Source organism: Crinia signifera, chromosome 9 (genome assembly GCF_055691185.1).
Source record: "Crinia signifera chromosome 9, ASM5569118v1, whole genome shotgun sequence".
In the NCBI taxonomy this organism is placed as follows: domain Eukaryota; kingdom Metazoa; phylum Chordata; class Amphibia; order Anura; family Myobatrachidae; genus Crinia; species Crinia signifera.
Genome location: NC_139225.1, coordinates 20,288,748 through 20,357,056, shown reverse-complemented (window position 1 = coordinate 20,357,056; position 68,309 = coordinate 20,288,748). Strand labels below are relative to the sequence as shown.

At 46.1% G+C, this 68,309-nt stretch overlaps 2 protein-coding genes and 1 long non-coding RNA gene across 4 annotated transcripts in view; all 3 read left to right on the top strand.

Annotated features, from left to right (window-relative positions):
- The window catches only part of LOC146037295 (ficolin-2-like), a 20,271-nt gene extending 3,386 nt beyond the window's left edge, over positions 1-16,885 (top strand). Inside the window, exons 1-9 of the mRNA XM_083161346.1 lie at positions 1-935; positions 2,280-2,372; positions 2,568-2,612; positions 4,063-4,098; positions 8,494-8,532; positions 11,491-11,618; positions 12,160-12,289; positions 13,422-13,556; positions 16,632-16,885. The exon at positions 1-935 is cut by the window's left edge and continues 3,386 nt beyond it. Coding sequence (XP_083017472.1) covers positions 866-935; positions 2,280-2,372; positions 2,568-2,612; positions 4,063-4,098; positions 8,494-8,532; positions 11,491-11,618; positions 12,160-12,289; positions 13,422-13,556; positions 16,632-16,885 — 930 coding nt within the window. The 5' untranslated portion in view covers positions 1-865. The remainder of the gene's footprint in view (positions 936-2,279; positions 2,373-2,567; positions 2,613-4,062; positions 4,099-8,493; positions 8,533-11,490; positions 11,619-12,159; positions 12,290-13,421; positions 13,557-16,631) is intronic.
- A 6,011-nt stretch (positions 16,886-22,896) lies between these two features.
- Positions 22,897-57,265, top strand: LOC146037292 (ficolin-2-like). 2 transcript variants are annotated; one of them, XM_083161343.1, is made up of 10 exons: positions 22,898-23,099; positions 32,711-32,803; positions 33,917-33,961; positions 35,891-35,926; positions 39,514-39,549; positions 41,944-41,979; positions 43,394-43,521; positions 45,509-45,638; positions 52,736-52,870; positions 56,909-57,265. In XM_083161343.1, exons 1-10 carry the CDS (start codon positions 22,952-22,954, stop codon positions 57,154-57,156), a joined length of 1,035 nt encoding a protein of 344 aa, XP_083017469.1. In that variant the 5' UTR covers positions 22,898-22,951; the 3' UTR covers positions 57,157-57,265. The 2 variants fall into 2 exon arrangements, with proteins under 2 accessions (XP_083017470.1, XP_083017469.1); XM_083161344.1 differs by lacking the exon at positions 39,514-39,549 and having other exon boundaries at positions 22,897-23,099.
- Positions 29,092-32,015, top strand: LOC146037293 (uncharacterized). Its single transcript, XR_014461005.1, has 2 exons — positions 29,092-30,230; positions 31,851-32,015. It is a non-coding gene; the product is annotated as an uncharacterized LOC146037293 (long non-coding RNA).
- Positions 57,266-68,309: the final 11,044 nt, after the last annotated feature.

Below are 68,309 nucleotides of genomic sequence, written 5' to 3'. Positions count from 1 at the left end.
CACTTTGTTAGACAGGAAGTGCCTCTGATGCCATGGTTGTTTAGCATGACTGCAGTTAGGAAAGACACACTTCTACAGTTCTCCAGAGCCCTGTGGTGATTTGGTGGTGCAGCTGTATCAGGGATAATTGAAGATACTGATTCCAAACTTGATTGGGGCTGGTGTATATCAGGGGTAGTAACCCAGCCTCCCAGTGCTTCACATTTTCAGCATCCCCCAGCTGTGTTTGGTTCTGTCCCGACTATACAGTATGTTCTTGCCGCATTACATAATAGTTGCCCACATTACCAGACGATTGCCCCACTATCTTCCACCAATCTGCGTGATTTTATGTTATGCATCCACTAGGACTTTTGAGACAACATGGCCGCCCATTATTAAGGAAAATCCCGTGATGTCTCACCAGTAGACGGTGCTAACATTCGGAAGCTAGAAACACGATGCAGATTCTATCCGAGGCTGGTGCCATTTAGGAGCAGTGTACAGTCATCAGCTTACATACATGTCAGTATACCCTGCGCTAGTGCCAAGTGGGCCTAACCTTTATGTTACACGTAGCCTCTAACAATGGCACCTGGCATTGACTTGTGTTTGCCCTCACCAGGAAAGGATGGTAACGGATACCCTTGTCCCAGGGTGTGATTACCAAGAATTGTGTACTTACCTCATTTTAGGGAACAATAATATAACAATTTCTATTGTGAGATTACTGCTCAGAAAAGGTCTCACAGCCTATAAATAGTGGCTGTGCGCTTCACAGAGACCAGAGTAAGACAGGAAGGTTCCAGAGTAAGACAGGAAGGTTCCAGAGTAAGACAGGAAGGTTCCACTGCGAGACGGAAGGAGCAGAATCCAGGAATCCGCAATGCTGTCCTCAGCGCTCATGGTCATCTGTCTGGTCACCGCTCTCGGTAACGCCGATGAAAACTGCACAGGTGAGTGCTAAAGCTTCTAAAAAAGAGGAAAGAGGTGAGGTTGCCCATAGCAACCAATCAGATTCTGTCTATCGTTGTCTAAGATGCAATAGAGAAATTATAAGAATCTGTTTGGTTGCTATGGGCAACATACATACGTAATTTTTCAAAACTTTCTTAAATCTATGTAAATCCAGTATGCTCTTTTCATTTGGCTAAAAATCCCCGGCTGCATCACTTCTGCCGCACCCAGGGCAGCCGACAGTGGGGTGCTGTGGGTACAGCTGTCCCGGACCCCGGCCTCTGGTAGGACCCGGGCAGCTCATTTTGCCCACAGTAACCCTCCGCTGTGTGCTGCCTGCACTGCACTCAGTCCTCAGCAGGTCCTGAATCACAGCCAGGCTTCTTCAATGCAGGAAGCTGGCGGCCAAGTAAAATGCTGCACCAGCTTTTGAGCAGATCAGAGCTTGTGTACCGTTAGCCAATCAGAGCGACTGCCGGTACACGAGCTCTGATTGGCTCACCAGCCGGTGCTGCATTCTAATTGGCCGCCGGCGTCCTGCATTGAAGAAATCAGGCTGTGCTTCAGGACCTGCTGAGTTGGGCGGTCATCCATGGTGCCCAGCGGCAGGGGGTGTCTAAATTCCTGGAGGCAGCCCTGGCCGCAGCCTCTGTATTGTGCACAGTTCGTTACAGGGAAGGTTTTAATAAGTGACTCACTGACTGCATAAATTAGTATTATTATTATTACATTTTATTTATAAGGCGCCACAAGTGGTTGATACCGTGTATATATAGCATATGTAACATACTGTATATAGCACACTAGGACAATACATAGTACACAGGACTAAAAATTCGTTATTTTCCTGTTTTTCTCTCATCTATGTATTGCCGGGCGCTGCGGAACCCAGTGGCGCCATATAAATAAATTATTATAATAATAATAATTAGCAGCATAATTCTCAGTACACAATACCGCTGTAGGGAAGCAGAGGAGGTGTCTGTGTACTTCCAGGGAGGAAGAGGGCCCTGCTCCAAGGAGGGCTGAGGTTGGAAATGTAGGGAGCAGTTGAATTAACAACACTGATTGATGCAATAAAAACAATACTGAAAAGCACAGAAATAGAGATTTGGTAAATCTGAAGGTGCAAAAACTTTTTGTGTTCGAAAATGAAATTGAAAATTGAAAGAATAAAATAAAGCAATGGAAGAATAATATCTAAAAAAAATATGGGGCAATATTTTAGCATAGGTATATATTAAACCAATGTTATCTGTATATACTGTAAGATATAAGAGATAGGTAAAGGTCTCGCGGTCATACTGTAGTTCTTTTTTTTTCTTCTTTTTTTTACTTTCCAGGTGGCCTAGAAAAGTTGACTATCCTGAAAGGATGTCCCGGGGCCCCGGGAGCCCAAGGAGATGCAGGAGAACGTGGCCCTCCAGGAGTAACAGGTTGGTACTAGCTGGTCCTGATTCTGCTATAGGGAACCACATGGCAATTATACTGTAGAATACTTAAATGATATATTTTATATACAATGTACAGTCAGCCGGCTCCCACTTCCATATGTACTGTGTACTACTATTACATGTATGCAGCTTACCTTCAGTGTGATATCACATTCTGTACGTGTGTTATATTCTCAGGACCCCCGGGCATCGCAGGTGCAGCTGGACCACCCGGGCAGAAAGGTTGGTGACAAATTGTAATTATCTGTAACAACAAAGTTCAAGAAAGACAATCCTATTCACAGAAACCTGCAGGGATTTAAATAAGCTAGGGTTGCCATATTAAGTACCGGATCTAGGTTATCTGCTATGGCGTGTCCAGAGGCAAAACTACCATTGGTGCAGCAGGTGCAGTGGCCCTGTCACCCTCTTACTTTCTCCCACTGTTTTTCCCTGCCATACTCTGCCTCCCACTACCTCCCCCTGCCACCCTCTGCCTCTCCCTGTCACCCACTGCCTCTCCCTACCTCCCCCTGTCACCCTCTGCCTCTCCCTGTCACCCTCTGCCTCTCCCTGTCACCCACTGCATCTCCCTGTCACCCTCTGCCTCTCCCTACCTCCCCCTGCCACCCTCTGCCTCTCCCTGTCACCCTCTGCCTCTCCCTGTCACTCTCTTCAAGGTTGCATATTATGAGCTTGGGTTGGGGTTCCAAATGATGTTTTTTCACCAGGACTCACCACCCACAAGTTACGCCACTGTCTGAATAATAGGCGGTACATAAACTTGTCATTTACATAAAAAAAAGGAATAATAATATTAGTAATACATAGGTATGAGGTTATTATATAGATATTAGATGGTTATTATCATACTAGGTGATTCATCGCGCCCTCCAGGAGCACTTCACACCATCGTAAAGGGGCTACGCTCGCACCCACCCGCTGGAGCAGCGGGTCTGCCTGCAACTCCCTGGAGAAGTGTGTATGCCTGCACCCCCCCTCCTGCTAGATCAGTGCTGGGGGGGCAGGCAGACCTGCTGCATGTGGGGGGGGGGGGGGGGGGCAGTCCCGCCGCTCCGGGCATACTTGCTGCTCTAGCGAGGGGGGGGGGGGTGCGGGCAGACCTGCTCATTCAGCGGGGGGGCTGGTTGAGTGCAGACCCCCCCCCCCCCGAGGCAGAAGGGAGAAACTATGTGTGTATAACGCTGTCTATCACTCTTGTAACTCCGCCCAGCATTATACACACAGGGGATGAGTGACAGATCTGGCTAAATATATTAGAGATTACCTGGCTATATACAATATACCTCCAGGATTCCAGCCTCTCCGCACACCTGGGGGCACTAGCTGAGGAGGACTCTGAGAACAGAGCAGGTGCTCACCTTGGTGCACATAAGGCGGACCGTGCAAGACCACACCCATTGTCAGCACAACAAGGGCGGGACTGACTGAGAATAACAAAGTTGCCCATTAGCTTGTGAGCAAATATGTCTCTTGCCCAACGCTAAGGAGGTCATTCTGATGTGACCCACGCTTTCACATGTGGGGGCGATATTTAGCCTCTGCGCATGTGCAGCCACTCGGTGCGAGCAGGCGCGGCAAATCCCCCCCCCCCCATATACAGCAGCATATGAGACTGGTATATGTACAGCATACGTGTCACTTATCACTGTTATATATCATTGTAATACAGGAGATCCAGGTGTTCCAGGACTACAAGGACCTAAAGGTAACTATGATGTAATACAGTTTGCTATTGTGATTGTGCCTTGTAGTTAGATTGTAAGCTCTTGTGAAAATGGACTTGACTCCTGTTATCTCTTTGTATTGTATTTGTATAGTGCGTGTTTGTGTTACCTTCATAGTGTGCAATGATCAATAATCTGGAATATGTTGGTGTTTTATTAATAATAATAATAATAATAAAAATAATAAATTATTATTATAATGTATTATTATTATAATTATTATTATTAATACAATGAATAGTATTTTCACAAATTTCATTTAGAATGTGCAAATAGTAATCAATTATTTATGTCATTCATTTAGCAACATTTATTTATGTACTGTAGCACAGCATATCCAGGTACATTACAGTTGAGAACAATCTCAGTAATAAATAATACTGGTATACTGGTATAATTAGTAGACAGACAGAGAGGTAGGAGGGTCCTGCTCGCAAGCTCTATAGCTGAGGTAGCCAACTCCAGTCCTCCAGATTTACCAACAGTTACCGGTTTCCAGGTCTCCTCACAGAATCACAAGTGAAGTAATTAGCTCCACCTGTGGATCCTTTATAATGTGTCAGTCAGTAATGAGTGTACCTGCGGGGTAAGCTGGAAAACGTGAACTGTTGGTAGCTCTTGAGGACTGGAGTTGGCTTCCCCTGCTCTATAGGATAATAGGAGTTTAATATATAAGGATGGGTGATATATATTGTATATTATGAGTACATAAAGAGAACACAAGTAAAATTTGTATAAACTGTGCAGAGGGGTAATTGAGTAGCAGTGAGAGGTTAGGAGAGTTGCTACAGAAATAAATAAACTGCCCCATAGGAGAGTTTTCAGGCTACACTCCAGGGACTGGAGGCTATTGGACCGAGTAATGAGCATTAATGACCAGTAAGGAAGGTCCTGCTGTAGCCAATGCAGATAGGAGAATACCAGTAAGGAGGGCACTGCCATAGCCAATGCAGATAGGGGAAGACCAGTAAGGAAGGTCCTGCCGTAGCCAATGCAGATAGGAGAATATTAGTAAGGAAGGTCCTGCTGTAGCCAATGCAGATAGGGGAAGACCAGTAAGGAGGGTACTGCTGTAGCCAATGCAGATAGGGTAAGACCAGTAAGGAGGGTACTGCTGTAGCCAATGCAGATAGGGGAAGACCAGTAAGGAGGGTTCTGCTGTAGCCAATGCAGATAGGGGAAGACCAGTAAGGAGGGTACTGCCATAGCCAATGCAGATAGGGGAAGACCAGTAAGGAGGGTACTGCCATAGCCAATGCAGATAGGGGAAGACCAGTAAGGAGGGTATTGCTGTAGCCAATGCAGATAGGGGAAGACCAGTAAGGAGGGTACTGCTGTAGCCAATGCAGATAGGGGAAGACCAGTAAGGAGGGTCCTGCTGTAGCCAATGCAGATAGGAGAAGACCAGTAAGGAGGGTACTGCCATAGCCAATGCAGATAGGGGAAGACCAGTAAGGAGGGTACTGCTGTAGCCAATGCAGATAGGGGAAGACAAGTAAGGAGGCTATCGCTGTAGCCAATGTGATCACAGAACCAGTAGGGAGGGTATTGCTGTAGCCAATGTGGTGACAGTATCAGTAAGGGGTATTGCTGCCTGTAGCCAATGCAGTGAGAGTCAGTACAGTGAGCACTGTATTGCTGTGGTCAGTACATGGATTTAGGTTTGTGCAGTGAGCAGGGCCGGTGCAAGGCACCGGAGCGCCCCAGGCGAGGGGGGGTGGGGTGCCCCGGTGCCTACGGGGGGGTGGGGGGTACCTGTGGCATTGTGTGATCTGGCGGCGGGGTCCCTGCAGTGATGCGCGCAATCCGGCAGCCAGGCGGCGGCGCGGGAAGCGCTGATGGGTTTGAAAACTCGCCGCACGCTGATTGGCTGAATCTCAGCCAATCAGCATGCGGAATGTTTTTTTAAACCCAGCAGCGCTTCCCGCGCCACCACCTGGCTGCCGGATAGCGCGCATCACTGCAGGGACCCCGCCGCCAGATCACACAATGCCGCAGGTACCCGGCACGGACACTCCTGCAGCCTCCATGCGAGAGGCGAGGGGCGAAGTGCCGCCCTCCAGTGGCTGGCGCCCTAGGCAAATGCCTAGATTTGCCTAGTGGTGGCGCCGGCCCTGGCAGTGAGAGACAGTACAGTGAGCATTGTATTGCTGTGGTCAGTACATGGATGTAAGTTTGTGCAGTGAGAGACAGTACAGTGAGCATTTTATTGCTGTGGTCAGTACATGGATGTAAGTTTGTGCAGTGAGAGTCAGTACAGTGAGCATTGTATTGCTGTGGTCAGTACATGGATGTAAGTTTGTGCAGTGAGAGACAGTACAGTGAGCATTGTGTTGCTGTGGTCAGTACATGGATGTAAGTTTGTGCAGTGAGAGACAGTACAGTGAGCATTATATTGCTGTGGTCAGTACATGGATGTAAGTTTGTGCAGTGAGAGACAGTACAGTGAGCACTGTATTGCTGTGGTCAGTACATGGATTTAGGTTTGTGCAGTGAGAGACAGTACAGTGAGCATTGTATTGCTGTGGTCAGTACATGGATGTAAGTTTGTGCAGTGAGAGACAGTACAGTAAGCATTTTATTGCTGTGGTCAGTACATGGATGTAAGTTTGTGCAGTGAGAGTCAGTACAGTGAGCATTGTATTGCTGTGGTCAGTACATGGATGTAAGTTTGTGCAGTGAGAGACAGTACAGTGAGCATTGTGTTGCTGTGGTCAGTACATGGATGTAAGTTTGTGCAGTGAGAGACAGTACAGTGAGCATTATATTGCTGTGGTCAGTACATGGATGTAAGTTTGTGCAGTGAGAGACAGTACAGTGAGCATCGTATTGCTGTGGTCAGTACATGGATGTAAGTTTGTGCAGTGAGAGACAGTACAGTGAGCATTGTATTGCTGTGGTCGGTACATGGATGTAAGTTTGTGCAGTGAGAGACAGTACAGTGAGCATCGTATTGCTGTGGTTGGTACATGGATGTAAGTTTGTGCAGTGAGAGACAGTACAGTGAGCATCGTATTGCTGTGGTTGGTACATGGATGTAAGTTTGTGCAGTGAGAGACAGTACAGTGAGTATTGTATTGCTGTGGTCGGTACATGGATGTAAGTTTGTGCAGTGAGAGACAGTACAGTGAGCATTGTTTTGCTGTGGTCAGTACATGGATGTAAGTTTGTGCAGTGAGAGGAAGTACAGTGAGCATTGTATTGCTGTGGTCGGTACATGGATGTAGGTTTGTGCAGTGAGAGACACTACAGTGAGTATTGTATTGCTGTGGTCGGTACATGGATGTAGGTTTGTGCAGTGAGAGACAGTACAGTGAGCATTGTATGGCTGTGGTCAGTACATGGATGTAGGTTTGTGCAGTGAGAGACAGTACAGTGAGCATTGTATTGCTGTGGTCAGTACATGGATGTAGGTTTGTGCAGTGAGAGACAGTACAGTGAGCATTGTATTGCTGTGGTCAGTACATGGATGTAGGTTTGTGCAGTGAGAGGCAGTACAGTGAGAATTGTATTGCTGTGATCGGTACATGGATGTAGGTTTGTGCAGTGAGAGACAGTACAGTGAGCATTGTATTGCTGTGGTCAGTACATGGATGTAGGTTTGTGCAGTGAGAGACAGTACAGTGAGCATTGTATTGCTGTGGTCAGTACATGGATGTAAGTTTGTGCAGTTAGAGGCAGTACAGTGAGCATTGTATTGCTGTGGTCAGTACATGGATGTAAGTTTGTGCAGTGAGAGACAGAACAGTGAGCATTGTATTGCTGTGGTCAGTACATGGATGTAGGTTTGTGCAGTTAGAGGCAGTACAGTGAGCATTGTATTGCTGTGGTCAGTACATGGATGTAAGTTTGTGCAGTGAGAGATCTGAGCATATTCTGGAAATCATTATTAGATCTACAGTATGTAACATGACAGATACAGACTGCAGGTGATGAACTAATGATGGATCTGAACCACAGAGGCCATACAGCAGGGGCAGGAGGGTACTGTATAGTTCAATGTTGCATTGGTAGCAAGTGTAGATGTCAGGATAATACTGTCTATTATCCGGTGGGAATATTATTATCTCTGATTATGTATGATTGGGTCTGAGGGAGTGAGATGATGTGCAGGATTATATGGCAGCGCCATGAGCCAATACAGATGGTGCATGGAGGCCAAGCTGGTACCGAGTACAGAGCACCAAGGACTGAGCCTTGCGGTCTCCTCATGATAGATGGATCCAGAGACTCGGGCACTGAGGGAAGTACTGTGTATGTCTGATAGGAAGGATATTGACGATAGAAATGTAACTGCCGGCGCTGTTTTTGAATTGTTTTCACCTCTGTATTTGGGCTGTGTGTCATTGTGTGTTTTGTTTTGTTTTATGCTTCAGGGGAAAAGGGAGACTCCGCCTTTCCGGAATCTGCATACGGTGAGCTTCCCACATGCTTCTGTGATGGCTGTGATTAGATAGATAGATAGATAGATAGATAGATGGATAGATAGATGGATAGTATTGTAGCTTTTTGAAATGTCAGTGGCTGGACCGTCATTAATATCCTTCCCTGCTGGAGCTCCGCTGCATGTTATGGTGAATACGGCTTGGAACGAGAGAGCTATATTTACTGAAGTGTAGGTTTTATAGCGGTCGAAATGTTGCCCACAGTGTCACCTGCTCCCAGCATAAACAGTGTCACCTACTCCCAGCATTGGCAATTTCACCCGCTCTCAGCATAAGCAGTGTCACTTGTTCCCAGCATAGACAGTGTTCCCTGCTCACAGCATAGACAGTTTCACCTGCTCACATCATAGGGAGTGTCACCTGCTCCCAGCATACATTGTTACCAGCTCACAGCATAGGCAGTGTCACCCTCTAACAGCATAAACAGTGTCACCCGCTCACAGCCTAGATAGTGTTACCTGCTCACAGCACAGACATTGTCACCTTCTCACAGCATAGACAGTGTCACCTGCTCACAGCATAGACAGTGTCACCTGCTTACAGCATAGTGTTACCCGCTCACAGCATAGACAGTGTCACCTGCTCACAGAATACAGTGCTACCCATTCACAGCATAGGTAGTGTAACCCACTCACAGCATAGACAGTGTCCACTACTCACAGCATAGGCAGTGTCATCTGTTCCCAGCATAGACAGTGTCACCCACTCACAGCATAGACAGTGTCACCCGCTCACAGCCTAGACAGTGTGACCCGCTCACAGCATAGACAGTGTCACCTGCTCCCAGCATAGAAAGTGTCACCTGCTTACAGCTTAGTGTTACCTGTTCACAGCATAGACAGTGTCATCTGCTCACAGCATAGACAGTTTTACCTGCTCACAGCATAGACAGTGTCACCCGCTCACAGCATAGACAGTGTCACCTGCTTACAGCATAGTGTTACCCACTCACAGCATAGACAGTGTCACCTGCTCACAGCATTGACAGTTTTACCTGCTCACAGCATAGACAGTGTCACCCACTCACAGCATAGACAGTGTCACCTGCTCACAGCATACAGTGTTACCCGCTCACAGCATAGGTAGTGTCACCCGCTCCCAGCATAGACAGTGTCACCTGCTCCCAGCATAGACAGTTTTACCTGCTCACAGCATAGACCGTGTCACCCACTCACAGCATAGACAGACGGTCACATGGACGTCCTGGGTGAAATTTAATAGGATGCAATTTTGTATAAGGTTCTGAAATCGCACCATATCGCATGTTTTAAAATCTTGATCTTATTTGAAGAAATCGACAATTTCATGAATGCGAATTGAGGCATGAAAAATGTGATGTGATGCGATAAAGTGCGACTTTTAGTCATGAAAATGTGTGAATTAATGAACATGTGCAATTATTTAGACATGGTAATGTGAGGTTTTTGAACCCCCCCCCCCTCCCAAAAAACAGCATGGTGTCCTCCCTCCTGAGCATAAACAGCCCCAGGCGCAAGAAACGCTCCTGGTTTTAGAAATTAAGGGACAAAAAACATAGGGGATCCCTAGGATTTCTAAATCCAGCACCAGGCTCAAGGGCCAGGGAAGCACAGAACAGGTAGCACTAGCAAAATCATCATTCCTTCCTTTACACCAGGGGTGGGGAACCTCAGTCCCATAGCCGTTCCTAGTGGCCCGCAGGGGCGAATTTAGGGGCCAGGCCGCCCCTAGGCACAACATTTTTGTGTCCCCCCCCCTCCCCCTATTTTAATGTAAATATATACATATATACATTGTTATGTATATATTTAATTAAAATTTTACTGTAGCCCACCTTAATATTTTTTTAAGCACTCTGGACTACTCACTGTACGGAGGACCCGGAGGGAGGCACTTATTAGTACAGTGATTAGCACAGTGTCTCTGTCAGTGTCTCTCAGGACTGCTCACTGTACGGAGGACCCGGAGGGAGGGAGGCACTTATTAGTACAGTGATTAGCACAGTGTCTCCGTCAGTCTCTCTCTGGACTGCTCACTGTACAGAGGACCCGGAGGGAGGGAGGCACTTATTAGTACAGTGATTAGGACGTGTCTCCGTCAGTCTCTCTCTGGACTGCTCACTGTACGGAGGACCCGGAGGGAGGGAGGCACTTATTAGTACAGTGATTATCAGAGTGTCTCCGTCAGTCTCTCTCCAGCTCACACACTGTGACTGACTGAGCGCAGGGAGGATCTGCGCGCCGCTCAGCTCAGCTGCTGGATACACAGCAGCCAATAGACTGTGTGTGTAGAGTAGCCAATGGGCGGGAGCCGGCAGCAGTGAGCCTGAGCCATTTCCGGACGCGCAGGGGGACCGTCGGACCCAGCCACTAAGCGGTGATGTAATGTGCATGGCAGAGTGGGTGGGCAGTGGCGGGTGATGAGCGGCGCTGCCGCCGACATATGATAATTCATGTCTGCGGCGCTCGTCACTCGCCGCTGCCCACCCACTGTGCCATTTAACAGAATGTCAGCCTGCCTGCCGCCCTTAATTGGTGCCGCCCTGAGGCCGGTGCCTCACGGGCCTAGGCATAAATCCGGCCCTGGGGGCCCGCCCACCTGCCCGATGGCTTTGCCGGGAGTCAACTACAGGGGAATTCTCGCGAGAGGTCGGTAGTTCTCGCGAGGTTCCTCTTAATCAACAGCAGCCGGAGACTGTCAGTCCTATTCAGCGGCAGCCGCCGGAGCGTGGGACGGCTGCAGCAGGACAATTTGTAAGAGAAATTTTTACATATGGCCCCCGAAGGATTTTTTCCCCATACAATCGGCCCATGGCACAAAAAAGGTTCCCCACCCCTGCCTTATACAGTATTTATCTCTCACGGCCATAGCACGGTTACAGCAAACAATGTGTTGGATATTATGTTTGCACCGGGCAGATTATATAACGGTCTCCTTCCCATCTCTCAGCTGCCAAGAACTGTAAGGAGCTGCAAAATTTGGGGTTGCTACTCAGTGACTGGTACACCATATACCCGGATGGCCGCACCCCCCGGAGGGTCCTGTGTGACATGCACACCGATGGCGGAGGCTGGATTGTAAGTCTTTCTGTAGAAACCTATACATTGCCTACACGCATGTCACACATTCAGGGAATATATAGGTAAAAGCCGTATTACTACAGGATATTATGTTACAGCTGGCCGAAAGCCCCGCCCATCGTGATGTCACATGTTCAGGGGGCGGACCCAGCACAGGGTAGAATATCTGACCTCTAGGGCGTTACATATGTAAACTGTTATCTTTAACATGAAATAAACTGGGATGCTGACTTCAAAGGCATGGAAAGTCATTCTGACCCACTTTAAAATAGGGGTGTGGCCGACACAGGTGGGCTGTCAGGTGGGTGTGGCAGCATAATTCCGGCACTGACCTGGGAATATACCAGACACTGGACAGTGGGGGCAGGGCAATGATGATGTGATTCAGTACCCAGTAGGTTGGAGTGAAAACGTAGCAAGTTCTGTTCCCCGAGGCCACACAGTGGTGAGAGCTGGAACCGCAGCGTTCCCAGACCTGATTCCTGACAGTTGGGCTTCCCCGTGCAGGACCCGGACTCATTTCCGCTCTCACTTACAGGTATTTCAGAGACGTATTGATGGATCCGTTGATTTCCTCCGTGACTGGGATTCCTACAAGACGGGGTTTGGTAGCCGGCTGTCGGAGTTCTGGCTGGGGAATGAGAATCTGTACAGCTTAACGTCATCAGGTAATGAGTGCTAAGAGGTCACATGATCCTTGCGCTCTGTGTCTAGAGTCTGTGAGTCTCCGAAACACTGCCATCTGCCGGCAGAGAGTGAAACTACATCTGTTTCTTACACATGCCTTCGAAGCTTTTGCTTTGAGTGAGCTTACTAGTGTGTGTGTGTGTGTGTGTGTGTGTGTGTGTGTATATACTGTATATATAGATATAGATTTATATATATATATCTATATCTATATATATATATGCTAACTACTCCTCATCTCTATGAGGTGAGGTACTGTCAATGACCACTAGAGGCCACTCAATGAACTAAGACAGTGATTGCCCTGCCCTGCAACAGTTTTAGAATGGGCAAATAGCAAAACTGTAGTAGGGCATTTCTGGGATGTGTAGTTCAACAACAGCTGGAGGGCTGAAGGTTCCCCATCACTGGACTAAGATGTCATGGCAGAAAGTAAAAACTATTTTTGCACGGACACTGATCTCTTTCAAACTTGTTGGATAGGGAGAGAGGGAGCTGTGGATATAGAGATTGGAGGTAGGAGCAGATAGGGACTGGAGTTGGGGTGGAGAGTTTGTGGGCTTAAAACTGTCACAGCTCAAAGTGAAAGTAAAAACGTTCACTGCTCAAAGTGAACGTACATCACTGAAGCCGTCATTTTGACAGGCTATTAACTAGAACAAGTATAGAGTTGTATATTGTGTCCTTAGGACGGTTCAGGTGCTCTGGTCCATAACATCACATATTCAGGAGTGAGGCAAACACAGAGTGCATTTATTGAGCGTACCCACCCACCGTTTACAGAATGAGGGGTCGAATCTGCCTATGGTCGGGCAGTTGCGAACCCTAAAACCTCTGGGGATCATTTTAGCCTTGTAATAGTCACTAAGAGTGACTGCATGGAGATGGATATATATATATATATATATATTTTTTTTTTTTTTTTTTACACAAATGAGATGCCATAGAATTATATAATGGAAGGAACAGGGTCCTCTAACAGCACAATGTAGTGATGCCACACTGATCCGGGCACATTGTGATGTTGCATATAAATCTGTGTACATTAAACCTGTTTATTTATTATTGTTACATCTGGTAAAAACATTTATAAAATGAATTATCTCATTGCAGGCACCTGGGAGCTGCGGGTGGATCTACAAGACTTTGAAGCTGTAAACTCTTTTGCTAAATACAAATCTTTTAAAATCACAGGAGAAGCTGATAAATACAAATTGATACTCGGAAGCTTTGTGTCTGGTACTGCAGGTGAGGAACAGCAGTGTTATACTGTACATGGGAATGTCAGTGTTATATATGGGAACAGCAGTGTTATACATGGGAATGTCAGTGTTATATATGGGAATGTCAGTGTTATATATGGGAACAGCAGTGTTATATATGGGAACAGTAGTGTTATTCATGGGAATGTCAGTGTTATATATGGGAACGCCAGTGTTATATATGGGAACAGCAGTGTTATACTGTACATGGGAATGTCAGTGTTATATATGGGAACAGCAGTGTTATATATGGGAACAGCAGTGTTATACTGTACATGGGAATGTCAGTGTTATATATGGGAATGTCAGTGTTATATATAGGAATGTCAGTGTTACAGTATATATGGGAACGCCAGTGTTATATATGGGAACGCCAGTGTTATATATGGGAACAGCAGTGTTATATATGGGAACGCCAGTGTTATATATCGGAACAGCAGTGTTATATATGGGAACGCCAGTGTTATATATGGGAACAGCAGTGTTATACTGTACATGGGAATGTCAGTGTTATAAATGGGAACAGCAGTGTTATATATGGGAACAGCAGTGTTATACTGTACATGGGAATGTCAGTGTTATATATGGGAATGTCAGTGTTATATATAGGAATGTCAGTGTTACAGTATATATGGGAACGCCAGTGTTATATATGGGAACGCCAGTGTTATATATGGGAACAGCAGTGTTATATATGGGAACGCCAGTGTTATATATCGGAACAGCAGTGTTATATATGGGAACGCAAGTGTTATATATGGGAACAGCAGTGTTTTATATAGGAACGCCAGTGTTATATATAGGAACGCCAGTGTTTTATATAGGAACGCCAGTGTTATATATAGGAACGCCAGTGTTATATATGGGAACAGCAGTGTTATATATGGGAACGCCAGTGTTATATATGGGAACGCCAGTGTTATATATGGGAACGCCAGTGTTATATATGGGAACGCCAGTGTTATATATGGGAACGCCAGTGTTATATATGGGAACGCCAGTGTTATATATGGGAACGCCAGTGTTATATATGGGAACGCCAGTGTTATATATGGGAACGTCAGTGTTATATATGGGAACTCCAGTATTATATATGGGAACAGCAGTGTTATAGATGGGAACAGCAGTGTTATATATGGTAACGTCAGTGTTATATATGGGAACAGCAGTGTTATATATGGGAACAGCAGTGTTATATATGGGAACGCCAGTGTTATATATGGGAACGTCAGTGTTATATATGGGAACGCCAGTGTTATATATGGGAACAGCAGTGTTATATATGGGAACGCCAGTATTATATATGGGAACAGCAGTGTTATATATGGGAACCCTAGTGTTATATATGGGAACAGCAGTGTTATATATGGGAACGCCAGTGTTATATATGGGAACGCCAGTGTTATATATGGGAACGCCAGTGTTATATATGGGAACGCCAGTGTTATATATGGGAACAGCAGTGTTATATATGGGAACGCCAGTGTTATATATGGGGACAGCAGTGTTATATATGGGAACGCCAGTGTTATATATGGGAACAGCAGTGTTATATATGGGAACGCCAGTGTTATATATGGAAACGCCAGTGTTATATATGGGAACGCCAGTGTTATATATGGGAACGCCAGTGTTATATATGGGAACAGCAGTGTTATATATGGGAACGCCAGTGTTATATATGGGAACAGCAGTGTTATATATGGGAACGCCAGTGTTATATATGGGAACGCCAGTGTTATATATGGGAACGCCAGTGTTTTATATAGGAACGGTAATGTTATATATGGGAACGTCAGTATCATATGCGGTGTATCATATGAGTAGATCTGATTGGCTCCCATGGTGCGGCGTATCATATGAGTAGATCTGATTGTCTCCCATGGTGTACTGTAACACAAGAGCAAATCTAATTGGTTAATGCAATCATTTTTCAACACATCTGAGCAATACAGATTTTGGTGTGGCCGAATTAAATATCTGATTGTCATCGTCTTGATAACATCAATGGCAGCCAATATATCTGTGCAGTGTTCTGAAAACAGGTCGACATTGACAAAAGGTTGACGTGAATTAGGTTGGCAGTGAAAAAATGTCAACACAAGCAAAAGGTCCACATGGAAAAGGTTGACACATGAAAATGTCGACATGTTTTTTGTGTGTCAATGTCAACACTTCAACAAGATAACTCAGAATTAGTGTAGAATGTCCCCTCCAATGGCTCGCTTCGCTCATGGATGGTAAAGCAAGAAAAAGTTCCCCCCAACAATTGAAAAAAAATCATGAAAAACTCACGTTGACCTTTTTTGCAGAATGTGTCAACTTTTTCCAAGTCAATATTTTCCTTGGCAAACTGGAGAGCGGTAAAGTGGAGAGGTTACCCAAAGTCTTTGAAATGACAGAAGCTGATTGGGTGCTTTGGGTAACTCCTCCAAGCCTTGATATCTCCCCCTCTATCTATTCCAGAACAGGTACAAGGGCAGATGTATGAAGCAGTGATAAGGGAGCAGAAGTGAGCCAGAGGAGTGGCACATGGTAACCAATCAGTGCTGAAGTAACATATGTAATTTGCATAACATAAAATTATACAGAGCAGCTGATTGGTTACCATGGGCCACTTCTCCTCTGGCTCACTTCTCCCTTATCACTACTTCATACATCTACCCCTTAGTCACATAGGGCCTTATTCTAGTTCACTCTTTCTGACAAAATCCTTCTTAGATGGACAAAACCATGTGCACTGCAGGTGGGGCAGATGTAACATGAGCAGAGAGAGTTAGATTCGGGTGGGTTTTACTTCAAAGTGAGATCTATATTACAGTGTAAAAATAAAGCAGTCAGTATTTTCCCTGCACAGAAACAAAATAACTCTCCCAAATCTAATTCTCTCTGCACATTTTACATCTATCTGCCCCCCTGCAGTGCACATGGTTTTGTCCATCTAAGAAGGATTTTGTCAGAACTAGAATAAGGCCAATAATAACTGGTGATAGGGCATCTGTGATGTTGCGGTCTCACTTTTACACATTCACCTGTATAACCTGATTATGTTCTTGTTTAGGAGATTCTCTGAAATATCACAACGCCACAGTGTTCTCCACCATGGACCAGGACAATGACGCAATGAAAACAAGAAACCTTGCCCTGGAATACAAGGGGGCCTGGTGGTTCAATATGGTTTTCGGGGCACACCTGAACGGTGGGTACCTACCAGGGAAAGATGTGAGCAATACATGTAAAGGCATTAACTGGTACACGGGCAAGGGCTGCAGTATCTCGTACAAACAGTCTGAGATGAAGATCAGACCCGTGTGATGGAACAGAAGCTTCCTACAATGTCACTGACTGTATCTGCTATATAACTGCTGTGATTGGCTGTGATTGTGCTATAATGACAATAAAGCACATGGTGATATACGCATCCACAGAAGTGTCCTTGTATTTATTTGATATATATTTATAGATAACTAGGTGATTCATCGCGCCCTACCGGCGCTCTTCACACCGTCGGAAGGGGCTGCGCCCCCTTAATTTGTGAACGTTTGTATTGTGAGAAATATGGTTAGAATTGTATGTAAGATGCCTGTATTGCAACTTGGGTTATAGGTGAAATGTGTTAAATAGAGAGCATACTGTATGATGTGGAAGGGGGTGTGTATTGTTATGTTTAATTAAAAAGCGGTTACAGAGTAAGATGTACATTGATAGTGTGGATGGTACAGTGACATTTGTGGGTGTGGGGGGGGGGGCTGTGTGTGCATGTTGTTTAGGTGTGTGTGTGCAATAGTGTAGTACAGTAGGGTGTTTTTGAGTCAGCGGCTCCCCACTGGCGGAGGTCACGACACAGGAAAACAGGAGGCTGGGTAGTGATAGGGGTGTATGGGCATAAGGGGGACTAAAGAGGAGGGTGGGGGACACTGTGCAGCTTCTGCCAGTGGGTGAGGGTCCAGCGTGGCAGTACAGGACGGTGGCCCTGAGTAATTGTCTCCTCCTACTGGGTGGGAGTTAGGGTGCATGAGAGCAGGAGGCTGGGCTATGAGGCAGGATAGGGGTATGTGGGCAACACAGCGTCAGCGACTCCCCAGTGGTGGAAGTTATGGTTCAGGAAAGCAGGAAGCTGGTAGTGATAGGGGTGTGTGGGCATACAGGGGACTAAAGAGGGTGGGGGACACTGTGCAGCTTCTGCCAGTGGGTGAGGGTCCAGCATGGCAGCACAGGACGGTGGCCCTGAGTCAGCATCTCCTCCTACTGGGTGGGAGTTAGGGTGCATGAAAGCAGGAAGCTGGGCAGTGATAGGGGTGTGTGGGCATACGGGGGACTAAAGATGAGGGTGGGGGACACTGTGCAGCTTCTGTCGGTGGGTGAGGGTCCAGCATGGCAGAACAGGAGTACAGGATGGTGGCCCTGAGTCAGTGTCTACTCCTACTGGGTGGGAGTTAGGGTGCATGAGAACAGGAGGCTGGGTGGTAAAGCATGATAGGGGAATATGGGCAACACAGGGGGAGCGGGTCCCCACTGGCGGAAGTTACGGGACAGGAGAACAGGAGGCAGGGCAGTGATAGAGGTGTGTGGGCATGAGGGGTAGTAAAGGTTTTTGCCTGTTGCTGAGTAGGGATAGGCATTGGTGCAGACACCATCGATGGTTGGCATTGATGGAGATTTTGCACCCTGCCATCAATAATAGTAAAATATTACTTGGATAACCATCGATTGTTGTGGCTATCGATGGTCATCCATTATATCTGACTGAATAGGCCGTGGGACAATAAAAAAATTGAAACTTGATCGGTAGATTATATGCAACATAAAAAGCTTGAAATATGCATGCAAATATGCATGAAAAATACTTAAAATATGCATGAAAAGTGTTAAAATGAAAAGTGTTACCAAATGTCAGCATAGTGTGTGAGGGCGGCGCAGTGGAAGGCTCCTCTGCTGCAGAAGTCTGTCTCTTGGTGTAAAGTCCCAGGCCAGGGGCAGGCAAAGGTTCAGGAGCTTCGTAATGGCATCTGCCCCGACTGACTTTTATCAACATGGATTGGCAGCCTAGAGCAGTGTCAGACATAGCGTATATCCAAGGTTCCCCACACTGCGCACATATTGCCCCAGCCTGCACACTCTACCACTACCTGGCCAGCAGCAGCAGAGCAAGCAGTGCTGTGACTCACGTGTGGAAAGGGGGCAGGACCTAAAATATGCACCATCACTAGATGTTAGGTAAATTATGCAATAACCAGTGAGAATGGGCAAAATATGCAAATGCATATAATCCTATCTCTACTCATTACACATTCGGAAAGGGGGTGTGGAGACCCCCCTTTACCATTGGACACGCCCCCTTTCCGAACATTAATATGTTGGAGGGTATGCTAATTATACACACCCCACAGCCTAACTATACACCCCCCACCCCTACAGCCTAACTATGCACCCCCCACAGCCTAACTATACACACCCCACCCCCAAACCATATGCAGTATACCTCCCACCACCGCAGACTAACTATACACCCAACAGCCTAACTATACACACCCCACCCCCGAACCCTATTCTGTATACCTCCCACCACCGCAGACTAATTCTACACCCAACAGCCTAACTATACACCACCACCCCTGCAGCCTAACTATACACCACCACCCCTGCACCCAAACTATACACCCCCCACCCCTACAGCTTAACTATACACACCCCACAGCCTAAGTAAACACCCCCCACCCCTACAGCCTAAATATACACCCCCCACAGCCTAACTATACACACCCCACCCCCAAACCCTATGCTGTATACCTCCCACCACCGCAGACGAACTATACACCCTACAGCCTAACTATACACACCCCACCCCCGAACCCTATGCTGTATACCTCCCACCACCGCAGACGAACTATACACCCTACAGCCTAACTATACACACCCCACCCCCGAACCCTATGCTGTATACCTCCCACCACCGCAGCCTAACTATACACAACCCACCCCTACAGCCTAACTATACACCACCACCCCTGCAGCCTAACTATACACCCCCCACAGCCTAACTATACACACCCCACCCCTGAACCCTATGCTGTATACCTCCCACCACCGCAAACTAATTCTACACCCAACAGCCTAACTATACACCACCACCCCTGCAGCCTAACTATACACCACCACCCCTGCACCCTAACTATACACCCCCCACCCCTACAGCTTAACTATACACACCCAACAGCCTAAGTATACACCCCCACCCCTACAGCCTAAATATACACCCCCCACAGCCTAACTATACACACCCCACCCCCAAACCCTATGCTGTATACCTCCCACCACCGCAGCCTAACTATACACAACCCACCCCTACAGCCTAACTATACACCACCACCCCTGCAGCCTAACTATACACCCCCCACAGCCTAACTATACACACCCCACCCCTGAACCCTATGCTGTATACCTCCCACCACCGCAGACTAATTCTACACCCAACAGCCTAATGATACACCACCACCCCTGCAGCCTAACTATACACCACCACCCCTGAACCCTATGCTGTATACCTCCCACCACCGCAGACTAATTCTACACCCAACAGCCTAATGATACACCACCACCCCTGCAGCCTAACTATACACCACCACCCATGCACCCTAAGTATACACCCCCCACCGCTACAGCCTAAATATACACACACCACCCCCAACCCTATGCTGTATACCCCTACCACCGCAGCCTACAGCCTACTGTAACTATACATCCCACACAGCCTAACTATACACCCTCACCCCTAAAGCATAACTATACACCCCCTACATCCTAACTATACACCCCACACCCTTGCAGCCTAACTATTCGCTCCCCACCTATACACCCCACCCCCACAGCCTAATTTTATACACCCCAGCAGCCTAACTATACTCCCCCCACCCCCTCACGCTATCTAAACACACCCGCCCCTCCCGCACTATTTCCCCACACGCCCCTCCTCCACAACCCATATTTCACACAATAAAAAGCCCCTTACTCCAGTGTGAAGCGCACGATGAATCACCTAGTTAAATAATATAAGACAAAATTCAGAAGATGAATTTAATATGCTGCTGGCCAGACAGACTTCAGAAATGTGCACCAACATCGAGCGAATGTGACCGATATAGATGACTATTATCATGTTAATACATTCTTGCCTTAACTGGACTACATCATTTCGCACGGAACGGCCAGGAGCTTGGTGGGTGGGAGCGAGTTGGCCGGGGGGGGGGGGGGGGGTGTGTGGTGGTGGTGGTGAGCAGTGCGGTCTGGAGCAGCGGTGTATCTGGGAGCGATCTGGCTATGTGGGAGAGTGGCGGGAGCAGCCTGCACAGCGTGACCTCTGACCACATCACGCTGCACAGAGCCGCACAGCTGCGGTCGGGAGAAACTGAGCAGCATCTCAGCAGGTGCTCAGATGCTACCCGGCATTAGATTGGATTGAAAACTCTGCAATTACTTGGCCAAATCCCCGGATCCCGCCGATCCTGGGATTGGCCACTCTACTTATATCTCCCCGTGTGTGCCCCTTTATTTTATATATGCAGCACAGTAGTATTACTGATATATGTATGTGATTGTTGTTTGTCTATTTTTGTTGCGTGTATGTGCATATTATCAGATGTTATTGGTATTGAGCGTTTTTGTATTATGCTTACAGTGTTTATGATGCATTGGTAATGCTTCCATTTTCATTTTTACATGTCGTAGAACCCTTTTGATGCAGACTGGGCATCCAGTTCTGATGGTGGGATCTCAGAAGGCGGCTTAGTCTATACAGTGTACTGTATAGTCTATAGTTCTTGAATATATTTTTCATCTATTTTTTACATCTTTTATTAACCCCTTACCGCCGCAGCCTGTTTTTGCCTTCCTGACAGGGCCCTTTTTTTCAAATCTGACATGTATCACTTTATGTGGGGATAACTTTTTATTGCTTTTACTTATCCCAGTGATTTTGAGATTGTTTTCTCGTGACACATTGTACTTTAAGTTAGTGGTAAATTTTGGTCGATACAGTCTTTTTTTTTGTGAAAAATACCAAAATGTCGTAAAAAAATTGAACATTTTGCAATTTGCAAAATGTTAAATTTTCTGCTTGTGAGACAAATAATCATACCACTCAAAATAGTTAATAACTAACATAGACCATATGTATACTTTATGTTTTAATCATTATTTCAACCTCCTTTTATTTTTTTTGGACACTAGGGGGCAGCAGAGTCAAAATTATACACATAACTCATAAAACGCTGCAATTGGCTGTTCACATTTGAACAGCCAATCGCAACGATCGCCGATGGGGGGGGGCATCGCTGCCCCCCCTGGGCAATGAGGGAAGATGTCTGCTGTCAGGGACAGCAGACATCGTCCCTCTGTCACCGCGTCTATAGACGCGGTGACAGTTTAATGGCATGACGTACATTTATGCCATGTGTCGGGAAGTACATCCCGACCATGACGTAAATGTACGTCAAATGTCGGGAAGGGGTTAAGAAACTTCTTGTAGAATGTTTGTGTGTGCATGTACATGTGGTAGGGAATATAGATTGTAATCTCCACTGGGGCAGGGACTGATGTGATTGTTCAAATATTCTCTTTACAGCGCTGCAGAATATGTGTGCGCTATATACATAAGTGGTAATAATATTCTCTGTACAGTGCTGCGGAATATGTGTGCGCTATATAAGAAACTGGCAATAATATTCTCTGTACAGCGCTGCAGAATATGTGTGCACTATATAAGAAACTGGCAATAATATTCTCTGTACAGCGCTGCGGAACATGTGTGCATTATATAACTAACTGGTAATAAATAATAATTCTCATTGTTAAGTGTTACATGCTCATTGCCAGGGGTTTGTTACTCGTTGCCATGGTTTTACTGGTCACAGGCATGCTGGCGTTCCTGCCACTTTTGCGTTGTGCTATACGAGCATCCTTGACAGATGCTAGAGGTCAAGTAGTACCTATAGAATTGGTCTCCTCTTAGGTGGTGGACATTTTTGCAGGGGTCGGCTGGGAGTCAGGGCTAACCGCACATGCACAGACCCTCCCGGTGCCTGGCTGAGCACATCACAAGGACAGGCTCCTTTCAGAGCCCTGTCCCTGTGAGCGGGGAATGATACATCCCGCCGTTAGCATTGCGTTGTTACAATGAGATCCTGGGCGGTAATATTGCGCCCAGATTGCAGTGTAATCATTGATAAATGGGCCCCTAACACTTCTCGGCCTCCATGGGTGGGAGGGGGGGGGGATTCAAATATTTGCACACTGGCAGCCACTAGATGACGTCCAATGGAGAAATACAAGTGCTGGTAACTAGTGAGATTACAATTCAGAATAAATATAGCCTCTAAATAGTGGATGTGCACTTACAGAACCCAGAGTAACACAGGAAGGTTCCAGAGTAAGACAGGAAGAAGCAGAATCCCGGAATCCGCAATGCTGTCCTCAGGGCTATTGGTGGTCTGTCTGGTCACCGCTCTCGGTAATGCCGAGAAAACCTGCACAGGTGAGTCTGGCTTCCTCTATCGCAGTGCAACACAGATAGTGTAATGGTTAGCGTTACTGCCTCACAGCACTGAGGTCATGAGTTTGAAACCCACCATGACCCTAACTGTGTGGAGTTTGTATATTCTCCCCATACTTGTGTGGGTTTCCTCCCACAATCCCCAAAAATATACTGCTAGGATAACTTGTTCTCACATGCACGCACATCCCAGTCTCTTGTTTTATAGCTGCAGCACTTGAATGGATATCATTGAACTGGTTCCAAAACAAACCTCCAGTGCAAAGACTTGTTTTTGTCCATCCTTCCGAATGATTTCTCCAGTCTTCACCCTGAACAGTAAATCTATAACTTACATTTCAGATGGCCGATTTGCATGTGCAAACCCCGTCCATTGGGGCAAATTCGTACGTGAGCAATCAGATCACCCCCTATGTTACAATTCCGTGGTCTAAGTACAAATTCACAAAATGTTAGCGCAACTACGCTCAGTCCAAAGTCGCTGTTTGTGAAACTATCAGAAAAGAACTTCAGGCCAAAGAGGGCAGTCGCTGGTGTACTCACATAAATAACAATCTCAGCTAGAACTGTTATAATGTAATAATCATGTGCAGAGCCGAATTTCCCATTAGGCACGTGAGGCACCGGCCTAGGGGCGGCACATGTTTGGGGGCGGGACTTGGATGCCTGTGATAGTACTGTCAGCCCAAAATGTACCAATAACTGCAAAATATCCACTGTACTGTACTATATTCCATCTTAAATAGAGTGTAAATGGATAGGACATGCAGATATTGCCCCTATAAACTGTCCTACTTAGTAAACATTATTGTTGTGCCTAGGGGCGCCCTCCTCCCTAAATCCGCCACTGATCATGTGACCGGGAACATGTGATCCGTCGTTGGTGCTCCACGGCGAACGTCACCGAAAATATTCAATGGGTTCTTAACACTACTGATAAGTGTGTTGGTTCCTTGATTCAGCTTATTGAGGGTTACTCAGACCTGAACACACGCATGTGATTTTACAGGCTGGGCGCTTTGCTATAGACTGCGCATGCGTGAGGCCATCATGCAGTAGAATCCTGCTACTTTTATTATCGCTGGCCGTATGCAAGGATTGATCCACCTCCAAGGTGACCAGTATTTTGGGGTGAAAAAAATTGGAATTTATTTTTTCATCAAATGATTTCTTTTGATTATTTGAACGGTAAATGTACTCAACTACTCATCCCCATATGTGGCTTGCTTGTACTTCTATTCTATTGCCATTGTTTCTGGCCTGCAGTATAACTGGACAAACTGGACAATGGGGCAGCGGCGTAGCTACGTTTTGGGCGCCCCCCCGCCGTTAGGGGGGCGCCCCCCGCCGCCCATTCAAACCCCCCCCAATCCCCCGCAGCCTTACCTTTCGCGCTGGTCCCGGCGGCTCCGTTCTACTGCTGAGGACCACCACAAAATGGCCGCCCCCATACAGCAGACAGTTTCAGAGAACTAACAAGCATATATATAAAGTTATATGCATGTACGTTGTCACGGAAATGGACGGGCAGCTGACATCCGGTGATGTCAGCAGCCTGCCCCCAGTGCCCACGTCACCAAGAGATTACCATGGGAATGCCCAGCGTTTTCATGGTAACGCCCATGAAACGCTGGGCGTTCCCATGGGTGAGTATCCCCACCCGCCGCCCCCCCACTGGCCGCAAGGTTGTCTTTGTCACTTTGTAACCTCTCTCTACCAATGTGTGTAACAATGGGCCTTATTCTGGTTGGTGCGTACTTTCCCGTATACTTTCGGATGGCGATTTTTAGCTGTCTGCGCATGCGTGGGGAACGCTATGCGCATGTGCCACGCATGGTCTCCGTACTTGTACTCAATAATACCGTACAGAAATGTGCACCGCAAACACTCGGGAAATATGGGCGTATTAGGGGCGTCATTCTGAATGACACAGGGGCGTACTTTCAAAGTGGGCTAAACTGGGCGTAAACATGGGCGGACACGGGGGAGTACACTTATTTTGGTGGGCGTGCATTCGGACAGCACACCGAATGCACGCGAACAAAAAGGGAAGAAATATGCGGTGTTCATAAGCAAGTATTGCTTTGCGGACACCACTCGGTCATGTGCTAGGCAATCGGAACGCCTAATCAGGACGGACGCACCTCAACCAATGTCAGCTGAACACAATACAATCACCTACTTTACTCATTACTTGTTAATTACACGCTTGTCACTGCTTCAATTGGAACCATTGCAGCTTAAATGGACCATTACTAAACACACACATATATGCTGCATTTTTCACACACTTTTACACTGCAACTAATGAACACAACTTAATATTAATAATACAAATACACATGTCACTTCTACATGTATCAATTAAACCACACATTTGGGGGAAACAAAAAAACATTTATTAAATGAACTTATAAAATAAATTAGAAACCGGCACAAAATAAAAGGTAGCATACCAGCAATAAAAGTAAATAATATATAATAAATACATGTATTATAGACATACATAGCCACAGCAGAATCATTAGGAACACATCAGGTGGCTTCACAACAAAAGTAGAGCACCAACACTTCAAGTACAGCACACAGTAATGGTAGCCAAAACGGGCCAACAGGGGAACCAAACATGACATTTGAACCGAGGGCAAATGTGGGGACCCTCGGCACGGAATATGACACAGGATGCTGACACACACAGCTTAATGAAAGATTTGGGAAGACATAAGGGTGGAGATTAATGCGGACACAAGTTCATTTGCGGGCACGTTTGCCCCTGGCAGGCTCCTTGCCACGTGCAGCAGCTCTTCGCCCACGGCCACGGTCAGATGGTGGGTCAGGTGGAGCACATGCTGGGGAGGGGGTGGATGGTCTTCCCCCTCTGGCAGCAGGGAGTGCTGATGGTGGGAATGCACCAGAAACGGGTGACATTAGGACCCTATTGCTGGCAACTAGCTCCACCATAAGATCATTATGGCGGAGGAGGAGTTCATTTTGCCGCAGGGCTTGATCAGACAGCACCTGCAGGCTAGCAGCATTTGACTGCTGGGTGCCAGCCATGGCCTGCTGGGCCTCAGCAATAGCCTGCAGGCGCTCAGCGATACTCTGCTGGCTGTTGGTCAAACCCTGCAACACCTCCTCGGCCCTACGCACCCGCTCTGATGCCGACTCTCCCTGCTGCTGAATATTGAAAAGCACATGCCCCACGTGACCAATTCAGCCGCGGACATTGGCGGCTGCTGCTGCACGGGCCTGCTACTGGGGCCAGGTGGCACAGACTCCTCAACCTCCTGAAGAGATTGTTGACCAAGCGGTGGGGATGCTGGTGAAAGAGAAAATTCCAATTACCACACATTCCATGCAAAATTCAATACATCTACTTATGACATGGCAAATAATTACCTTCAAGCAAAGAAGCCATGACTTCCGCTGGGGACTCGCTGTCCATGGTGCTCACCCCCCGGACCTCCTCCACTGCAATGCAGAACTCGGCCATCTCCTCCAGGGGGGTGAGCTTCAGCTTTGAAGGCATGGGGCCAGCCCCAGAGGTGTGGCTGTGTTCCCACCGCTGGGTCAATTTCTTTTTGAGGTTCGTTTTGAAGTCGTGCCACCTGCAATAAAAGTGTACATATTAATACATGTCACTCCTCATGTTTGCGGTAACACCCATTGCAATCTGAAACAGAATACAACATGTGCCTCCTGACACCAAACTTAGATTATAATAATTTTGAAAAACAACCCTTAGAAGATACAATCACACTCAGCCTACAATAACTATCAATTCAATGACATGGCAAACATGTCTGTGGCTTCAAGCAACGTGACCGCCCATTGACCAACTCCATCTAATATCTAATGTAAACATTACTGGACTTGTACTGCTCAAATGTAACACACATGAACTTGCCTCTTCTTAACGTGCTCCGCCTCACGAACTTGTGGAGCCACTGCATTAATCTCCGCCGTTATGTCCTCCCAGATCTTCCATCTCCTTGTGTGTGTCAACTTCTCCTGTGGGCACTCGATCAAATTCCGTGCCCGGGTCACCAGGATGGCAGGCTCCTGCGGTTCGTATGCCATGTTTCTGGTGGTTGGTTCCTCTGTTGCCCGATTGCGGCCACGGCCACGACCACTGGCACCGCCACTGCCACGGCCACGGCCACCGATTGCTGTACTTGAAGTGCTGGCCAGGCTACTCTGTTGGGAAGCCACCTGCTGTGTTCCCAATGATTCTGCTGATGCTGAGGATGGGCCAGCTGCCGATTGGCCTGATGTCGATGGCCCATCTGGCTGCTCTTCCCCCAATGGCTGTTCAGGGTTGATGGGGACATAGGTGGTGCTGGAGTCCATCTGAGCAAATAGGTCCTGCAACTCCTGCTCTTCCTCAGATAGAGATGCAGACATGTGTGCAACAACATTGCATTTGCCAAACACACCTTTATATAGTATTTCTGTAATTGGCGTACATCATCGACACCCTGCGTTCCGTACGGCCGCGTTCCGTAGGGCAGCGTCAACCGTGCGGCGCATAGGCCACGCCCCTTGCTGCGCAAAAATATTTCCAAAAAACCTGGCAAACTGAGTAAGTCTGATTTAGTAGGTAAATGCAGATGTGAACACCAATGACCAAATAAAACTGAGGTCAAACATGAAATGTATATGTGAATGTACATCTGTACTGTGCACTTGTTTGGTATGTAGTACAACTGACAATACCCATTCCATATGTAAATCCAGTCCACCACTTAGGCACAAGTAATCAGTGCTAGCATCCAAATCACATGTGAAAGCTCTCCAAATTCAGCCTTGATGCTAGCTACTTTTCATTCCACCTCTCTAGTATGGCCCAATAGAAGGTAAGTGTACACATGGCAGCATTGCCTAATTTTGGGAAAAGGTCTGCCACTATTTGCTATGTTTCAGCTGCATAGCTTTCACTATAAAAAAGCTGTTTAGTACCTTGTAGAGTTAGGTGTAAGTGGCTAGTGATGCAGACTATTTCACCTGTTGCTTATACCCATGTTTGGTGAATGTAATAGATTATATATAAAGGGTTACCATCTTATTGTACAGTGTCTGTTTAGGAGATAGTAAGTAATGGCATGGTCTGCTAAACTATGCACAGGTACAGCGATGCAATGGGATAGCCGTCTGTCCTGGCGCATCCACGCTGTTACTGACAAAAATGAACAATAAAGTTAATACCAAATATCACTCTGATCAACCAATGACAGGACATGATTGTATGGATTGTGCCATTGCTAAGATGGCGGCCTATGGGAGAGCAGCAACCTTCTCTGCCGCGGAGCTGAGGGCACTGGTCTCCGTTATGTAGACCAGGCTGGGGCGTGCGGGGCTGTTCAGGGTTGATGGGGACATAGGTGGTGCTGGAGTCCATCTGAGCAAATAGGTCCTGCAACTCCTGCTCTTCCTCAGATAGAGATGCAGACATGTGTGCAACAACATTGCAGTTGCCAAACACACCTTTATATAGTATTTCTGTAATTGGCGTACATCATCGACACCCTGCGTTCCGTACGTCCGCGTTCCGTACGGCAGCGTCAACCGTACGGCGCATAAGCCACGCCCCTTGCTGCGCAAAAATATTTCCAAAAAACCTGGCAAACTGAGTAAGTCTGATTTAGTAGGTAAATGCAGATGTGAACACCAATGACCAAATAAAACTGAGGTCAAACATGAAATGTATATGTGAATGTACATCTGTACTGTGCACTTGTTTGGTATGTAGTACAACTGACAATACCCATTCCATATGTAAATCCAGTCCACCACTTAGGCACAAGTAATCAGTGCTAGCATCCAAATCACATGTGAAAGCTCTCCAAATTCAGCCTTGATGCTAGCTACTTTTCATTCCACCTCTCTAGTATGGCCCAGTAGAAGGTAAGTGTACACATGGCAGCATGGCCTAATTTTGGGAAAAGGTCTGCCACTATTTGCTATGTTTCAGCTGCATAGCTTTCACTATAAAAAAGCTGTTTAGTACCTTGTAGAGTTAGGTGTAAGTGGCTAGTGATGCAGACTATTTCACCTGTTGCTTATACCCATGTTTGGTGAATGTAATAGATTATATATAAAGGGTTACCATCTTATTGTACAGTGTCTGTTTAGGAGATAGTAAGTAATGGCATGGTCTGCTAAACTATGCACAGGTACAGCGATGCAATGGGATAGCCGTCTGTCCTGGCGCATCCACGCTGTTACTGACAAAATGAACAATAAAGTTAATACCAAATATCACTCTGATCAACCAATGATAGGACATGATTGTATGGATTGTGCCATTGCTAAGATGGCGGCCTATGGGAGAGCAGCAACCTTCTCTGCCGCGGAGCTGAGGGCACTGGTCTCCGTTATGGAGACCAGGCTGGGGCGTGCGGGGCCCTTCATAACAAATAGGCAGAAGCGCCTTGCGTATGCGGCTGCCTGCAGGCGCATATTCGCGCGCACCTAGGTGCGCAAGACCATCGCCCAGCTGGAGCGGCGATGGTCTGATCTGAGGCGCCGGGAGCCCAAAAAGCTCAAGCAAATAAGGGCCAGCATTGCACGCTGTAAGTGTTTACACATTAAATGGCCAATTGTACATTAATGCTTACATGACCTTTTTTGTCCCAATAAGGTAACCTGGTTCATCATGAGTTAACCATGACATACTCTATCTGTGTGGTACCTCATGTTAGACATGCTGTAATGTGTGTGTAATATGTCATTTTTGGGAATGCAGGATGAATGAACAATTCATGTGACTTATTTAACACTCTGCATTTTGATTTCCCTTACAGCACGTGACCGTGCAAGACGGGCCCGTGAAGAGGCCCAGGAGGTGGAGGCCCCCCCTGAAGAAGTGGCCGAGGAGGAGGCCACAGAAGTGGGAGAGGAGGAGGCCGCAGAAGTGGCCGAGGAGAAGGCCACAGAAGTGGCCGAAGAGGAGGCCGCAGAAGTGGCCGAAGAGGAGGCCATGGAAATGGCAGAGGCGTAGGCCCCAGAAGTGGCCGAGGAGGAGGCCACAGAAGTGCCAGAGGAGGAGGTGGCCGAGGAGTTGGTGGAAGAGGAGGAGCCATGCGAGGTGGTGGAGGAAGCAGTAATTCGTAGGTAAACATAAGGCATCATTAATAATTGGTGGTAGTACTATTTGTTAGGTACCACTGGTGAATCTAGTGTGTTTTACTCAATTATTATTTATGCCCCTTTCAGACCGCACTTTAAAAACGGTATATTGCCGTTTTTTTACCGTTTTAAAACGGTAATGTGTGCGGTCTGAAAGGTGCAGGACCACTTAACCGGTTAGAAAAAAACGTTTTTTCTAACCGGTTAAAATGCAGGGTCCTACCCGTTTCAGAACCGGTATTTTAGGCTCAAAATCGGTTCTGAAACGGTATTTAGGACCCAGCCAATGAGCTGGGTCCTAAATTCAGCACAGTGAATACTTAATGAGCGCTCATTAAGTATTCACAGCACTGGAGCCCCCCCCGCGCGCGTCGACACCCCCCGTGCGCGTGTCGACGCCCCCCGCGTGTCGGCGCCCCCCGTGTCGACTTACCCCGTGCCGGTATCTCCGTTGTGGTTCCCGGCACTGCAGCTCAGTATGCTCGGAAAGCACTTATGAAAAAAGTGTCTTTCAGAAAATGGCTGCCCCCGTACGAAAGACAGTTTTTTTAAACAGGGTTTCCTATGGGGCAGCCATTTTCTGGAAGACACTTTTTTCATAAGTGCTTTCCGAGCATACTGAGCTGCAGTGCCGGGATCCACAACTGAGGTACCGGCACGGGGTAAGTCGACACGGGGGGGGGGGCGACGCGCGGGGGGGTCGACATGCGCGGGGGGCGTCGACATGCGCGGGGGGCGTCGACATGCGCGGGGGGCGTCGACATGCGCGAGGAGGGGGGAGGAGGGGGGAGCTGCACGGAGGGGAGGGCTAAAGGCTGCACTGGCTTTGACCCTGTATTTGGAAAGTTTCCAAAAACGGGTCTGCCAGTGTCAAAAAAGCGGCACTTAAACGGTAATATACCGTTTAAGTGCTGCGGTGTGAAAGGGGTTTTATCTGGCAGACCCGTTTTTGGAAACGTTTCCAAATACAGGGTCAAAGCCAGAGATGCGGTCTGAAAGCAGCATTAGGGGTTAGAGGCCCAAGCTGCAAAGGTGGAATCTAGAGCCTCAGGTAGGTGATGCATTTTTGTTTATGGAGGGCCTTTCTATTTGTTTGGTGTAAGGAATCGGCTTAGTGCAGCAGCTTCACCTATCTGGCAATGTGACTATGAATCCGGAAGTAAGGCTAGCCTTTAAATGTGGTATCCATGTATCCATGTATCCATCCATCCATGTATCCATCCATCCATCCATCCATCCATGTTTCTATCTATCATGCAGTTTAGCTATTAAGCAGTGACATGCAGGTATATATGTATGGCAAAATGTGGCATGTTGTATTAGATGTAGCTTTGGAGTAGATTGGTGAGTGTTAAGGTGAGTGTTAAGGCAGGAGATTTTTCAGTCACATATTCATGTGTGTGTGTGTGTGTGTGTGTGTGTGTGTGTGTGTGTGTGTGTGTGTGTGTGTGTGTGTGCCTATTTTTTGTTTTACCAATACAAACAGTATTGGCTATGTAATTGTTTTTATGTATGAATTCTCATGCTGTAGGTACTTAAGATTGACTGTACAAGGTCAACCTGAATAGCATAATTAATGTTGTTCCCCCTTTAACATGCCCACAGATCCACAGAGGCAAGCCGCCAGATTAAGAGGGGCCCTACTCAGGCTGTGGCAGCTCCTTATTGTTATGGTCGCAGAGGTGGAGGCTGTGTGTGACCTGCTTGTTTGATTTTTTGTTGGTTTTTTACTCTGTTGTAAATTTATAATAAATATTTGTGTTGACAGTTCGAAGTGGTATGTGTGTTATTATTTTATTTTACAGTATAAATATAACTATAAATATATATATTTAAATAATGGTGTTTAAGTTATATAAGGTGCAAAATGTATATACATATTCATAGATAACACATGGGCGTAAAGGGCCATGAAAAAACGTGGTGCACTTAGCATGATGAAAGGGTTAATGTAAAATGGGAGTAAAGTGTTTAATAATCAATTAGAGAAATAATAGATGACCATTAAAAACAATCCCTTTTGAATGAGGTTGGCTAATTGCATAAGCGGGTAATGGCACAGATTTGGGTCTTATGAGAATAGTGTTGATTTGTGCGTAAATACTCCGCATCGGTGCGTACGGCCAGCTTCCCGTACGTTCTAACGCGGTAAGACCGTGCTTACGCTGCAAGACCGTGCAAGAATCTGTACGTGTCCACCGCACACGCAAGGTTTGTATGTCGTCCTTACACACGCCCTGTTCTTAAAGAGTGAGTCCGTCCGAATGCGGGGGACCCGTGGGCGTTTCTACGGACGATGTCCGCACGCCACCGCACAGCGTTGCGTGCGGACAGCACCGTAGGAATTCGGGAAAGTACGCACCGATCAGAATAAGGGCCAATGTTATCTGTAAAGATCAAAGTCATTGACCAGGTCTGACGGTCAACATTCACATTTTACTTTTATTTGTTCTGTAACCGTCCAGGTGATCTACAACAGGTGAATGTCCTGAGAGAATATCATGTGGTGCGGGGAGAAAAAGGCGAAACAGGAGAACGGGGCCCTCCAGGAAAGAGTGGTCAGTGCCTGCAGTTCTACTTCTACTATAGGGACCCACATGGAGATCAGACTGCTCTACTGAGGACACAGGGAACGTATACCTCTATCATCTACATACTGTATATATGTGTCTACTAGTATCTGTTTGTGTGTCTCCGAAACACTGCCATCTGTTGGCAGCGAGTGACACTACATCTCTTTCTCTCACACACATGCACAGAGGCTATTACAAGGTAGCAGACTAGCTTTCGAAGCATTTGCTTCGAGCGGGCTTACTAGTAAGTATATATTCTTGTCACAGGACAAATTAAGTGCAGTAATAGTCTGGCGCTCCATTTGGGGGGGCCTCACCCATTCAGCAGGGGAAGGGGGAGGCGTGCAGGGATGCGGGCCACGGGGGGGGGGGGGATGCTGGTGAGTCACTCCATTGTTAGGGGGGGGGGCATGGCCACTCTAGAGTGTGGGGGGATTTGAGACAAGCCTCACCGCTCACCCGCTCTGCGGCAGGGGGGGGGGAATATAATAGTGTGCCGAGCGTAGCGAGCCATGCGAGGGGACGCGGTGCACTTCTTCGGTGTTCAATGTTGACATGATACCTGTGTCGACCTAATGACCCTATCAACCTAAAGTCATGTCGACTTTTTTCATGTGTCTAAGGCTCGTCGACCTTCAGTGGTAGACCTAATGACCCACAGGATTCAGCATAAAGCGATAATCTTGGGAATTTTTTTTACAATTTTTCTGTTATATCATAGTTACCTCCCCCCTGCATTCTGCAGGAGACTCCCTGAAATAGCAGCAATCTCCCTCTCTCCCTCATTAGTCTAGCAATCTCCCTCATTTCACCTAGCCCACATTACACTGTTACATATTTTGAGAAAAAGGAATGAGAGACAGATACATTTACATTTAATAATCTGCACCATTTCCCAGCACTTTACCTGCTGGAGCCTGCTGAAAAATAGCCCTGTTACCAACTATAATCTCCCTGAAACTAGTTTTCAAAAGTAGGCAAGTATGATCCACATACATGGTTGCTGAAATTGCAGTCACATCTGTATTATGTATTATACACGTGTAGCACTAATTATTATATATTGTACATGGTTTATGCATTATATATTATTCTCAGGACCCGCAGGCATCGCAGGAACAGCTGGATTACCCGGACAGAAAGGTTGGTGACAATTTGTAATCACCTGTAACATAACACAAGTCCCTCTAGGGATACCCCTGTTTGAATATTTTTCTGTATGATTGTAATGAGCCTACACACGGAGTGATATCTAAGAGGCCTAATGTAATATACAGTCGCTAATTGACGGTTCATTTTCCAGGTGTATTTGGCAGAAGCCTGCATGGATCAGTCAGATCAGTGCAGGCTTCAGTGTAAAAAAAAGTGAATAAATAAATAATTTTTAAAAATGGCATGGGCTCAAAGAACCGGTCCTGGTTTTACAAAATCAGAGAACAAATTAAATAGGGATTCCCTGTATTTTTTTCAAACCAGCACCAGGCTCAAGGGCTGGACCTGGTTCCAAAATACGGGGGACATAATGAGTAGGGGTCCCTGGTATTTTGTGAACCAACACCAGGCCCAACCAGCCAGCAGGGTAATGTCACAGCTAGGGGGAGACTTTTTATACAAGCCCTCCTGGCCAAAGCATTTACCCCCTGACCTGGCAGCCTGGGCAGGGATTCTAGGGATCCCCACTGAAGGGGTTCCCCCTCCACAATTTACCTTCCCAGGCTGAAGCCCGGGGCTGTCCCCAATGCCCCTTGGGCGGTGGGCATCAGGCTGATAAATGTGTAAAAATAGAAATAACTATTGTATATTGCTGTGGAACTATGAGTCCCAGCAAGCCTGCACCACATGCAGAGACTTGTGAGAACCACAAGTTCCAGCATGGGAGACATTGAAGGGCCTTCTGGAACCTGTAGTTCCACACCAGTACAAATAGAAAAATAAAAACACAATAAAAGTATAACTTTTTTACACCCACAGTCCATCCGGGAAATCATCTGTCAGACCACACTTAGGTCGACAGTTATTAGGTCGACCCCGGAAGGTTGACTGGCCCCAAGATCGACAGAGTTAAAGGTCGACATGGGCCAAGGTCGACATGGGATTAGTATGACAGTCATTAGGTCGACATGAGTTTTTCACTGTTTTTTGAGCCAACATGTGCCGACAAGTGGTATTTCATGCCCTACCATCCACTAGGGCGTGGTGGGAGAATAAAATAACGTGCCGAGCGTAGCGAGGCACCGTGCCCGAAGCATTGCGAGCGAAGTGAGGGGCTGCGGTTCAACTCCAACTGTGTCCATGTCGACTGTGGTGACATTCGGGGGAAAAAAACAGTGAAAAACTCATGTCGAACTAATGACTGTCGACCTAAACCCATGTGGACCTTGGCCCATGTCGACCTTAAGTCATGTCGACCTTGACCCATGTCGACCTTTAACCCTGTCGACCTTGGGGCCAGTTGACCTTCCGGGGTCGACCTAATGACTGTAGACCTAAGTCTGGTCTGACAGATGTACCGATTCCGTCCATCCATACCTTGACACGTAGGTAGGTATTCTCCATCCACCTTGAGCCTCAGACGTGTATAGGCCTGTTAGTGACCAATCATCTCCCAGTTCCATATGATTCCCAAACCTGTATTTTTTAAACATACTAATTATATCACCTCTCAACCTCCATTTCTCCAGTGAAAACATATTCAGCCTGGTTTAATCTCATTCAATTTGTGATTTGTATACATTTTAATGGGAAAACATATGGATGCAAATTTAAGTGTGTAGAAAAGTCACCAGTTCAGAATGTGCAAATTTGCAGCAAAAAATTAGATTATTTTTTTAACTCAATTTGCATCCCACAAAGTTGGCAATTTTGGAAAAACATGCAAATTCGGCTGTTTTTTTAAAATAAAAATCGCTAAAAACCCACAAATTTGCATTCCATTAAAAGTCACCCAGATGGTCTGGGAGTGTAATTAAGTAGTGAGTGTGATATGGGCCCCACCCCCATATACAACAGCATAGAGACTTGTATATGTACAGTCCAAATGTCACTAATCACTGTTATATGCTTGTAATGCAGGAGATTCAGGTGTTCCAGGACTACAAGGACCTAAAGGTAACTATTATTATTATTATTATTATTAGAAGTAGTAGTAGTAGTGGTGGTAGGCGTAACAGTATTAGTAGTAGCAACAGTAGCAGTAGTAACAGTATTAGTAGTAGTACCAGTATTAGTAGTAGTAATAACAGTAATATTAGTAGTAACAGTATTATTATTATTATTAGTAGTACAGGTTGAGTATCCCTTATCCAAAATGCTCAGGACCAGGAGAATTTTGGATAACGGATTATTCCGTATTTCGGAATATTTTAATATTTCAATGATGTATTTTGAAGTATCTTGCATTTATGCTGTATAAACACATAATATACACACAAATATATTTTATTACCACATAAAATACACACAAATATATTTTAATTGTTCAAAAAACAAGGTTTCAAAACGTGAAACAAAATGTATGTACTATCTCAGCACTGAATTTGAATGCCAAGCAATCATTGTCTTGCACATATATAGTGCCAGTTACATATCATGTCCCCAGTGATGCTGTTACAAATGTCCCCAGTGAGTTTTAAGCAAAAAAAAAAAAAATTTTCACTTTCTGGAATGTCCGTATTTCGGAATAATTCGGATAACGGATATTCGGATACGGATACTCGACCTGTAGTACCAGAATTAGTAGTAGTACCAGAATTAGTAGTAGTAGTAGTAGTACCTGTATTAGTAGTAGTACCAGTATTAGTAGTAGAAGTACCAGTATTAGTAGTAGAAGTACCAGTATTAGTAGTAGTAATAGTACCAGTAGTAGTAGTAGTAGTAGTAGTATTAGTAGTAGTATTAGTAGTACCAGTATTAGTAGTAGTAATAACAGTAATATTAGTAGTAACAGTATTATTATTATTAGTAGTAGTACCAGAATTAGTAGTAGTAGTAGTACCTGTATTAGTAGTAGTACCAGTATTAGTAGTAGAAGTACCAGTATTAGTAGTAGAAGTACCAGTATTAGTAGTAGTAATAGTACCAGTAGTAGTAGTAGTAGTACCAGTATTAGTAGTAGTAGTAGTACCAGAATTAGTAGTAGTAATAGTACCAGTATTAGTAGTAGTAGTACCAGAATTAGTAGTAGTACCAGTATTAGTAGTACCAGGATTAGTAGTAGTACCAGTATTAGTAGTACCAGAATTAGTAGTAGTAGTACCAGAATTAGTAGTAGTAGTAGTACCAGTATTAGTAGTAGTACCACTATTAGTAGTAGTAGTATTACCAGAATTAGTAGTAGTAGTACCAGTATTAGTAGTACCCGTATTAGTAGTAGTAGTCGTAGTACCAGAATTAGTAGTAGTAGTAGTACCAGTATTAGTAGTAGTACCAGAATTAGTATTAGTAGTAGTACCATTAGTAGTAATACCAGTAGTAGTAGCAGTAGTAGTAGTACCAGTATTAGTAGTAGTAGTACCAGTATTAGTAGTAGTATTAGTAGTAGTACCAGAATTAGTATTAGTAGTAATACCAGTAGTAGTAGCAGTAGTAGTAGTAGCAGCACCAGTATTATTATTAGTAGTAGTACCATTAGTAGTAGTAGTAGTACCAGTATTCGTAGTAGTAGTACCAGTATTATTATTAGTAGTAGTAGTATCAGTATTAGTAGTAGTAGTACCAGTATTATTATTAGTAGTAGTAGTACTACCTTCTAGGTGATAGTCGAGATATAAAATAAAGGCCTAATCTATTCCATGCTTGTTAGCGATCACCCGTCCGTCCTGATGTACTGGGGGGGGGGGGGGGATTTTTAAGGTGAATTCCAGATATATGTGCCAATGTAACTTACTGATGAAACCATTACTTTATGTACATTGTGCTACAGCGCCAGCTGGGTAGCCTAAAACCATCACATGCCACAAGCATGAGATCCTTCATGCCAGTTGTATACCCTTTGCTACATTTACATTAGCAGTATGACTGGTGAGTCCCTGAGCGCCCATACACCTGTGTATAGCATACTTGCCTACCTGACCCTCTCCATGCGGGAGAAAATGCTCTGTTTCAGGACTTCCCTGGTAATGTATGATTGCCATCACCTGTGTGGGGAGCTAGGTAAAGGTGTTTCACCACAGGTGATGGCAATCATACATTACCAGGGAAGTCCAGAAACAGAGCATTTTCTCCCGCATGGAGAGGGTCAGGTAGGTAAGTATGTATGGTGTATAGCACAGTGGTTCCCAAACTGTATGCCTAGGCTCCCTGGGGTGCCTCGGAGCACTTGCAGGGGTGCCTCGGTTTGGTGGTCCAGAACCGATTCAAATTATTTATGGTCAATGTAATGGGCAAAACATACTAATTATATCACCTCTCAACCTCCATTTCTCCAGTGAAAATATATTTAGCCTGGTTTAATCTCATTCATTTTGTGATTTCTATACATTTTAATGGGAAAACATATGGATGCAAATTTAAGTGTGTAGAAAAATCACCAGTTCAGAATGTGCAAATTTGCAGCAAAAAATTTGATTTTTTTTTTTACTCAATTTGCATCCCACTAAGTTGGCGATTTTGGAAAAACATGCAAATTCGGCTGTTTTTTTTAAAATAAAAATCGCTAAAAACCCACAAATTTGGGTACTCTTTACCTAGAAGGGCGCCCATCGCGGCCATCGCATGCACTAAAAAATCGCATGCGATGCGACCGCCGCGATGCATAGGGAACAATGTTAAATCTCCCAATTGACCCGATTTTCCTGTTCAATTTCTCAATTGACCCGATTTTCCATAGGAAACAATGTTAAATGGCTCACAGAGGCCAAATAGGCACCCTGAAGTGTGAAATGGCCCCCACAATTGTTAACGCCACCCCACGATCAACGTCAACCCAAGCGTGGCGAGCGCAGCGAGCCCGCGAGGGGCGGCGGTACGCGTCCTACGACCTTTTCATACCCCCACTATCCACGTCGGCGTGGAGCTGAGAATAGAAAGTGTGGCGAGCGCAGCGAGCCACCGAGCCCGAAGCATGGCGAGGGGACGCGGACACCTTCACAGGTATACGCGTCCCCTCGTGGGCTTCACAGCTGTCCGCGTCCGCTCGCCACGCTTCGGACTCGGAGGCTCGCTGCGCTCGCCACACATTCTATTCTCAACTCCACGCCGACGTGGATAGTGGGGGTATGAAAAGGTCGTAGGACGCGTACCGCCGCCGCTCGCCACGCTTCAGGTTCACGTTGATCGTGGGGTGGCATTAACAATTGTGGGGGCCATTTCACACTTCAGGGTGCCTATTTGGCCTCTGTGGGCCATTTAACATTGTTTCCTATGGAAAATCGGGTCAATTGGGACATTTAACATTGTTCCCTATGGGAAATCGCGGGCATGGCGTCGGTTGCACCGCATGCGATTTTTTGGTCGCATGCGATGCGACCGACGCGATTTTTTTTTTTTACTAACGATGCCCACGATCAAAATCGTGGGCGCCCTTCTAGGTAAAGAGTACCCAAATTTGCATTCCATTAAAAGTCACCCAGATGGTCTGGGAGTGTAATTAAGTAATGAGTGTGATATGGGCCCCACCCCCATATACAACAGCATAGAGACTTGTATATGTACAGTCCAAATGTCACTAATCACTGTTATATGTCCTTTTAATGCAGGAGATTCTTGTGTTCCGGGACTACAAGGACCTAAAGGTAACTATTATTATTATTAGAAGTAGTAGTAGTAGTAGTGGTAGGGGTAACAGTATTAGTAGTAGCAACAGTAGCAGTAGTAACAGTATTGGTAGTAGTACCAGTAGTAGTAGTATTAGTAGTACCAGTATTAGTAGTAGTAATAACAGTAGTAACAGTATTATTATGAGTAGTAGTAGCACCAGTATTAGTAGTAGTAGTAGTAGTACCAGTATTAGTAGTAGTAGTACCAGAATTAGTAGTAGTAGTAGTAGTAGAAGTAGTAGTACCAGAATTAGTAGTAGTAGTAGTACCTGTATTAGTAGTAGTACCAGTATTAGTAGTAGAAGTACCAGTATTAGTAGTAGTAATAGTACCAGTAGTAGTAGTAGTACCAGTATTAGTAGTAGTACCAGAATTAGTAGTAGTAGTAGTACCAGTATTAGTAGTAGTAGTACCAGAATTAGTAGTAGTAGTAGTACCAGGATTAGTAGTAGTACCAGTGTTAGTAGTAGTAGTACCAGAATTAGTAGTAGTACCAGTATTAGTAGTAGTACCAGTATTAGTAGTAGTAGTACCAGAATTAGTAGTAGTAGCAGTAGTAGTATTAGTAGTACCAGTATTAGTAGTAGTACCAGAATTAGTATTAGTAGTAGTACCAGTATTAGTAGTAGTACCAGTATTAGTAGTAGTAGTACCAGAATTAGTAGTAGTATTATTAGTAGTAGTAGTAGTAGTAGTACCAGAATTAGTAGTAGTAGTACCAGTAGTAGTAGCAGTAGTAGTATTAGTAGTACCAGTATTAGTAGTAGTACCAGAATTAGTATTAGTAGTAGTACCAGTAGTAGTATTAGTAGTAATACCAGTAGTAGTAGCAGCAGCAGTAGTAGTAGTAGTAGTAGTAGTACCAGTATTAGTAGTAGTAGTAGTAGTACCAGTATTAGTAGTAGTATTATTAGTAGTAGTACCAGAATTAGTATTAGTAGTAGTACCAGTAGTAGTATTAGTAGTAATACCAGTAGTAGTAGCAGTAGTAGCACCAGTATTATTATTAGTAGTAGTACCATTAGTAGTAGTAGTAGTACCAGTATTAGTAGTAGTACCAGTATTAGTAGTACCAGTAGTAGTACCAGTAGCAGCAGTACCAGTATTAGTAGTAGTACCAGAATTAGTATTAGTAGTAGTACCAGTAGTAGTATTAGTAGTAATACCAGTAGTAGTAGTAGCAGTAGTAGCAGCAGCACCAGTATTATTATTAGTAGTAGTACCATTAGTAGTAGTAGTAGTAGTACTACCAGTATTATTAGTAGTAGTACCAGTATTATTATTATTAGTAGTAGTACCAGTATTAGTAGTAGTAGTACCAGTATTATTATTAGTAGTACCTACCTTCTAGGTGATAGTCGAGATATAAAATAAAGGCCTAATCTATTCCATGCTTGTTAGCGATCACACGTCCGTCCTGATGTACTGGGGGGGGGGATTTTTAAGGTGAATTTCAGATATATGTGCCAATGTAACTTACTGATGAAACCATTACTTTATGTACATTGTGCTACAGCGCCAGCTGGGTAGCCTAAAACCATCACATGCCACAAGCATGAGATCCTTCATACCAGTTGTATACCCTTTGCTACATTTACATTAGCAGTATGACTGGTGAGTCCCTGAGCGCCCATACACCTGTGTATAGCATACTTGCCTACCTGACCCTCTCCATGCGGGAGAAAATGCTTTGTTTCAGGACTTCCCTGGTAATGTATGATTGCCATCACCTGTGGGGAGCTAGGTAAAGGTGTTTCACCACAGGTGATGGCAATCATACATTACCAGGGAAGTCCAGAAACAGAGCATTTTCTCCCGCATGGAGAGGGTCAGGTAGGTAAGTATGTATGGTGTATAGCACAGTGGTTCCCAAACTGTGTGCCTAGGCTCCCTGGGGTGCCTCGGAGCACTTGCAGGGGTGCCTCGGTTTGGTGGTCCAGAACCGATTCAAATTATTTATGGTCAATGTAATGGGCAAAACCAGAGCTTGTGGCTTCCAGTTTTAAAATATGTGGATAAACAGAGGTGAGTTCTGTCCCTCACCACATAACTGGACCTAAGGATGAAATATAAGCACAACTTATTTAATTTAATATTGTTTTCTGAAATTCTCAGTAGCAAACTTTGCACCTAGGGGTGCCGTGACAAATATTGTGATAATGTGCCGTGATGCAAAAAAGTTTGGGAACCACTGGTATAGCAGCATTACAATGTGAACTACATGTGTATTAGCCTAGGACACCTGGGACCTTTAATCAGGCTGAGTAGTGAGTGTGATATCGGGAAGCCCCTGATATACAGCAGCATAGGAGACTGGTATATGTACAGCATACGTGTCACTTATCACTGTTCTATATCATTGTAATGCAGGAGATCCAGGTATTCTGGGGCTACAAGGAACTAAAGGTAACCTATGATGTGATATCCTGTAAGAATCCTATACAACCTGCACTCACTCACCAATAAACAGAGGGGTGTCCATATGGGGCATAAAAGATGGGTCCCAAAAACAAATATATGGTTTCCCTAAAGGGGAAATTAGCACTCGTCACAAATTCAGCAATTATCTATTTATTTGGGGCACATACAAAGTGGTAGAAAACTGCTTCAATGTATTGGTCCAACACTAATGACCTTTAGCAAGGAGAAATACGGGTCAAAAGTACATATTCTGCAACAAAGTTGAATGACCTGACAGCCAATGGCTGAGTCCCCGTATAAATATCCCTGACAATTGTTCAATTACGCATCCAATACATATCCTGAAAGCATGACATGTTTTACAGGAAGCGTCCGAGCATGCAATAGAAATGTCAATAAATGACTCTGATGGGGCCTACACATGTGGAGATTGTGCTGAGCGATGAGAACACGGGCCCGGACCAGCAATCTAACTAGATTTATCCAGCATGCTGGATCTTAATCGTTTGGTGATAGCGACGCACGGGCCGCACATCGCTGTGGCAAGGAGCGATGTAGGGGCATTTTCTAAGCGATCTAGTAAAATTAAGTCAGATTGCTTAGAAAATGCCCTGAAATCACCCTGTGTGTAGGCCCCATAATGTTATGTCTAATGCTTATGTAAAGCTTAAATATGTAGATCGCCAGCAGAGCATAAGATGACGGCATTCGTCAAGTATAGGCCGGGACAGGAGCTGCTGCTTACAGCCGGCGAGGCGCACATGGGTGGATGCGCAAATTACTTTTTTTGCAGATGTAGAGTGATCGGCCTAAGAGGCCGGGTTATTGGGGCCGGGAGCTGGAACACATATTTCCAGTATTTGAACCGCAAATGTAGTGCATGCACACAGTATCAAGGTGGTGTCACACAGAGAGCGCTTGTACGTTCTAGCTCTATCAACAGGTAATCGCATATGATTCAGAATTAAGAAAAGTACTTCCATGTGTCTGCTTTTCCGGCTGCTATACCATGGACAGCTATTCCACCATAAAGAGCAATAACCCTCTGCCCTGGAAACACTTATATCAAGAGAACACAGGTGCTGCTTAATCAGCCCAACCCAGATCACACCAATTAGGAAACCTGGACTGGATTTAATTTTCCTGCTGCTGCTGATCTAAAATCTGGTCTGAATTTTCCACAATATCCTCATGTGGAAATATGTACATGTGATTTCTTTAAAAAAAAAAAAAAATCATATTGTCATTATGGGGTATTGTGTGTATAAAATTGTAAGGGAAAAAAATATTCCATTTTGAAATAAGGCTGTAAGATAACAAAATGTGGAAAAAGTGAAGCGCTGTGAATAATTTCCGGATGCACTGTATACTGTATAATGTTCTTCTTCCCATCTCTCAGTTGCCAGGAACTGTAAGGAGCTGAAGGATTATGAAGTTTTACTCAGTGACTGGTACACCATATACCCAGATGGCAGCACCCCCCTGAGGGTCCTGTGTGACATGCACACTGATGGTGGAGGCTGGATTGTAAGTCGTTCTGCAGAAACCTTTACATTTCATACTCTCAGGCCACTCCCCCTTGCACCATCCGATCACCATGTTATGATTGCCCTATTTTGTATAACAGTCAAGTCCCTGCGGTGGCTTAGATGCGCTGGGTGACTAGTGGGCGCTGGGAGTCTGTGGGGCTATTGCTACGTCGCTGCCTGGTTCTACAGATACTTGTCTGCAGTCCCATCGTGTCTGCCACTGTTGAAAATATCCCTCTGAAAATGGCTGTCAGTTATTAAGGAAGCTAGAGGAGTCGGTGGTCATTTTGGGAGAGATGTTTTTATAAGACGCAGGCTTGATAGACATCCTGTGGCAACTGGAGGGGGGCGGAATCTCCTGAGAGTGAGCAGAGCCCTGACTACGAGCATAACATATTCAATCGGGGCAGCTTTACTGGGACTGCGGAGTTGGGGTCTGGGGTGCCTGGGAATCCACTGACCAGGGCCGGTGCTAGGGTGTCCGGCGCCCTCCTGCAAACCATGAATTTTGCGCCCTTTCATATTGCCATTGCAACAAGCTGCAGCCCGATTGTGGGAGTGTATGCAACATGCAATCCTAAGGAGGATCTCGGGTACATGTATGCATACACCATCTCAGTGCTGTGTCCGCAAAATGTTGCAGGCACTAAAGGTGCCCATACACGTTGCGAGAATCGCATACGTTATGGGCTAGATCGCATCGCACGGCATGCATGCAATGTGTGTGCGATGCGATCCTAAAGCAGTACAAAAAGTATGTGTACTTTTTGTACTGTGCGATGCCACTGTGCGATGCCCGCAGGAGCGCACATCGCATCGCACGCTGCTATTGCAGCGTGTATGGCCACCTTTAGGCACATAACCCAGCCCATTATTTAAAAAGTGTCTAAATTAATATTAAAAAAATCTACAATTATAAAAAAAATTGTTATAAACATGTATAATAAAAGACTCACTGTTCTTTTGCTGTTTAACTCTTGTGCAGTGTTGAGGACTGACAGTGGCACTGGCACAGCACACTGAGAAGAGGGAAGGAAGGGGAGGCGGCGCTGCTGCCTGTTCGTCATTTGATTGACAGCTGACAGGCGCAGGGAGCAATGGGTAGGGGGCGGATCCGAACACATGTCATCCAGACATTCACAGACAGCGCTTCATGCCTCAGCGCAAGTGTCCGCGAGGAAAAGGGGGCAGGTCGCAGGAGGAGGACAGTGTGTGCGCGGTGCAGGGAGCTGCTCTTTATACTGCCACCCGCTGTTAGACAGGCGCTGCGGGCAGCGTGCAGGAGGCATTGACAGTGAGGGCTGAGGCAGCTTTAGCAAAGCAGGGAGGGAGACAGCGCCTTTTCAGCATGGCGCCTCCCTGCTTTGCAGGAGCTGCTGAGTGGGTAGCGCCGGCCCTGCCACTGACAATGAGCAGATACCATGTAGGGAAGGGGGTGGGGGTGTTGCTGCCTATTTTATAGTTACACCACTGGCGATTCCTAATTTATAGATACTCCACTGAAGACGGTCTGTCCTATGTGCCTGTGATTGACGCGCCATGAACCTGTTCCTGCAGTGTCTGTGCGCACATACACTCAATTGTTTCCACTGTAGGAGAGATTGGTAAATCTGTACCGGTCATAGCGCTGATGTGAGTTCCCATGGTGCCACCGGTGATGCACCAATCAGTATTACACGCCTACAGTGCTTAGTCACATGGATGTACCACCGGGAAGAGATACGTGGTGGTATTAGTGTAAAGTCACAGATGTGCCACCTCCAAATTATGCAGTCACAGATGCGGCCGCCGCAAACTCAGAATCAGGCCCTAGTTCTGTTCCCAAATAAGTAAATGGTAAATAGGTTGCTGTAAAGACGGAGACCATAAAAAGCCAAGTTCCAATCCCTGGGCTGCGCAGTGATGAAAGCTGGTGCCGCAGGGTCCCCGGACATGAGCCCTGACAATTGCTCTCCTGCCAAGCTCATTTCCTCCCTCACTTACAGGTATTTCAGAGACGCTGTGATGGTTCCGTTGACTTCAACCGTGACTGGAAGTCCTTCAAGACGGGGTTTGGTAGCCGGCTGACGGAGTTCTGGCTGGGGAATGACAATCTGCACAAGATAACGTCATCAGGTAATTGGCACCAGGAGGTCACATGATCCATGGCTAGGTTGACAGTCAAAAGGGTGACGGGGTTTTCACTTTTTTTCTGTCCCGAATGTCGACATGGTCGTCAAGGACAACGTAACAGTGCAAAGCGTCCCCTCGCATGGCTTGCTGTAACGACATGGCTCGTAACAACAACATGGCTCGTAAGCATGGGGCAAAGCTGCTGTTGAGGAAGAGGACACCAGTTCGCCCACCCTGAATGCACCATGGAAGGCCATAACAAAGACAATCCTAAAAAGTAGAACTACGCAGTTGGAAGAGCAAATAATCCTCAGCGACCCCAAAATTCAACGCAACAAGGGACCATCAATAGGTCTCCTTCCGTCGGGCAAGAGTGGGACCATCCTTGCCCATCCTTTAAACACCCTTGACACAAATGACTTGGTAAAGTCCCTTCTTCCTCGGAGGTGCAAAAAATAAGAGATGCCCTCAAGAATACGTCCGAAGTATACTCGAGATTTCCCAGAGGCATAAAATTGCCAAATAAAGGTAAGATCTAAAACAAAGTGGATTTGAGGATCCAAGCGCAAAAATAGAAGTATGCAGCTGGGTTAATGTAACGATAGTGTTTTGACAACCACCACCAAAAGATACAAAATATACAAACAGGATTACAAAACCACTAGCGCTCCTTCCTGATCACAATTGGTGGATGTGGAAGCGATATTCCAATCAGGTGAATTTCAGAACCTGAAACAATACAAAATGCCTCCAAAAACACCCTCAATAAATGAGATATGTGGTGAAATGGAGACAGATCAGACAGATTGGTGCAATACGTCTGGTATTTAAAGAGTAACAATTTATTTGTTTAAAAACACTCACAAACATATGAGGTAATTAGGCATATAAAACAAATCCCATATGGCAACAGCTGCTGGGCTAATGTCCCATGAGAGTTCTTCTCACCACCAAGATGTAATACGGTGTGGAGTGGAAGGTGTCCGTTAGCCGGCTCAGGATACCTCAAACACGTCGGGGAGATAGCAGCAGCAGAAGTCCACAGCAGGGGATCCAACACACTTTACGCGTTTCGGACGCTCAGGTCCTTCGTCAGAAGTGTGTTGATTTGTGTCCATGGCTAGATATTTATACCCGTAGCAATGTGGCAGCAATATCCGGTTTGTTTTGTGCAGCTGAGCGGTGATTGCACTCACTTCTCCGTTCTAGCGACTACCGGAAGTGCGTCACTCTTGTCTTCCGGAAATAGCTTGCGTGTCATACGTGCGTTCCACCTAGATACAGGAATTTGCGGAAACAGAACTATGTTTCAGCCGTTTTCTGGAAGACACTCTGCGTGTCATACGTGTGTTCCACGTCTCCGTGGATAGGGGAATCAATGAAATTTTTTTTGGACACGCTGGCTGCGCTTCACAATTACTAAATAATGAATAATAATAAAGTGATTAAGTGCACACAAATGGATAAAGCGCCACATTTTACATATTTCATGGGTAAAAATAATCTAAAAACAATTAGCATATAAAAACAATTTAAAAGATGACGTAAAAATGACATTAAAAGGCACCTAGCAGCAATGTTTGGATTATAGCAGCAAGATCATGTTAAAAAACATTTTAATTCAAAATCGCTATTTAGGCCCTTGGGGATCAAAGTTTTCAGCAGGTGTATCCACTTCATCTCAGCTTGAGATAAGCGTTTTTCTAGGTCCCTGCTTCTAACTTTGGGTAGAATCTGCTGAATGCCCCAAAAGCCTATAATTGCACATTCTTTTTTGTTATGTACCTCCTTAAAATGTGATGGTACAGAATGGGTATCTAGACCCTTTCGTATATTGTATATATGCTCCGCCAACCTTACTTTTAAATTTCTAGTAGTTTTTCCTATATATAGTAGGTGGCAAGAGCACTCAATAGCATACACAATATTACGAGAATTACATGTAATGAATTCATTAATGCTATGAGTCTGTCCATTCACAGTAAAATTAATAATCTTGCTGCTAGTGCTTTTTACAGTCTTGCACATCAAACAACAACCACAACGGTGAAATCCCTTTGTGCGGATGCTTTGTCTAATTTCTGGTTCAATGCTGCTGTGAACTAGTTTGTCCCTTAAGGAAGGTGCTTTTCTATAAATAAATGAAGGGTGCTGAGGTAATTCTTTTGATAAAATGGGGTCGGACATTAGGATTTTCCAGTTGGCTTTAAAAAAAATTTCAATATCCTTAAAACAAGAGCTATATCTAGAGATAAAAGACCACTGAAATTTATTGTCAGGGATAGCTTTTTCTTTCTCCTTCAGTAATTGATTTCTATCAATGGTCACAAGTCTATTCTTAGCTTTCTCCAGACATTTGCTACCATATCCTCTATTAGTTAGTCTTTTAGAGACTTCTTCTATTTGTTCCTCACAAACTGAGGTAGAGGTACAATTCCTTTTTATCCGAGTGAATTGGCTAAAGGGAATACCCTCCAGCCAATTAGCATGATGAGAACTGGTTCTCTCAATAAAGCTATTGGAGTCAGTCTCCTTTCTAAAAGTTTTGGTTTCCAGTTGATCATCTTTGATATAGATCACTAGATCCAGGAAAGAGATTTGTTCCTGACTCCTAACGAATGATAGTTGAATCGACATGTCATTCACATTGAGGGCTTTACAGAAAGTGTCCAGTGCATTAACATCAGCATCCCAAAAAAATAAAACGTCATCAATAAAACGTTGCCAGGATACCAGGCCCGCCCTGGTATCCTGGCAACGTTTTATTGATGACGTTTTATTTTTTTGGGATGCTGATGTTAATGCACTGGACACTTTCTGTAAAGCCCTCAATGTGAATGACATGTCGATTCAACTATCATTCGTTAGGAGTCAGGAACAAATCTCTTTCCTGGATCTAGTGATCTATATCAAAGATGATCAACTGGAAACCAAAACTTTTAGAAAGGAGACTGACTCCAATAGCTTTATTGAGAGAACCAGTTCTCATCATGCTAATTGGCTGGAGGGTATTCCCTTTAGCCAATTCACTCGGATAAAAAGGAATTGTACCTCTACCTCAGTTTGTGAGGAACAAATAGAAGAAGTCTCTAAAAGACTAACTAATAGAGGATATGGTAGCAAATGTCTGGAGAAAGCTAAGAATAGACTTGTGACCATTGATAGAAATCAATTACTGAAGGAGAAAGAAAAAGCTATCCCTGACAATAAATTTCAGTGGTCTTTTATCTCTAGATATAGCTCTTGTTTTAAGGATATTGAAATTTTTTTTAAAGCCAACTGGAAAATCCTAATGTCCGACCCCATTTTATCAAAAGAATTACCTCAGCACCCTTCATTTATTTATAGAAAAGCACCTTCCTTAAGGGACAAACTAGTTCACAGCAGCATTGAACCAGAAATTAGACAAAGCATCCGCACAAAGGGATTTCACCGTTGTGGTTGTTGTTTGATGTGCAAGACTGTAAAAAGCACTAGCAGCAAGATTATTAATTTTACTGTGAATGGACAGACTCATAGCATTAATGAATTCATTACATGTAATTCTCATAATATTGTGTATGCTATTGAGTGCTCTTGCCACCTACTATATATAGGAAAAACTACTAGAAATTTAAAAGTAAGGTTGGCGGAGCATATATACAATATACGAAAGGGTCTAGATACCCATTCTGTACCATCACATTTTAAGGAGGTACATAACAAAAAAGAATGTGCAATTATAGGCTTTTGGGGCATTCAGCAGATTCTACCCAAAGTTAGAAGCAGGGACCTAGAAAAACGCTTATCTCAAGCTGAGATGAAGTGGATACACCTGCTGAAAACTTTGATCCCCAAGGGCCTAAATAGCGATTTTGAATTAAAATGTTTTTTAACATGATCTTGCTGCTATAATCCAAACATTGCTGCTAGGTGCCTTTTAATGTCATTTTTCCGTCATCTTTTAAATTGTTTTTATATGCTAATTGTTTTTAGATTATTTTTACCCATGAAATATGTAAAATGTGGCGCTTTATCCATTTGTGTGCACTTAATCACTTTATTATTATTCATTATTTAGTAATTGTGAAGCGCAGCCAGCGTGTCCAAAAAAAATTTCATTGATTTCCCCTATCCACGGAGACGTGGAACGCACGTATGACACGCAGAGTGTCTTCCAGAAAACGGCTGAAACATAGTTCTGTTTCCGGAAATTCCTGTATCTAGGTGGAACGCACGTATGACACGCAAGCTATTTCCGGAAGACAAGAGTGACGCACTTCCGGTAGTCGCTAGAACGGAGAAGTGAGTGCAATCACCGCTCAGCTGCACAAAACAAACCGGATATTGCTGCCACATTACTACGGGTATAAATATCTAGCCATGGACACAAATCAACACACTTCTGACGAAGGACCTGAGCGTCCGAAACGCGTAAAGTGTGTTGGATCCCCTGCTGTGGACTTCTGCTGCTGCTATCTCCCCGACGTGTTTGAGGTATCCTGAGCCGGCTAACGGACACCTTCCACACCGTATTACATCTTGGTGGTGAGAAGAACTCTCATGGGACATTAGCCCAGCAGCTGTTGCCATATGGGATTTGTTTTATATGCCTAATTACCTCATATGTTTGTGAGTGTTTTTAAACAAATAAATTGTTACTCTTTAAATACCAGACGTATTGCACCAATCTGTCTGATCTGTCTCCATTTCACCACATATCTCATTTATTGAGGGTGTTTTTGGAGGCATTTTGTATTGTTTCAGGTTCTGAAATTCACCTGATTGGAATATCGCTTCCACATCCACCAATTGTGATCAGGAAGGAGCGCTAGTGGTTTTGTAATCCTGTTTGTAAATAAAGGTAAGAATCAACTTGTACGAACTCTCACCTCTGCTTCCCGCTCTAGAAAGAGATGCGACCAGCATTTCCCATGATGACAGATAGGTGGCAAATGTTACTGACACCAGGGACCTGTAGGCTTAATCCTCTTACCCAGATGGATAACCTAAAGGACAGATATCGCCAACTGAGCAAGCAGAGGTGCAAGCCTCCGAAAACGATCCCACTCAAAAAATGTTTGACCCGCAACGTAATGTTCTTTTCCAAGCATACAGTATTAAAACGAAACGCGCCAAGACCCTAAGAACCGGAAGTGACAGTCTTACATGGAAACAAAGTGATGAATCAAAACTGGTAGCGCACAAGATTCATGTATTCATCAGGCCTGGATTCCAAGTAGCAAGCTGAAGAAATTAGCATGACTTTGACCCAATATAGGAACGAAAAGCATCCTTACTGTTTGAACCCTTTTTCCTTGCCGCAAGCAATGCCTTCCTATCATCACTGGTAAGGGCAAAGATATTAGTATATATTAGTATTCTTGCCTTTGGCCGAAAACCTCGCTTGACATCAGTGTTAGCGCAATGCACTATGGGGGTTATTCAGGTTAACTCGGTAAGCCGCAAGTCACTTATTTTTGTGGGCAGCGGGACGAAGACAGGGCGTGCGTCTGACGTCACGTGATGCCTGCAATCCCATGGGAACATCCAGGGGACTCCCATGAAATGGTGGGCGTTCCTATGGGCGACACCCGAGCCTGCCGCCACATGTTCTGTGCGAACGACCCGGCAACATTATGAATCGCCGTGGCCTTTTAAACCCCGATCTTGGGGGCAGGGGCCAATTTCTGTTCACCGAGAGTGAACCAAAATCAGCTGCTATATCTGATTCAATTGAAACCTGTGAGGAATCAGAAATAGGAGAACGATGGGACTTTAGTCTCCGTTTCTTAACCTTGCATACCCCACCATCAGAAGATGAAAATTCCTCGGCTGAAGCGGAGGCAAGGGAAGAATCGGACCCCTTAAGCCTGTGCTTTTTACCATGACGTTTTTCTCGAGAATGTCCACCCTCAGTAGATGAGGACTGACACCCAGAGGAAACACCACTGCCTTCGCTACCCAACCCCTCATTTATCCAATCAGGATCGGAGGAAAACTCACCCTCTCTGCCAGTCAACCCGTGAGAATCAGCCTCACCGCGCACGCCCCTCGCAGCTGATGCTCTTTCCATCGTAGTATTGGCAGCTGGGGATACAAAAGAGATATCTTCCCATCCACAACATTATAAGAAATCTGCACAATGGGGATTATTCTGTTTTCTTACTCTCCCACTTCCCATACAGGGCACCCACAGATTAGTGCTGTTAGTTTTGGCAGCATGCGGCGTTTAATCCACATGGAAAGCTGCGAAAATCACAGCTTTGCATGTGAACCAGTGACATTGTTACCATGAGGAAAAGCTGAATATGACTGGGGCAGTGTCATAATTGAGGAGGAAAAGAGGATCATTAGGAAGATGTAGTCTCAGATAGTGGAAATAGCAGGGTCCTCTAACAGCACAGTGCAATGATGTCAGCCTCCAGCCACACTGATGCCTGAACATTGGCCCTTATTCTGGTCGGTGCGGATATATCCGCGTGCGTTCGGCCCGCCGATGTTTTGTGTCTGCGCATGTGCAGAGGCGTCTCTGCGCATGTGCGAGCGGGGCATACGGCCAAATCCCGCATGATATGTGAACACTCCGAACAGGGGGGTGGAGAGGGGCGTGAAGGGCTATTTGGGCTCATTACCATATGCATACGCCCCGCGTTTCATGGGCGTTCCCATGCAAACGCTGGGCGTACGTATGGTAATGCGGCCGTGACGCACGTGTAGGGGGCGGACATATGACATCGCCGGATGTCAGCTGCCCGCCCAGATCCCTGCTTTTGCACGGAAAAATGTCCGTGTGGTCTGAGGTTGCGGGAGCTGGTGGAGCACTCGGTCCTGCATTCGATGGTCTGCGACCATCGAATGATGGGGGAGGTTCCCTTAGATGGAGGAGGCGTATTCCGTGAAAAATACACGTGCGGTCCGTTCGGCCAGCTTCTTACCGCGTACGGACGGAGTTGGCGATCCGTATGGAAGGCGGGGTTTCGCACGCACGGTCCTGGCCGCATAATCGGATCCGGCCGCACAGATCAGAATAAGGGCCATTGTGATGTCACATTTACCTCTGTGTACATGGAACCTAATTATTAATGTTACATCTGGTAATTATCTTCCTGTCATTGCAGGAACCTGGGAGCTGCGGGTGGACCTACAAGACTTTGAGGCTGGAAATTCGTTTGCTAAATACAAATCATTTAAAATTATGGGGGAATCTTGGAAATACAAACTGATACTTGGAGACTTTGTGAATAGTACTGCAGGTGAGAAACGCCTGTGTTATATATAGGAACGTTAATGTTATATATGGGAACGTCAGTGTTATATATGGGAACGTCAGTGTTATATATGGGAACGTCAGTGTTATATATAGGAATGCCAGCGTTATATATGGGAAAGGCAGTGTTATAAATAGGAATGGAATGGTAATGTTATATATGGGAACGTCAGCGTTATACATGGGAACGTCAGTGTTATATATGGTAACGCCAGTGTTATATATGGGAATGCCAGTGTTATATATGGGAACGCCAGTGTTATATATGGGAACGCCAGTGTTATATATGGGAACAGCAGTGTTATATATGGGCACGCCAGTGTTATATATGGGCACGCCAGTGTTATATATGGGCACGCCAGTGTTATATATGGGAACGCCAGTGTTATATACGGGAAAGCCAGTGTTATATATGGGAACAGCAGTGTTATATATGGGAACGCCAGTGTTATATATGGGAACGCCAGTGTTATATATGGGAACAGCAGTGTTATATATGGGAACAGCAGTGTTATATACGGGAACGCCAGTGTTATATATGGGAACAGCAGTGTTATATATGGGAACGCCAGTGTTATATACGGGAAAGCCAGTGTTATATATGGGAACAGCAGTGTTATATACGGGAACGTCAGTGTTATATATGGGAACGTCAGTGTTATATATGGGAACGCCAGTGTTATATATGGGAATGCCAGTGTTATATATGGGAATGCCAGTGTTATATATGGGAATGCCAGTGTTATATATGGGAATGCCAGTGTTATATATGGGAACGCCAGTGTTATATATGGGCACGCCAGTGTTATATATGGGAACAGCAGTGTTATATACGGGAACGTCAGTGTTATATATGGGAACGTCAGTGTTATATATGGGAACGCTAGTATTATATATAGGAATGCCAGCGTTATATATGGGAAAGGCAATGTGGTACTTGTTTCCTATCTGGGCGCCCACGATTTTAATCGCGGGCATCGGGGGTAAAATCGGGGCCATCGCGGGCATCGCGGCCGATAAAAAAATCGGGTGCGATGTGCCAGACGCGATGCCCGCGATTTTCCCATAGAGAACAATGTTAAATGCCTCAATTTACCCGCGATGACCGCGATTTACCATAGGAAACAATGTTAAATGGATCAATTTCCCCAAATTATCATAGGGAACAATGGGAAATGGGGCAAAAACACCCCTGAACATAAAAATGTCCCCCCAAAAGTAGTTGACGCCACCCCGCCATCAACGTGAACCCGAAGCGTGGCGAGGGCAGCGAGCCCGCGAGGGGCGGCGGTACGCGTCCTCCGACCTTTTCATGCCCTACTATCCACTAGGGCGTGGAGTGAGAATAGAATAGTGTGGCGAGCGCAGCGAGCCACCGAGCCCGAAGCGTGGCGAGCGCAGCGAGGGGACGCGGATACCTTCACAGGTAAACGCGTCCCTTCGCGGGCTTCCCAGGTGTCCGCGTCGCCATGGACACCTGGGAAGCCCGCGAGGGGACGCGTATAACTGTGAAGGTATCCGCGTGCGCTCGCCACGCTTCGGGCTCGGTGGCTCGCTGCGCTCGCCACACTATTCTATTCTCACTCCACGCCCTAGTGGATAGTAGGGCATGAAAAGGTCGGAGGACGCGTACCGCCGCCCCTCGCGGGCTCGAATGCGCTCGCCACGCTTCGGGTTCACGTTGATGGCGGGGTGGCGTCAACTACTTTTGGGGGGACATTTTTATGTTCAGGGGTGTTTTTGTCCCATTTCCCATTGTTCCCTATGATAATTTGGGGAAATTGATCCATTTAACATTGTTTCCTATGGTAAATCGCGGTCATCGCGGGTAAATTGAGCCATTTAACATTGTTCTCTATGGGAAAATCGCGGGCATCGCGTCGGTCGCATCGCATGTCATTATAATGACATGCGATGTACCCGCGATGCCCGCGATGGGCGCCCAGATAGGAAACAAGTACCGGCAATGTTATACATAGGAATGGAATGCTAATGTTATATATAGGAACCCCAGTGTTATATATGGAACCGGCAGTGTTATACATGGGAACGTCAGTGTTATATATATGGGGACCGTAATGTTATCAGGGCCAGCAACAGAAATCTTGGGTCCCGGTACACTGATATCCCCATGGGCACAGAAACTACATTACTAATATAGTACTTAAATGGCAGCAGTGCACAAAAACATACAAAGAAACAATCCAAAAAAATGACATACACTTGACACCAATGAAAAAGCCACAATACCCATGCCAGAAAATTGAATGAAAAGAAATAAACAAAAAAATAGAAGAGAGGGGGAGAAGGGGGGAGACACTGAAAAGGAGGGGGTAGGAGAGGAAGAGAGAGAGGGGGAGAGAGGAAGAGAGTATACATGAGATGGAGGGAGAGGGAGAGAGGGTGTGTGAGATGAAGGGAGGGAGCGGAAGAGAGAGAAGTGGAGGGAGAGAGGAAGAGTGTATAAATGTGATGGAAGGAGAGAGAATGTATATTTTGACCTGTCGAATTTTTCTCACACTTTAATTCGCATCTAAGTGTTTTCACACTCCCAAATTTAATCATTTAAAAAAATAGACCAAGTTCTGACAGGCGAATTTGACAGACCCAAGCACAAACCATTGAGATCTGTGCATGGTTCTGTCTTAAAAAAGTGTAAAAGATAAAATAACAAAAATGGCGTGGGGTCCCCCCTCCTGAGCATAACCAACCCGGGGCTCAAAGAGCCGGTCCTGGTTTTAAAAAATCACGGTGCAAACCAAATAGGGGTCCCCTGGATTTTTTAAAACCAGCACCTGGCTAAAGGGCCAGTCCTGGTTCACAAAATACACGGGACAAAACAAGTAGGGGTCCCCGATATTTCAAGAATCATCTAATGATATGCACACACATAACATGTAAGTAAAATGTATGTGAGTGCATGTTACACATACATCTAATGACATGCACACACATAGCATGTAAGTACAATGTCAGTGAGTGCATGTTACACATACATGTAAGCAGGGCAGCCAAGAGGCATGTCGGGCCCCGGTAAAATTACGAGAGGCGTGGCCACCTCCCACGATTAGGCAACACCCCCAAAATGTTTGGGGGTGTGTGGACTGCTGCCTGGGAGGGACGGAGGGGGAAGGGGGGCTCGAACCAGGGCAATTAGTACTTGCTCCCCCCCCCCATCCTCGGCTGCCCTACATGTAAGCACAATGTCAGTGAGGGCGTGTTACACATACATGTAATGACACGCACACACATATAACATGTAAGAACATTGTCAGACACGCACACACATGATATAAAAGGTACATATGAGGCAGACAGAGGAGGAGCAGACAGCAGACATGGGGCAGAAAGAGCCAGGACTGTCACAGCTTAGTATAGAGAACCACAATGTAGTCACCAGAAGTGACCACAACAGCTACAATATCAGAGCCTATATTCCTTGCCTGGCTTTGTACCCCCATGGGCGGAACACTCACATTGCCCATTACTGATGCTATAAAAACTCTGTGGTCACTATTAGGCCGGTAGTAGATGTGTGCAGAAGGTGGCAGCTGTCACCCTTAGGGCCAGATGTATCAAGCTCCAGAAAGTGATAAAGTGGAGAGTGATAAATCAGCTCCTACCTGTCATGTCACAGCCTGTGTTTGAAAAATGACAGGTAGGAGCTGGTTGGCTGGTTGTTTATCACTCTACACTTCATCACTTTTTGAAGCTTGATACATCTCGCCCTCAGTGTGATGTCACTTTACAGCGGCTCTAAGAGATCACAGTGGGAGATGTATCAAGCCCGGGAGAGAGAAAGGGGAGAGGTTACCAAAGCAGCCAATCAGATTCTGTCATTTATCTAGCGCAGTCTTCTAAATCACAGAATCTGATTGGTGGCTGTGGGCAACTCCTCCTCTTTACCTCCCCCAAAGGCTTGATACATCTCCCCCTCTAATAATTACTGGTGATAGCGGCATCTGCTACACAGCGGCGGCACATTTACACCGTCACTAATAACTCTGCTTGTGTCTGTGTTTAGGAGATTCTCTGTCATATCACAATGGGATGATGTTCTCCACAACAGACCAGGACAATGATGTATCCACCGGTAACTGTGCACAGAAGTACAAGGGGGCCTGGTGGTACAAAAAGTGTCTCCAGTCAAGCCTGAATGGACAGTACCTTCCTGGGGCGCACAGTACCGCTTATGAAGGCATTAACTGGCATCAGGGCAAGGGGTCTAAATACTCGTACAAACAGTCTGAGATGAAGATCAGACCCGTGTGATGGAACAGAAACTTCCTACAATGTCACTGACTGTATCTGACATATAACTGCTGTGATTGGCTATGATTGTGCTATAATGTCAATAAACTTATATATACAAACTTTATAAGTGTCCTTTAATGTACTGTGACATCATGGTACTCCGCCCTCCTAGTGACATCACTGTGTACCCGTACGCTGCATCTGCGCTGTCACAGCTTCCTATTAGTGGAGTTTTCGCCTCATAGAGCCCCCATAGTACTCTGTTACCCATAGTTACCACACTTCTCTATTTGGGAGAGATCCCACATTTAGGGGATATTTATTTTTCGGGACACGTCAGGGGGCACAGGGCTAACGCAGGGTAGTGGAGTGGTGAGAGAGCATTCCAGCACCAGAAAGGTTAAACTTCTTACCACCTCCCAGACAGCTAGGCTCCTCCCCTCTTCTACCCCGCCTCCAGGCCAGGAAGATCAGTTTTTTCGGTGCTGGCAGGAGCCAACATGCACCTTAGCGAGGGGCTGCATAATGCAGACTTACTTATTTTTAAATCTTTATTTTTTCACTCTATTTTTTACACTGACTGTGCGTCAGTGACAGGGCAGTAGCGATGGGGATCTATTAGACACCTGTGCTGTTGCTCCATCACCCGTGCCTGGCAGCTACACCATGCATTGGTGAGTGACCACAGCTGGCCCCGGGGAGAGAGACAACAGCCGCGAACCAGGCACCGGGGATTACCACTGGAAGTGCACGTGCATTTAGCGGCTGTAGCGGCATGGCGAGGGGGCTGGGCTGGATCACCAAGGTTAAAGTGTGTGAGCAGGGGAGCCGGTAAATGGTGCCACTCTACCCTGCAATTTTACGGACGTCGAATGAAGTCATCTTCCCTGGTGGCCATTTGTTAGCAGGGGGAGCTTAACACAGCCCCTCCCTGGAGACAGTAGGAAGGCTCCCACCACTGATCCTTCCTGCCTGCCTGCTGCACGTGTACACGGTACCAGCGATGCCCAGTGCGTTCCCACATATACCAGCAATGCCCAGTGTGCTTCCACATATACCAGCGATGCCCAGTGTGCTCCCACATATACCAGTGATGCCCAGTATGTTCCCACATATACCAGCGATACCCAATATGTTCCCACATATGCCAGCGATGCCCAGTGCGTTCCCACATATACCAGCAATGCCCAGTGCGCTCCCACATATACCAGCGATGCCCAGTGTGTTCCCACATATGCCAGCGATGCCCAGTGTGTTCCCACATATACCAGTGATGCCCAGTATGTTCCCACATATACCAGCAATGCCCAGTGTGCTCCCACATATACCAGCGATGCCCAGTGTGCTCCCACATATACCAGTGATGCCCAGTATGTTCCCACATATACCAGCGATGCCCATATGCCAGCGATGCCCAGTATGTTCCCACATATACCAGCGATGCCCAGTATGTACCCACATGACAGGGATGCAAATTCCCGCAAAGAGGAGAAATCATTTGATGGTTAGTTACCATTGAATGATTTTTCTTCTGCTTGCAGCCGCAACGTAGCACAGGGGGGACATTTTGGGGGGACATTTTTATGTTCAGGGGTGTTTTTGTCCCATTTCCCATTGTTCCCTATGATAATTTGGGGAAATTGATCCATTTAACATTGTTTCCTATGGTAAATCGCGGTCATCGCGGGTAAATTGAGCCATTTAACATTGTTCTCTATGGGAAAATCGCGGGCATCGCGTCGGTCGCATCGCATGTCATTATAATGACATGCGATGTACCCGCGATGCCCGCGATGGGCGCCCAGATAGGAAACAAGTACCGGCAATGTTATACATAGGAATGGAATGCTAATGTTATATATAGGAACCCCAGTGTTATATATGGAACCGGCAGTGTTATACATGGGAACGTCAGTGTTATATATATGGGGACCGTAATGTTATCAGGGCCAGCAACAGAAATCTTGGGTCCCGGTACACTGATATCCCCATGGGCACAGAAACTACATTACTAATATAGTACTTAAATGGCAGCAGTGCACAAAAACATACAAAGAAACAATCCAAAAAAATGACATACACTTGACACCAATGAAAAAGCCACAATACCCATGCCAGAAAATTGAATGAAAAGAAATAAACAAAAAAATAGAAGAGAGGGGGAGAAGGGGGGAGACACTGAAAAGGAGGGGGTAGGAGAGGAAGAGAGAGAGGGGGAGAGAGGAAGAGAGTATACATGAGATGGAGGGAGAGGGAGAGAGGGTGTGTGAGATGAAGGGAGGGAGCGGAAGAGAGAGAAGTGGAGGGAGAGAGGAAGAGTGTATAAATGTGATGGAAGGAGAGAGAATGTATATTTTGACCTGTCGAATTTTTCTCACACTTTAATTCGCATCTAAGTGTTTTCACACTCCCAAATTTAATCATTTAAAAAAATAGACCAAGTTCTGACAGGCGAATTTGACAGACCCAAGCACAAACCATTGAGATCTGTGCATGGTTCTGTCTTAAAAAAGTGTAAAAGATAAAATAACAAAAATGGCGTGGGGTCCCCCCTCCTGAGCATAACCAACCCGGGGCTCAAAGAGCCGGTCCTGGTTTTAAAAAATCACGGTGCAAACCAAATAGGGGTCCCCTGGATTTTTTAAAACCAGCACCTGGCTAAAGGGCCAGTCCTGGTTCACAAAATACACGGGACAAAACAAGTAGGGGTCCCCGATATTTCAAGAATCATCTAATGATATGCACACACATAACATGTAAGTAAAATGTATGTGAGTGCATGTTACACATACATCTAATGACATGCACACACATAGCATGTAAGTACAATGTCAGTGAGTGCATGTTACACATACATGTAAGCAGGGCAGCCAAGAGGCATGTCGGGCCCCGGTAAAATTACGAGAGGCGTGGCCACCTCCCACGATTAGGCAACACCCCCAAAATGTTTGGGGGTGTGTGGACTGCTGCCTGGGAGGGACGGAGGGGGAAGGGGGGCTCGAACCAGGGCAATTAGTACTTGCTCCCCCCCCCCATCCTCGGCTGCCCTACATGTAAGCACAATGTCAGTGAGGGCGTGTTACACATACATGTAATGACACGCACACACATATAACATGTAAGAACATTGTCAGACACGCACACACATGATATAAAAGGTACATATGAGGCAGACAGAGGAGGAGCAGACAGCAGACATGGGGCAGAAAGAGCCAGGACTGTCACAGCTTAGTATAGAGAACCACAATGTAGTCACCAGAAGTGACCACAACAGCTACAATATCAGAGCCTATATTCCTTGCCTGGCTTTGTACCCCCATGGGCGGAACACTCACATTGCCCATTACTGATGCTATAAAAACTCTGTGGTCACTATTAGGCCGGTAGTAGATGTGTGCAGAAGGTGGCAGCTGTCACCCTTAGGGCCAGATGTATCAAGCTCCAGAAAGTGATAAAGTGGAGAGTGATAAATCAGCTCCTACCTGTCATGTCACAGCCTGTGTTTGAAAAATGACAGGTAGGAGCTGGTTGGCTGGTTGTTTATCACTCTACACTTCATCACTTTTTGAAGCTTGATACATCTCGCCCTCAGTGTGATGTCACTTTACAGCGGCTCTAAGAGATCACAGTGGGAGATGTATCAAGCCCGGGAGAGAGAAAGGGGAGAGGTTACCAAAGCAGCCAATCAGATTCTGTCATTTATCTAGCGCAGTCTTCTAAATCACAGAATCTGATTGGTGGCTGTGGGCAACTCCTCCTCTTTACCTCCCCCAAAGGCTTGATACATCTCCCCCTCTAATAATTACTGGTGATAGCGGCATCTGCTACACAGCGGCGGCACATTTACACCGTCACTAATAACTCTGCTTGTGTCTGTGTTTAGGAGATTCTCTGTCATATCACAATGGGATGATGTTCTCCACAACAGACCAGGACAATGATGTATCCACCGGTAACTGTGCACAGAAGTACAAGGGGGCCTGGTGGTACAAAAAGTGTCTCCAGTCAAGCCTGAATGGACAGTACCTTCCTGGGGCGCACAGTACCGCTTATGAAGGCATTAACTGGCATCAGGGCAAGGGGTCTAAATACTCGTACAAACAGTCTGAGATGAAGATCAGACCCGTGTGATGGAACAGAAACTTCCTACAATGTCACTGACTGTATCTGACATATAACTGCTGTGATTGGCTATGATTGTGCTATAATGTCAATAAACTTATATATACAAACTTTATAAGTGTCCTTTAATGTACTGTGACATCATGGTACTCCGCCCTCCTAGTGACATCACTGTGTACCCGTACGCTGCATCTGCGCTGTCACAGCTTCCTATTAGTGGAGTTTTCGCCTCATAGAGCCCCCATAGTACTCTGTTACCCATAGTTACCACACTTCTCTATTTGGGAGAGATCCCACATTTAGGGGATATTTATTTTTCGGGACACGTCAGGGGGCACAGGGCTAACGCAGGGTAGTGGAGTGGTGAGAGAGCATTCCAGCACCAGAAAGGTTAAACTTCTTACCACCTCCCAGACAGCTAGGCTCCTCCCCTCTTCTACCCCGCCTCCAGGCCAGGAAGATCAGTTTTTTCGGTGCTGGCAGGAGCCAACATGCACCTTAGCGAGGGGCTGCATAATGCAGACTTACTTATTTTTAAATCTTTATTTTTTCACTCTATTTTTTACACTGACTGTGCGTCAGTGACAGGGCAGTAGCGATGGGGATCTATTAGACACCTGTGCTGTTGCTCCATCACCCGTGCCTGGCAGCTACACCATGCATTGGTGAGTGACCACAGCTGGCCCCGGGGAGAGAGACAACAGCCGCGAACCAGGCACCGGGGATTACCACTGGAAGTGCACGTGCATTTAGCGGCTGTAGCGGCATGGCGAGGGGGCTGGGCTGGATCACCAAGGTTAAAGTGTGTGAGCAGGGGAGCCGGTAAATGGTGCCACTCTACCCTGCAATTTTACGGACGTCGAATGAAGTCATCTTCCCTGGTGGCCATTTGTTAGCAGGGGGAGCTTAACACAGCCCCTCCCTGGAGACAGTAGGAAGGCTCCCACCACTGATCCTTCCTGCCTGCCTGCTGCACGTGTACACGGTACCAGCGATGCCCAGTGCGTTCCCACATATACCAGCAATGCCCAGTGTGCTTCCACATATACCAGCGATGCCCAGTGTGCTCCCACATATACCAGTGATGCCCAGTATGTTCCCACATATACCAGCGATACCCAATATGTTCCCACATATGCCAGCGATGCCCAGTGCGTTCCCACATATACCAGCAATGCCCAGTGCGCTCCCACATATACCAGCGATGCCCAGTGTGTTCCCACATATGCCAGCGATGCCCAGTGTGTTCCCACATATACCAGTGATGCCCAGTATGTTCCCACATATACCAGCAATGCCCAGTGTGCTCCCACATATACCAGCGATGCCCAGTGTGCTCCCACATATACCAGTGATGCCCAGTATGTTCCCACATATACCAGCGATGCCCATATGCCAGCGATGCCCAGTATGTTCCCACATATACCAGCGATGCCCAGTATGTACCCACATGACAGGGATGCAAATTCCCGCAAAGAGGAGAAATCATTTGATGGTTAGTTACCATTGAATGATTTTTCTTCTGCTTGCAGCCGCAACGTAGCACAGGACTGACTCATTGGGGCAGGCGGACACATTTCTGCATTTTGCAGGCATTCCCAACATTTCTACGACCACACCCACCATTTTTTGTGGGCACGCCCATGAAACGCCGGGGGTCCACCCCTCTGTCAATCACACTGGCTGTGTTCGCTCAGTTGGTTCGCGCATTTGTCACCATTCACATCCTCAGAACCAGTTTGCAATACAATAATTGATTATGTTGCAAGGATTCATCAATTATCGCATGCAGGGAAACAGCTTGCAAGAAAGTGATTTTCCCTGCGATGCCAATCTGCTGCCATATCGGGGTATTTTCACAAAAAATACCCCGACCATGAGCTGCAATTGTGCCGTTGCCATCACCCCTACTGTAGATGTGTGCGTATCAAGGAAACTGTGCAGCTTCAAACAGGTGCGTCTTTATTCCAGCTCCGGGTAACACTGACTGCCCGGCCAGCCGTGTGACCGGAAGTGATGTTACCACCTGGGTACTACAACTACCAGTGATGTGCGGTGAGGTTTGTGGTTGGTGAGGCACTGGCTTGGTGGAGCCAGTGCCGATGGGCTCTGTGGGGAGCATTGGGTTCGGGCTGTTTCTGCACTGACAGGCAGGTGCAGTAGCACCTGGCAGAGCAGCTCCTGGACCCAGCGCTCGGCACAGACCCGTCGTCGCTGGCTCCACCAAGCCTCCATGGGATATGCCCACATACCTTTTCACTTAAAAAAAAAACCATGCAGCCAAATGTACTAACTAGAACTAACCTCTTAAGGGACAGACTTGTGTGTGTTTGTTTGTGTAAAGTGACAGAGGTGTGTGTTTGTGTAAAGTGACAGAGGTGTGTACGGTTTCTGTGTGTTTGTGTAAAATAAGTATATATTTAAATGAAGTACTGGCCTCGGAGATCAGTGGCTGTGTGGGGTGATGGCCGAACTCTGAGGTTTTTTTAAAAGGTCAATCAATGCATGGTTTTGCCTTGTAAATGTCTGCCTCTTTAAAAGAACCTCTGAGTTCAGCCAGCACCCCGCACAGCCACTGAACGCAGAGGCCAGTACATTGGGCCAATATACTTCATTTAAAAAAACACACAGAAACAGTGCACACCTCTGACACTTTACACAAACACACACCTGTCACTTTACACAAACACACACCTGTCACTTTACACAAACACACACCTGTCACTTTACACAAATACATACAGATACACACCTCTGTCACAACACAAACACACATGTCTGTCTCTTAACACAAACACAAATAAGGGACTATGGAAAAACCGGACCGGACTAGACTCCGGACCACCGGACAGGACATCAAAATCTGCAGTCCGGAGCTTATAGGGTCCGGTCCGGGGGGTGTCCTGTTCGGGGGGTGTCTTGTTGGGGGGTCCCTGTGATAGCTATCATCAGGGACATGGGGAAGGGGAGATTACAGCCTCCCCGTGTGGTCCGGACCGTCCGGTTTTTGCTACATGCCCGGACCATACAGGCAGTGCCGGCACTGCCACTAGGCAGCTCTAGGCATTTGCCTAGGGCGCCGGCACCTGGAGGGCGGCAGTTCGCCCCTCACCCTCTGCATGGAGGGTTAGCGAACTGTGTAAAAAACTTGCGGCGCCGGCGTCCCTGCAGTGCTGGAGCGGGCAGGGGTGTCCGTGCCGCGGGGGTACCTGTGGCACTGTTATTGTGTATAAAGCTGGCGGCGGCCGGCGGGGTCCCTGCAGGGAATAGAAAATAACTAGCGCTTCCCGCGCCGCCGCGCGCATAGTGCTAGTTATTTTCTATTCACTCCAGGGACCCCGCCGGCCGCCGCCAGCTTTATACAAAATGACAGCGCCGCAGGTACCCCGTGGCACGGACACCCCTGCCCGCTCCAGCACTGCAGGGACGCCGGCGCCGCAAGTTTTTTACACAGGTACCACCACCCCCCCCCCCACACCCCCCCGGCACCGGGGCGCCCCCACCCCGACTCGCCTGGGGCGCTCCGGTGCCTTGCACCGGCCCTGCATACAGGGAGGCTTTATTCTACCCCTCCTCCTCTACCTGGTTACAGGTGTCACAGGCAGAACCTACAGATAGGACACCCCCGGACAGGCCACCCCCCGGACCAGACGCTACAAGCTCCAAAATGCAGAGTTTGATGTCTGGTCCGGCGGTCCGGGGTTTTTGTCCTGGTCCGGTTTTTACCCTTACCCCACAAATAAACCTACAGTATGTCACTTAAAAAAAAAACACAACCCCCACCCTCCAAACACAAATAAACCTACAGTATGCCACTTTTAAAAAAAAGCACAGCCCCCACCCTCCAAACACAAACACAAAATTACCGTTTAGCCCAGGCACCGCTTATGGATACCCAGGCAACAGACTGCACGGCAGCAGTGACGGCGGCGTCCAGTCCCGGGACAGGCACCCAGGCACAGGACCGAGCGCCGGGCAGTGAGTCCCCGGACGGACAGTAATGGGGAGGGGAGGGGAGTGGGTGCCGGCCAGATAACAGCGGGAGCTGGCGGCTCGGCTTGGCTCAGCCCAGCTCCGCCCCCCACACCCGGCAATACAAGTCAGAAGACGAGCTGTGCAGTGGTTGCACGGCTCGTCCACCTTTAAAAACACTGTGTGCGGCACCTCACCTATAGTAGAGCCAGGGTTCAGGGACGTGCTTTCTGCCTTTATGAAAGCTGCCCCTGTCACTGAGACACCGCCACTGTGCCCAATCACTTCTGCCTCAGTGACAGGGGTGTGCTTTCATATAGGCAGAAAGCACGTCCCTGTCACCGAGGCACTGCTATAGGTGCCGCCTATGCATCTTTTTTAAACAAGCTTTTACAGCTCGGTTCTTAGCCCTGCCCACTGCCCGCCCCTGTGCCTCTTACTTTAATATGGACAGCGGGAGGCACCACTCTTGGTGCCTCCTAAGCTAATAAAAAAATTAAAAACAGTAAAAATTATTGTAATAATATGTGTCATAAGTATTTTCTTTGTATTGCATTATTATATTAAACATTAATGACAGGGGAGGCTCTGCCTCCCCTGACTGCACGTCCCTGACAACTACCAAGATGCATCAGATGCATCTACATCCCCCCTTTTAAACTGAGAGGACACAACATGTATGGTCATAACAATTTTAAATAACAGTGAAGATAAGGATGAAACATAAAGACTAAATAACAAAGTCTAGGAACTTGGGATTGGGCTTGGACACCCGCCCGGACCTGGTGATGGTGTGCTGTGAGCCCATGGGATTGTCCTGGACAGTTTGGGAGGGCTCTGCCACTGGTGAGGTCTCTGGGACGGGATCGTCCAAATGATGTGAACCATCACTAGCATTGGTTGCAGCAGTGGTAGTAACTGATGAACCCGGCTGTGCAGAGTCCTCTTCAGCTGTACTCAGCAGCTGCCGGTGGTTGCGCTCATACAAGGCATTGTCAGACTGCACCACATAACTATTGGGACGCTCTGCTGGAGTGTGTATATAAGGGACACTTGCCAGAGTGTGTATAAGGGACACTTGCCGGAGTGTGTATATAAGGGACACTTGCCGGAGTGCGTATATAAGCCATGTGATTCGCCATCTAAAGCTGGTGTTATTATCAAAGGGCTCACTGCATGGTCTTTGTAAATTAGTAAGTAAGTAAGTTTTATTTATATAGCGCACTTTCTCCAACAGGACTCAAGGCGCTTTAGAGACATTAAAAATAATGCACATACTACCCCACTCCTTTTCCGCATCCACATCACACCCGTCTTCTTTATACCCCTCCCCTCATGCTCCTCCCCCCCTCTTTCTGTTTAATTCTGTTTACTCCAGTACATCTACCTCATGGACCTCGTTTGACATCGGCTCTGTTATATTATCCCCTATCAGCCACCTGGTCCTTTGTTAACCGATGTACGATTTACTTGTTAATGTTATGCTTTTCATTCTTAAATAAAATATTTGAACGATAAAAATAATGCACATACTGTAATACAAAGGGTTATCAGAGCGAGCAACAATGGCAGTACAAATATACATCACACATACACATATGCACTAGACGCATTCTAATGGGGGACACGGACATGGGGAACATATATGCTGTACAGCACCCAGGCAGCCATTCAGCTGCGCCACATGGTGATTGCACCAGCCAGATAGGTAGACAAGTAAAACAGTACAGATATAGGACACATACAGATATATACTATATGTACTTTATTGAGCGACACAGACATGGGGAATATATATTTACTGAGCTGTACAGCACCCAGGCAGCCATTCAGCTGCGCCACATGGTGATTGCACCAGCCAGATAGGTAGCAAGTAAAAACGGTACAGATATGGAACACTACGGGGGTAACACGGGGTACATATTTGGCTAGCATCACAGATCCTAGGCAGTAAGTAGAACAGTACAGGGTACACAGAACAAGGCATAACAGCAACAGAAGAACAGGAGCAATTTTTCATAAAATTTGCTCCCAAAGCTCTTTAACGCATTTGGGTGATACTAAATTAATGCAAAAAGGGTCTGAAAACTCCCCATTTCACATTATTTTTGTAAAATAATGTTAACAAATCGTTCCCTTAGACTTAAGGTGCCCACCCACGGTATGATTTTTTAAACAACATGTCAGTTTCCGACCAATCGCAAAGCTCCTATTCATTTGAATAGGATGGCCGCTGATTGGCTGAGATGGCTAAGAGGGTGCGGAGGTGCGGCAGCGGAGGTGCAGCGGCAGAACACCCCTGATCATGGCCAAACTGAACCATTGAGCAAACCCTCTGATCGTTTGCTCAGTTGTTCTGTGTGTGACCCTGATCAGGGGTCTTCTGGATTTCAAGGGGATAGATATCGGATTGGTTTCGATATCTCTCCATGTGTGGGCATTCTTCTCACCGCAATTTAGATGTGAGTTTGGACACTCTCCTCCCAGATCTCACCCCCACTTTTTTTTTCGCCCCCCACTCAGCATCAGCCCCACCATGAGGGCAAAGGTCGCTTACTCGTGGCACTGTCCGCCACGCTGTAAGGTATACCTAGACCTTAGAGAAATGGATCAGGTCAACCTTATACCTGTCACAAACAATGTATGTAGTCAAGCAGAGAAAGCAGCAACTCTCCGGGCTCCTAGCAACTCAGCATCTTGCTACACGCCGGAGACACTGGTGAGGAGCAGGAGATGCGGCCCGGACTGCGGAAAGACAACGGTCCCCCCAGGAAAGTTCCAAGTGACGTAAGTAATGGCCATTGGGGTATAACATGCCGCTGGGGGAGAATGCTTTATTAATAATTGCTTTATTTGTGCATATTCTCTTATATCTTAATTAATGTGTATAAATATGAAATACAGATGTGTCCTCCTGTTATATAATGGCATAATATGTGTCTCATTTGCGTAATACAGATGTGTCCTCCTGTTATGTAAAGGCACATTGGGTGAGATTTAATAGGATGAGATATTAAGAAAGTGAGAGATTTGGGAAGAAATCTCCAGTTTTTTTAAAGCGGCAATCATTTACACTG

Bases quoted from the DNA above. Each gene is read 5' to 3' on its own strand.
- LOC146037292 (XM_083161343.1), top strand. From the start codon at position 22,952: ATGTGCACTTACAGAACCCAGAGTAACACAGGAAGGTTCCAGAGTAAG. The intron at 33,962-35,890 runs GTTGGTGACAAT...CTTGTAATGCAG, and splicing joins TGGATTACCCGGACAGAAAG to GAGATTCAGGTGTTCCAGGA. The intron at 52,871-56,908 runs GTGAGAAACGCC...GTCTGTGTTTAG, and splicing joins CTTTGTGAATAGTACTGCAG to GAGATTCTCTGTCATATCAC.